Genomic DNA, 72,089 nt, shown 5'->3' with positions numbered 1-72,089 from the left:
AAAAAAAGAAGGAAATCTTACCCCTTGTGGCAGCATGGATGGACCTGGAGAGCATTATGCTAAGTGAAATAAGCCAGTCAGAGAAAACAAGGACCTCAGCTTTCTATGGCAGTAGGAAAGGCCAGTTGAAAAGTTTGTAACACAATCTTACCGATATGCACAAGGCTGTAGAGATTAGGCACAGGCCTACAATCTACTAGTATTTCTCCCCTTCATTGTAAGTCAGAGTTCAATCAGCAAATCAACATTACTGTTTTTGCATAACAATGGAATTTCTGCTTCTGAGAACACAACTCCTGCTTCTAACACTTGGAGGAACCCCATTTGAAGAGACAACAAGAAATGAAACTGGAAATCCTATCAATTGAAAAGCCTTGTTAAAAAAAAAATGTATTTCATTCAATCTCTACCCAATTAAATTCTATAGTTTCATAGACTGGGGGTTTCTGCTGAGATTAGGAGGAAGTTATTGTTTGAGGTAAACTGTTCTTGGGGCTCAGCATTGCATTGAAAATGAGAGACCTTGGCAACCCCTACATGCTCCTTCTCCACCCCTGCTCATTGTATAAATGAAGAGCAGCCTCTTCATTAGAGTGTGAAGTTGTTTTCACCTCCCTCCATTAGCTGGACGCAGCCTCTTGAAGACTCTGATGACCCCATTCCCAAGAAAGTATCAGTCAGAAGATGGGAAGAGCTTGAACTCTGCACAGAGCCTGGCATATAATAGGGATTAACTAAGTACCTTGGAATTATGGACCCAAAAACAAATCTTCCAAGTCCAGGAGGTTCCCTGTTCCATAAAGATATTTTCTGTTTGAATGTTCATTAGGCAGCTTTTGTTGTTGGTATTGATTTGTTTGAATAGATTTCCTCCTTCAAATTAGAATTAGGAATTCTTTAAGAACAGAAATTATTGTATATACTTTCTATATGAGTCCTTGGATGTATAACAGTGATTTTTTAATAGCAGAATCTAAATAAAACTTAGAGGCGGATTATTGGTATGGTCTGAGTGTTTGTGTCCCCCCAAAGTTATATATTGAAATGCTAGTGCCAATATGATATTATTAGGAAGTGGGAGTTTGGGGAGGTCATGAATGGAATTAGTGCTCTTGAAGAACTCCCTAGCCTCTTCTAGTCATGTGATGATACAACAAGAAATGTCTGTAACCCTGAAGAGAGGCCTCACATGCCCATGATTTGGGACTTCAAGCCTTCCAAATTGTGAGGAATAGATTTCTGTTGTGTTTAAACTACCTGTCTGTGATATTTTGATATAGCAACCTGAATGGACTAAACCAGTGATCACAAGAGCTAATGTTTGAGTGCTTTCTGTTTGCCAGGGTAATGCTGATAAAGATGGTAACACCAAGGATAATAAAGATTGGAACAAATTGCATAAAAAACTGTGACAATAATTCATTTTTTTTAAACCATAGATATACTTACATTTAAGCTGTGAGTAGTGTTATATTTAAGACTAGAGGCCCGGTACACAAAAATTTGTGCACTGGCAGGGAACAGGGGGGTGTCCCTCAGCCTGACCTGTGCCCTCTCACAGTCTGGGACCCCTCGGGAGATAACCACCTGCTGGCTTAGGCCTGCTCCCCAGGTGGCAGATGGCAGGCCCGATCCCGCACTGGGTCGCAGATGGCAGGCCTGGATCCCACCCTGGCTTGCAGATGGCAGGCCCAGATGGCGGCTGGCAGCAGGGCGGGTGACGGATCGCGCTGCCGCCCGCCCCGCCTGCAGTATGCAAATTTAACGGCCATCTTTGTTGGGTTAATTTGCATACTCTTCTGATTGGCTGATGGGCATAGCAAAGGTATGGTCAGTTAGCGTCTTTGTCTTTTATTAGTGTAGATGAGAATAATTTGGAAGGAAAATGGATGTCCCCCAACCCTACCCAGTGCAATATCATCTAACTGCTAACTAAATAAGCATGGGCTTTTTTTCTTTGGGTAAATTCAAAAAGTCTTAGTATTAACATCAAACATCCCGATTCCATTTCTTTCCAGCTCTCTACATCACTCTAATGTTTCAACAACTTTCCAGGGGTCAGAGCAGCATTTATTTTTCCATTGTAGATCTTCTCTTTCTCTGTCTAGCAATTTAAAAGAAAAGAAAACATGGTTGATTTAAGATCCCCCAAAACAAGGAAAAACTAATAAAAAGAACAAAGAGAGAAACGAATTTAAATGATGCATATATGTAGCAAAGGGTAATGTCCCTTTAACAGATTGCCTTTCAGTGAAGTTTATCAAAGCAAGCTTCTCCACTTTGACATGAAGGGTTTGCTACAACACATGCCAGTCTGGCCACCCCTTTACAGGAATGACTTTGAAATGTGCGGCAGATGGTAATGAAAATTGACTGGAGATTTTTGAGGATATATGTTATGATTAACCAGACATGGACTGCACAACTCAGAAATTAAGGAATGTCAGGGTCTCTCAAAGAAGAATCTGATGATAATGTGGAGCGTTACGACATCAGCCACTTCCAGGACAGCATGGAATGTGGAAAGACGTGTGGTGGGGCCATAGAAGTAGTTCCCAAAGTCATGTGTGAATGACACTTCCTGACTTCTCATGTTAACCCTGTGACATATTAACATAAATCTGAAATATTATCATGTCTGAATATGTAATTCTGACAGCTCACAAACATTCCCATCCATGGAGGGCATTTGCAGCTATCTCCTGCGTGTGTGAGAGGTGGCAAGGAGGGTGGTTGAACTCCACCCACACTCCATATGGCTACTGAAACCTCCTCATTGTTACCAGAGTGTGAATCAATGACAGGCATCAATCACGCACTTCTTGCAGAACTTTGACAACAGTGGTGTTAGTTTTCTGTGTAATGATTCTGCCTGCACTGAATGTCCTGCAGTGCTCAGAAGAGTAAAGGGGTAATGAAAGTAAACACAGCATCTTTATTAGCATGTCTTGCCTCCAACTCCTGAAATTTCAACTAGGAACTCCTGAGACAAAGACATTGCTTTTTGTTTGTTTGTTTGTTTAATTACACTCACTCTCCCAGGAAATCAAGGAGAACATGTTTGGCAATTTGCTTCCGTGCTATTATTTGAGATGTCAGAACTTTCACAATTTCTAATCCCTCCATTAGTTCATTCATTCCTTTCTCAAGTTACATTGCTATGAAAAGGTTGCTGGGGTCCAACCTCAGGCCTCATGAATGAGTATTAGACTAATAACCAATGACATTTCTTGGAGGTGTATTAAGTGTCCTGCACTTTTCTAAATGCTTTGCAGTTACTGACTCACTTAATCCTAACACCAATCCTATGAATGAAGCATTGATAATTTTATCCCGATTTGGAGATAAGGAGACCAAAGCACAAAGAGGTCAGAGACCACATGGCTATGTAAGCTGCTGAGCTGGATTTCACAAGGTCAAATTAGCTACGTGACCAAACGAAGTCCTCTAACTCACTACCAAGCTTTTCTGCGGCTCCCTTACCAGCCTGCACTTGCCCCAAGAAGCACACTGGCTGCAAAGTCCCTGGTTGGTGCTCTTGTCCCAGCATCAAGAAGAGTTCAGGAATCTGGAGAAGGCCGTGCATAGATTAAATAGGAATCCAGAGACTAATAAAGAGTCCAGAGACAAAATATAATTTTGAAAGGCATTTGGAGGTCAGAGGAGCTTAGCTAAAAGAGCTAAGACCTAAGATCTTAAGTCTAAGGTCTTAGGTTCTCTCTGTCCCCAGGAGCCCATGCTTTTTATTAACACAACTTGTCCTGAGGCAAGGCTGAGATATACACTTCAAAGGGCCAGGATTTGATACAGAGTCCATTGTCAGAATGGAGGAATTAACCTATGGCTGTGCAGGTGTTTGGCCAGTAGGAGGCAATAATATGTAGATTAAGATGCCCTTTAACTGTCTGGCAGCCAAGCATCAATTTAATGTATCCTAGTCAGGTTTAGGGAAATGCCTCCAGCCATTCCCAACAGGTGACTACATGTATGACTCAACCCTGTTGAGTCCCCAAGTCTTATCAACCTTTTGATGAAACTCTTGAAATTATGACATGTTGGAATTGATCTCCGGCACCTGGAATCAATAGTCTTTACTGTTGTGCCAAGATTTATTGAGCTCACAAGTGGGCAAATAGGACTTTTGCAGAATTGTGTTTGAAAGTAAAGGGAAAGAGGACACATTGGTGTAATGACATATACTGAACATGGCCTCATCTCATATCATCCCCAGCTACAGAAGAGACTCGAGAAAATTATTTACCATCTGGAATCCATTTGTCCTTCACCTCTAAAGAAAAGAGATTGAACCCTGGCTGGTGTGCTCAGTGGTCAGAGCATTAGCCTACGCACTGAAGGGTCTCAGGTTCGATTTCCAGTCAAGGGCATGTACCTGGGTTGCAGGTTCGCTCCCTGACCCTGGTTGGGGCAAGTGCGGAAGACAACCAGTCCATGTGGCTCTCTCACATCGATGTTGCTCTCTCTCCTCCTTCTTCTTCCCTCCACTCTCTTTGAAAAAGCAATGAAAAAAAAATAATAACCTCAGGTGAGAATTAACAATAACACAAAAAGGGATAGTCTAGATTATTTTGGTGGTCACCTGTAACTCTAATATTTATATAAATATAGTATTTTATGTATTATTTTTTAATTTGTTTTTACTGATTTTGAGAGAAAGAAGGAAGGGAGAGGGAGAGAGAGAAACATTGATGAGAGAGAAGCATCAGTCAGCTGCCTCCTGCATGTCTTCTACTGGTGGTTGAACCTCAAATCCAGGCATTTTCCCTGACTGGGAATCCAACCAGGGACCTCTTGGTGCATGGGATGATGCTCAACCAACTGAGCTACACCAGCTCCGGCTAACCATAGTACTGTCAAGTAGTTCATTATAATCATCTTAATTCTTTTCTAGGCCTTGGCTACCTGATGATTCCCTCAGAGATGCCATTTGGAATTTTATACATCATACCAGTCTTTGCTGATGGTAGATATGCATTTATTTTTTTGTCTTATTATCTGTCTTACCGACGAGACTGTATATTCCCTGAGGATGGAGACCAGAACTGTTGTATTTACCATTTAAACTTAATATTAAGCACAGAATATTATAAGTGCTGGACATGCACAGATCACTTACCTCATTTATTTTGTATTGCCATGGAATAAATTGTGCCACATTACTGGGTGTTTATTAAGATGGGAACCATGCCAGCTTACTGTTAGTGAAAACTGTATCACTTTATAAAGAATTGTTACATTCATTAGTTTCATAATAACCATAGGAATAGCTAAGCTATTCTTTAAGTGTGAAAATTATCTTCTATTGTAAATATTTTTTGAATGTGTAAATAGCTACAGACATTTTTTTTTTTTACTTGACAATACCATTTTAAACATCTACTGTTATCTATGCGGTAAATTGCAACAACAACAAAATTGGCCTCCATCATACTTAATAGCTCTTCCAAGAAAGAGGTGGAATCTGTTTCCTCACTCCTTGAATCTGGGGAGGAGTGTGGGAGTTTTAAGATTTGTATTAAGTGACAGAAACTGGCAATAGTGATATTGTGTCAGTTCTAAGCCCAGACCATTAACATACCTTGCAGCTTGCTTTCTAGCTACTTTTGAGGAAAAATGCCACCATGCTAATAAATCCATTTAATCCTGCTGGATGATGAAAGACCTGTGGCCCAATCACTCATGTTGCCCCAACTAATGACCAGTCAATCACCACTTATGTGAATGAGGCTTTCTGGGCCGAGCCACCCATAGAAAATGTACCCGCTGCCAACAGATGCATGAACTAACCTAGTCAACATCAGTTAAGTTTGGCCAAATCAGAACTGCCTAGCAGAATCGTGAGCAAAATAAGTGGTGTGTGTGTTTAAAAGCCTTTCCGTTTTAAGATGATTTTTTTATGCATCAAAAGCTAACAGATAAACTCAAATACAATGATATTCTGTAAGCTTACTCTGACATTTTGGTCATTTATCTCAATTGAAAGGGGTAAGAACTTTACACTACTTTTAATTCTTGTGACTGTGTTCTGGAAAATTTTTTTTCTTTGTCTTTGGCAAAGTTGATGTGAGGTTATGGATCTCTCTAGAGGCCAAATCTTTCCCACATTTTAAAATTACATTTATTTATTTATTTTTTTAATCCTCACCAGAGGATATTTTTTCCATTGATTTTTAGAGAAAGTGGAAGGGAGGGAGGATAGGGGAGAGTCAGAGAGAAAGAGAGGAAGAGAGAGAGAGAAACTCAACGTGAGAGGGACACATCGATTGGCTGCCTCTTGAACGCATCCCAAGCAGGGCTGGGAATCAAACCTGCAATCCAGGTACATGTCCTTGACCAGGAATTGAACTGGAAACCTTCTGGTCTGAGGTCTGATACTCTAACCACTGAACAACACTAGCCAGAGCAAATTACATTTTAATATGTAACATGACCCAGCTTTGTTGTAATTATATATCTTTATAAAATAATATATATTTTAAGAGTCTTTGAAAGAATCCCTTATGATTAAATTTGATTTTCAAATAGATAGCTTTGGTGGCATCCCTTGTGTGTGATTGTAGTTGTTTGCTTATATTTGCTTTCTTCCAGGCTCTTATTTTTATTCAGTATCCTTGAGGTCATCTGAAAAGTGACATTTGGGAAGTGAGTTTATTACCTAATTGGTGTCAGATTCTCTGTAATCAGATTTCATCAGACTATTTCCTTTTATATCATTCACTTCAAGCTCCCATGGATAAAAGTGCAGCATAAACTGAATTTTGTCCTTGTTCACCCTTTGGACAAAGAGACTTACTAAATTATTTTCTTCTAGCTTGGGAGGAATTCTTTATAAAGCATTAACTCTAAGATTCTAGTAGATCTAACAGAGAGATGAAGAGGACTAGAGAAATAACTCTGTATATGAAAACTTAGAATCTAAAAATCAATAATCAACATAAATTATTAATGAGTGAATGAATGAGTGAGTAGTTCTCAAGAATAGATAATATTAAGTCAAGTCTGATGGCTTTCTTCTCCGGTGCTTAGGACTTCTCTTAACATGGGCATTTTGTCCACATTATAGCCTGACTCAGGTGCTAAGATGCACTGGGAATCTCATCTATGTTACATAACATTTTAAATGCAGGTCTCAGCAGGCTCACAGCTTTTCAAATTCTCTGACAGATAGTTAGGTTGACATGAGACTGCACGATCAACCTGACAGGAATTCTAATAATAACTGCATAAAGAATTTATATGGGAACATAGTAGGTCAAGAAGAGATTCCTAAAGTAAGAAACTTGCACAAGAATAGACTGGATCAGTTTGATTTGGTCAAAACTGAAGGAAAAGTTTGAAAGAAGTGAAAGGGTAGGAAAGACTAGCACAAGCATTTTTTGAGAAGTTGGCCAAAGAAGGAATAAATTTGACTAAATAGTAATTTGATTTGTAAGTCTTAATGGAACATCATTAAGGCAGGAAGTGGGGGGAGATTGGGGACTTGGGGTGGGGGCATAAATTAGCCCAGAGATAATGAAAGAATGGGTAAGCAGCAGCATACAGAGAAGTGAATAATGGTTGGCTAACTATGATTTATTCAGGACTTTGTTTAGAACCTAAAAGATTTTCATTTCCTACTAGGGAATTTATTCATTTATTTTTCTCTCAATCTGGATGTGTTCTTTGGCCATCATCATTGTAGATAAGTCAATTATATCATAAGACTCATGGCAGAAGTTAATAAATATAATTGAATATGGAAAATATAAACTAACAAAATTTTGTAATAGCCATGGCAAAAACATTTGTGTACATGAATAATTTACACTCTAAAAATAACTTATGCTTCTGCATAAATGAAAGGGAAGAAGACAAATACACATGTGATGAGACACCAGCACAGTGACATTCATATCAAGTGACCCATTGCCACGCGACTGGACTCTCGAGGTAGGCCCTGCCCAAGCCATAGGTGATGTGCTCATGCACTGAGTGTTGTATTTTTATGGTGCTGGGTTTTGTGGGGTCTTCTCTCAAGCCAACCATCACAAACAGACACAAGAGAGATTAAGAGAATTACAACCTGTCTATCGCTCTAGGCATCTTTTACTTTGTTGTGTTGTTTCTCTCATTTTGGTGGTTCATCTATAGTGGTTTCTCAGTCAAGGCTGTGACTAAAAATAATGATGAACCTGGAAAAAGACAAAGCTATCTGAATATGACTGCAGTTTACATTTTGATGCTGTACTTGATGACAATTTATTTTTTATTGTAGACTCCTGGGAGTGAAGAAACGCATAAGGAGTTTGGTGATAACTATGGTATGGAGTTTGTTGTAAGTATTATTTCTGTTTTTAAAACAGGCATATCAGCCATAGACAGACTTAATGAATGCCGCACAATAGGTTAAGTTGACATGTGTGACTCACTCTAATTTCAATATTGTGTCTGGATTCCAGCGGGTTGAATGGGAAGTTTACATTCCTTTTTTGGTATGCAGTCATGAAGAGGTGGTCAAGGCTGTGGTGCCCCTACATCCTTAAGGGTTTTTTCTTCCTGAGTCCAAAAATTACCCACATTTTAAATTAATGTATTGCTTACCTTAAATTTTAGCAGTGATCTTTATGGAAAAATAAATAATAAGCTAAATATCAAATCCAGATATAATTATATATGCACAGTTCAAATGCACATATATATGATATCCTTTATATGAAATAAAAATATATATCAATGTATTCTTCATATGGTACAGTACTAGTCAAACCACTTTTGGTAACTTTTATTTCTTTGAGCATTGCTGTGGGGGAAGCAATGCTCAAAGGAATAAAGCATTTATGTTGTATATGTGCTTCAAATTACTTATCCTTTCCACACTCTTCACCATTCCCACAGCACATGTTTTCAATTAACTTATACCATCATAGTTATTTTCTTTTCTTTGAAAGTAGATACATAGATTCAATATAAAAATTAGATAATAATTTTTGTGTTTCTGAGTCTGATTTTATGAATTAGAGAGTATATGGTGGTTACCAAGGGCTAGTGGGTTGGGGAAATGGGAAGATGTTGATTAAATGGTACAATCTTTCAGTTATAAGTTGAGTAAGTTCTAGAGATCTAATGTACACATAGTGATTATAGTTAATACTATATTGTATACTTGAAATTTTCAAAGAGAGTAAATCCTAAGTGTTCTCACCACACAAGAAAAGGTAACTATGTGAGGTGATGGATGTGTTAATTAACTTGACTGTGGTAATCATTTTATAATGTATTAAATCATCATGTTTACCTTAAAAATTATGTTGTACACCTAAATATATATCATTCTTATTAAATTTTTAATAATGCTGGAAAAATTTTAAATATAAATACATACGGAATTTTGTTTCTTAAAAGAAAATTATTTCTCACTTATCTTTGGTCTTATTACATGTTCACTTAGTACTCTGTACATACCTGGTTTCTATAAATCTTTCACATATTCACATGTGTCATATTTGTTTCATGCATGACAAATTAGATAATTTCATAGTAAGAAAAGTGTGTCTTCTAAGTGCTTAATGCCCCTTTTGGTACCCCTTTCCCTCTCTATTCCCTCTCCTTCCATCTAGGTTCTTAAAATAAGAAAAAATATTCAATTCAACTGATATTAATCAATGTCCATCAAGTTTTCAAGTAAATCACAAACAACTTCAAGGTTAATCTAATTCATTACTTCTTATAGAATGGTAACTTTAAAAGAGGGTAAAATGACTCTAAAATCCAGAATTAATTATTAAACAAAATAAAACAGCCACTTCCATTTACATAGTCTTCTTAACCTTAAAATGCTAGTTGTCTTTTTTTTTTTTTTTTTTGGTGTGGCCATTTTTAAATTTTATTTTCTTTTTCTTTTTTCTTTCCTTCTTTTTAAACATATATTTTTATTGACTTCAGAGAGGAAGGCAGAGGGAGAGAGAGATAGAAACATCAATGATGAGAAAGAATCATTGATCAGCTGCCTCCTGCATGCCCCCCACTGGGGATCAAGCCCCTAACCCAGGCATGTGCCCTGACTGGGAATCAAATCATGACCTCCTGGTTCATAGGTTGATGCTCAACCACTGAGTCATGCTGGCGGGGCTACTTTATTTTCCAATTAAAGTTTACATTCAATGTTATTTTGTATTTTCAGGTGTACAGTCTAGTGTTTAGCAATCATTAGTTGTCTTTCTGAAACATCTCACATGCCATTGACAAATCTTCCATTCTTTTCTCATGTTATCTCTTCCAGAATACCCTTACCCTTTATTCTTACTTGCTGAAAGTTGATAAAACAGTGTTTACAAAAAACAGGTCAGCAGCTCATGGACCATAGTATGCCATTTTGATTTTAATAAATATTTTGCCACAAACTTTCTGGATTAAAAACAAACAAACAAACAAACAAACAAACATTATCTTGATTTCTGAATCTTTGGCACCCCCTTAAATTTGCCCTTAAGAAGATTGCCTGGGTCACTTTACCCTAACCGTGGTCCTGCTATTTATCTTTCAGAGTTTCCTATATTAAATTTCACCTGAAATCTCAGAGAGAACTAATTTTTTTTTCTCTTGAATCTCAGATAATTGCCATACTTTTAAGAACATGGAGAATGATTACTTGATATTTATCTACATTCCTTGTTATGCAGAAAGAAAATAAATTCTCATATATTCCTAAACCCCACATATAGCACATCACTTAGACCACAGTTTAGCTTAATATCCTTGCTGAGTGGATGAATAAATGGCAAATTAAAGCGAAAGAGAGCCTGTGTGGTAGGGTGTTTTCTTGTGTGACTGTAAAGTACAGGTGTAGTAACTTCTTCATCTGATTTTCAGTAAGGCTTTTTATCAGAGCTGTTCATCGACAAATTAAAGATATTTTAAATAATTTTTGGGGCATGAATATGTACTTTACTATTTGTTTTGTCTTTTACAATATGCACCAAAGAAACTCTGAGATTTGGATTAGGTAAAAGCTGGGAAACAGTGACACCTAATGGGACAGAAATCAGTCATTTTAAATCCAATTAATTCAACAGATTTGGTGGTGAGAGTCAGAGGTCCTCAGAGGCCAGAAGCCATGTTCACTGTCATCTCTCTGGTGGTGAGAGTGAGAGGTCCTCAGAGGCCAGAAGCCATGTTCACTGTCATCTCTCTGGTGGTGAGAGTCAGAGGTCCTTAGAGGCCAGAGCCATGTTCACTGTCATCTCTCTGGTGGTGAGAGTCAGAGATCCTCAGAGGCCAGAGTCATGTTCACTGTCATCTCTCTGGTGGTGAGAGTGAGAGGTCCTCAGAGGCCAGAGCCATGTTCACTGTCATCTCTCTGGTGGTGAGAGTCAGAGGTCCTTAGAGGCCAGAAGCCATGTTCACTGTCATCTCTCTGGTATCTAAAAAATGGCATATGTGCGGCCAAGTTTTGATAAATAAATGAATAATGGATACATGAATTAACTATAAATAAGAAATCAAATATTCTGAATAATGGAAATTTCTCATGGATATTGCTCATCCAGAAAGGTGTTTTTCCCCCCTGTTTTGTTTGTTTCACATATAAATATAGGTTGTCTAAAACCCCTTGCTGCCCTGTTAATAAGATAAGCATTTTAATAAAGATAAATTTTCTTTTAAATCTTAGGGGAATTTAAATCCTCCTGTTGCCACATCTGAAAAAATAGTCAAAAGATGATATGCGGGTATTTTAGTGAGTGCTTTTACAGATACTTTCACATTTAAAGAGAAAGGATAGAATGCCATATCCCCAGCATTTCATCTCTCCAGCTGATGTGTGCGGACCTCACACAATTCAACCGAGCTGGGGGCGCGGCATGAACCCACGCACGTCACAAAGGTGTTCAGAGGTTAACCTCCAGCCCTTTCTCACAGGGTGTTATTGAAACCCGGAGACATTCAAGACTCCAAAGGATTGGGTGTGCAACCTAGTACCTCATTGTGATTGTTGATAACTATTATGTATAGCTTCAAATATATTGTAATGTATTTACATATATTAATGCTTAACATCATATGCCTTAAATATGAATTTTATCATTTGCAACTGAAAATTCAACAAATGTATCAAAGCCCTGAAATAAAATACTACCCTTTAAGTGTTAGCAAGAAGTGTTTGAAACTAGGGAATCCAACCATTATTTTAGTTTATATTGTCATTTCCAAATGGGGTAGACCAGTCTAATGGTATCCCTAACAGATGATAACACCTACTTACCGTTTGAGTTCTTATCATTTCATTACCAAAGACCCTCAATACATGTGGAGTGAACTGATGGGTGGTGCATATCCATTACACATTGATCCTGTACATGGGAGTTAATAGTGACTTATGTAGCTCTGAAGATTTGAGAGTAAGGTTGCGGAATCTGTTAGGAATTAGAGAGTGACAGAAAATAGGAACTTGGTAGAGTAAGGGTGATAGCAAGGGCATTAAAGATAAACTTTATCTAATTCACAATGTTTCCTAAGTCAGAGACTACTATTAATCTGCTCTTTTGAAACAGAAGCAAGCCAAATGATTTAAATATGTGGCTTTTATTTTACCATCTTTGCACTATCTCCAGGACAAGGCAGATTAGTATGCTCTGAGACTATTCTCTGCTATGTTAAATTTGGTGATTGGAGTCACATAAAAATGAGATGGAGGAAAGAATCTACAGGCTTATTTAAATCATCTTTACAGAAGAAAATTTGAACACATAAAATAAGAAACATTGCAAGTTATTATGTATTTCTAATGATTGGACACCTATTTTATGCCAAATAGGTTATATTTTCCTGATCCTTAGATACACACATCATTTTTCTTGTTTGTCAGATAAAGAAATTGAAATTAAAAAAAAGTGAATATAATATCATAGTTTAGTAAAGACTTTAGCAAGGACTCAACTTCAAATCTAAATGTCTACCGTAGTGAGATTAAGTGTACATATAGTGATATCTGTAAAATAAGATCTATTATTATCCATTTACAATTGCATACAATTCTAGGGAGATTAGAGGAAGGACAGAAAATTCTTGGGTGCTAATGCTTCCCTTGGGGCAAAATTATTGCATATATTTTTAATAGTTATCCTTCTGAATTTTGCCATTATGGGATATTGGTTGTCTTAATGGCCCTTTTACTTGCGATATCTATACATTTTATCTCTAGGCTCCTAAATTGTTGAGTTCGAAGGCCATTTTGGTTGTTTCATTTAAAGAGTCATAAATTGTATTAATTTCTACCCTATTTACTTTCTAAGGCTAGTTGAAAATCTCTAACCACACATGGAGTATGTATGGTATTAGCAATTTCACATTTTAATTTTATTTTCTGGTTCAAGGAACCTGAACTCATATACAAAAACAGAGAATCTTTATAGCTGCTGTTGAGTCTACTCCAGAATCTTATTTAAGTGTTTTCTGAAGTCTGTTTTATCTCAACTTAATACAAAATTGGCAACTGTGTTCAGTTTTCACTAAAGAAAGGTTTCTGAAATTGACATATGTAATATACTGTCTGTTTTTTATTTAAACATTTTTACACTGTTGCGCATTTTAAGTTTTCTCTTTTCTTCTCTATTACTTTTAAGTATTTTTCTCCACCAATTGATAACAATTAATTAAGATACTTGGTACAGATCTTTAGTATTTCACTAAATACCAAATACTATAGCTATCTTTCTTTCTTTCTTTCTTTCTTTCTTTCTTTCTTTCTTTCTTTCTTTCTTTCTTTCTTTCTTTCTTTCTTCTTTTCTTTCTTTCTTTCCATATCTTCCTGAAATTTAGCTTATTTTTTGTTTTATTAATTCTCACCCAAGAATATCTTCCCATTGATTTTCAGAGACTGACTGGAAAAATAGGAACGGAGGGTGGGAGAAAGAGAGAAAAAAAACAAAACACAAAAACATCAATGTGAGAGAGACACATCAATTGGTTGCCTCCTGCACTCACTCTGACCAGGCCAGAGATCAAACCTGCAACCCAGGTACATGCATGCCCTTGAGCAGAAATCAAACCTGAGGTCCTTTGATCCGCAGGCCAATGCTCTATCTGATGAGCCACACCAGCTAGGGCCTGAAGTTTAGCTTCTTAATCGTAGCCTTAACTTTTCTCCAAACAAATGTTTTAATTTAATTTTTGTAGGATATTTTGTTCTAATGTTTTACATTATAACTTTTTTGAGAAAACCTTTTAGAAAGAGTAGCTCTTAGAAGATCAGGCAAAGTGAAAAGGAGAGATACATGCAAGGAGGGTAGATTTCAAAAGACTACAAAGTCTTTTAGAGAGATTACCTTGGAGTTAAATGTTGTTTTAGGTTTTTAGGATAGCAATTAAAGAAAGTTATTATTTGTTCTTTCACTCCTAATTTTTCTTAAACTACTCTTGAACATACTGATTTATTGATTTTGACATTAGAAATAGAAATTTCACCTAATGGCCATTTTTTTAAACCATTTTTTTTTTGGCACTTTCCAAGGAAAGTACAAGAATTTGGGAAACAGTGTAAATATATGGAAGAAGTAGAAGTACTTCCAGGAGAGTGAGATTGTGACATAAGCAAACTCTTGACAAAAAAAAAAAAAAAAATGAGGGGCTATCAGGCACAAAGTGTGTGCTTATGAGCAGTGCCTCAAATAGCTCTGCTGAGACCAAGTCTAAGAAAGTGTTAAGTTTGTGGGAACTTTTTTTTTTAAATTTATTTCAGAGAGGAAGGTAGAGGGAGAGAAAAAGATAGAAAGATAGAAACATCAATGATGAGAATCATTGACCAGCTGCCTCTGCACACCCCCTAATGGAGATCAAGCTGGCAACCCAGGAATGTATCCTGATGGGGAATCAAATCATGACTCCCTGGTTCATAGGTCGATGTTTAACCACTGAGCCACGCTGACCGAGCTTAAGTTTATGAGAATGTTTAAAAGAAAAAAAATTAAAAACCTAACAAAATCTTCATGTGTTAGCCAAAAATCACATTACAAATGTTCATAGCATCATCTATACTAATAAAAAGGTAATATGCAAATAGTGAGGATGCCCTCATGTGTAACAACTGATCAGCATGAGGCTGCATGCGCAGCAGATGTGGGTGGGCGGGGACTTGCAACATCAGAGATGGGGGCGGGGCCCAGCGGAGGCCTCCGTGCAGCAAGGCCTGGGGGTCCCATGCAGGGCACAGGCCAGGCTGCCCCCTCCCCTGAGTGCACGAATTTTGTGCACCAGGCCACTAGTTATTTATAATAGTCATACATTAGAAACAACTCAATTTTCCTTAAATACATGGTGGTATGTATATTCACACAATGAGAATGGGAAAGAAAGACCCATTGCTATACACAGCTACATGGTTGAATCTCACAAACATGATGATGTTGGATGAAAGGTACCAGCCTCCAAAAATCATAAATTGTATGATTTTTCTGATATAAAATTCAAAAGCCACAAAGCAAATTTCTGGAAATGAAAGTCAAATAGCTGTTACCTTTTTGTCAGGGGACGGATGGGTTATGACTCAGATGCTAGTAATTTTCTATTTTTGATCTGGGTGCTAGTTACATGGGTGCATTCATCAAGGTGTATACTTAAGATTGTTAAGCTTTTCTGTACTAAATACTTAAAAAAGATTAACAACAGTAAAACCTAGATATTCAATTTTGATAAATTAGCTATAGAATAGAATAGCTCTCCCAATACCTCTCCCACACACATATCTTCTCTGGAGCCCTCTACCTTTTATATCTCATTATATTTAGACTGATACAAACTTACCTTAGATTTTTTTTACATAAGGCAATCATTATTTCTTACAACAAATTTGTACAGATACTATTCCAAATAAATGGATCTCAGATGCCTTACTACCAATAATTTTCTCTCATTCTTCTCTTCTTCCTTCTCTCTCTTTCTGTGCCACCCCCCACTCTTTCCCATATTCAACTACACCTAAACAAGATATAACATCATAACATTGTTAGATATTTATATTTGAATTTTAAAAGAAGAAAATAATTTGTTAACGCCCTTACCAATATTTAGTTATTATACATATGGATATAAAAGCATGAACTACTTGACTCATCATTTCTAAATAACTTAAGATTTCTAAGCAACTTCAGAATATATTTTTGTGACACTATAAAAGATTTTAATGACAATCCAAGATATCCTTTCTTAACACCCAGAAAATCTAAGAGAGACAAAGATACTTAGTATGTTAAAAATACAGTGGTAGGCAAAAGTAGGTTTACAGTTGTAATACAAATACATACTACAATAACTAATGAAAAATAATACAAAAATAAACCGTGTTTTGTGTACTCAAAGTAAACCTACTTTTGCCCATCCCTGTATGGTAGCCAGTGTGGAAGGGAGAAAGGATGGAAGGAGAGTTTAGATTGACATTTTTGTCCTCCCAAATTATTCAGCTGTCATTCAATTTTAATTCAGGGTGAAGACTTGGGTCAGCTGCTCACTAATCCAATCTGGCTTTTGCTTCACTACTATTATTAACACTTTTATTCAGATGTTATTTAAATGACTTTCTATATTAAAAGAAGCAAATAGATGCAGGCAAAACATATTGTTAGTAAATCTTCTCCAGTTTGGCAACACATTAATGATAAATCTGGCATTCTCAGTGTCAGAAACTCTATCAGCATCTGTTACAACAAAATCAAGATAAAATGAGCGAAATGAAAACAAATGGAGGCAGGGGTGGGGGAGGAAGGGCTATAAAATATTTGAAATGTGCTATAGTTTCTTTGTCCCTAAAGACTCTCTTAGGTTTCATCAAATTGATCAATATATATAATATATTAATTTAATATATTGATTTCATATATATGAATACATATTATATATATATACACATATACCCATATATGATGTAATATATATACACATATACATACATATATACAACCAAATCTTATATAAAAGGCAAAATATTTTCCTGAATTACCTGTATATATACATATTGTTTGTATACATATACATACATATATATTACATCACATATACAAGAGTATTACAACTCATAATTTGCACTGTTTTACTATTTTTAATCTTAAATTCAAATAAAAAATTCAGTTGCATAGAATTACAGAATTGTAGTAACTCCACGTTGCTTTCTTCATCTTTACAATTACTCTGCTAACATTGTTTGTTTTTTAAAATATATTTTTATTTGTTTCAGAGAGGAAGGGAGAGGGAGTGAGAGATAGAAGCATCAGTGATGAGAGAGAATCATCAATCGGCTGCCTCCTGCACACCCACTATTGGGAATCAAGCCCACAACCCAGCATGTGCCCTGACCGGGACTTGAACCATGACCCCTGGTTCACAGGTCAACCAACACTCAACCACTAGCCATGCCAGCCAGGCTCTACTAACATTGTTTATTTCAAATCTGTTGTTTATGCACAGGAATATGTTGTGCCAGTGCGGTTGGAGACAGTGACTGTGTTTGAAATGTACATGGATGATTCTGAAATGTGATTAACTTACTCTTGAAATGAAAACATGTAGCTGAGTTGAGGGCTGGTGGTATAACTGAGATTTTGCCAAATCAATTTTTATGTAGAACAAAGTATTTATTAAAGAACTAGAGGTTCAATGCACGAAGATTCGTGCAAGAGTAGGCCTTCCTTCCCCTGGCTGCTGGCACCGGCTTCCCTCTGGCACCCAGGACTTGGGCTGCTTCTCTCCAGCCGCCACCAGGCATCTGGGACCAGAGCTGCTTTGCTCCGGCCGCTGTTGCCACCCACCAGGGGCATGCTCCGAGCCGTGCTGCAGCCTCTTGGAGCACGCCCCAACCCCTGCTGTGTGTCTGCTGGGGCTGGGGGCGGCACACAGTCCCCTCCCACCCATGTGCATGTGTAGCTCCTCCTGAGTGGTCGTGATGCAGCCTCCTCCTGAGCCGGTTGTGATGCCCAGCTAATTTGCATATTACCTATTTATATATAGAGATAAGATTAAATAGTGGGATTTCTAACTGAATGGAATATGCAATAACTATTTAGAAAGTAAAGCAACAGAACATTTGGATTAAGGGTATATCACTGACATTGTTTAGAATCACTGCTTCATGGTGATCTTAACAAGCACATCGGCTTTTGTTTATTACTGTGTTTAAACAATCTGCAGTCAATGCACCCCTGAATTGCCTGCACCTATTGCTACCCATTCCCACTGCAGGCACTTGACACTTTATTGCTTTCTACTCCCATTTAATATCTCTCTGCCTAACTAGCTTTTAGCTTATTTCTACTAACTTTTACTAATCCTTCCTATCACTACCATTTGTTATGGGATTTTTCAGTAAACTAGACTCCTTGATTTAGATGCCTGATGTTATAAACTCCCAGTGTCCTGGCTTATGCTATTGTTATATTGCAGATCATCCTGATACATTTTTTTATTTTTTAAAGAGAAGGAGAGGAAGGGAGAGGGGGAGAGAGAGAGAAAAACATCAATGTGAGAGAGAAACATCAATCGGCTGCCTCCTGCACACCACCCACTGGAGATCAAGCCCACAAACCAGGTATGTGCCCTGGCTGGGAATCAAAATGGCAGCTTTTTGGTGCACAGGACAATGCCCATCCAACCGAGCCACACAGGTCAGGGTCATCTGGCCACTTTTTAAAGGTCAATTTGCAACTGGGCACAGTGGTTCTGAGGCTGCCTGTCACTACTTGAGTCAAATTAAGCAGAGACAAGATTGAATCATATATGAGTGTTTTTTCCAATAATGCCGGGAGTATGGGGAGAACAGTCTGTCACCCTGGAAATTCTGCCCTCTTCCCCCTCATCAGTTGGTTGATTATATACACACACGAGGGAGAAGATAACTACATGCAGCTGTGAGCTACAAGTGTAACATGGAAAGGGGAAGGTTGGGTCTGCAGTCTGGCCTATAGGAGCTCAAAGTCCGATAACAAGGTGGCTAATCTTCTATGATGTTACAAACAGCTCAGCCCGTTCCTGGGACCAGAGAATGGTCAGTGTTCCTGAGATAAACTCCCAAAGGGGGGCAGGGTCTGGCCATAGCAACCAAATCAAAGCGTGTCCTGTCCTTGGTCTGTTCTCAAAATGTATTTCTTTTCTGAGTAGTGGACCCATTCAGGCATCTTATCTTTTTACAGCCTTGTTTCATCCTCCAGTTTTCCAGAGTCTATATGAAAATTTCTTATCTATAGTTAGTAAGGTGAATAATTATTTAACTACTGTGGCTTTATTTTTATTATGTGCCCTTCCACACTATCAAATTTGCTAGTGTATCTCTTTCATTGCACTATAAGCTCTATGAAGGCAGGGACTACACACTGTCTCAGGAGTAGTCGATCCCTGAATAGTTGTTAAGTAAACAAGTTTCCTCTCTACTACTCAGTCAAAAAGTAGCCCTAACAAGTGTGGACTGATTTGCTAGTTTCCCTCCAACAGGATCTACCTTTTAAATTCTGAGTTTCAACCAACAATCCAATTTATAAATAGGCAAAGGACCTAAATTGACACTTCTCCAAAAAGGACATACAGATGGCCAAGAGAGGGGTGAAAAAATGTTCAGTCACTGATCATCAGAGAGATCCAAATTATCACCTCCCAGCTGCCAGAATGGCTACCATTAACAAATCAACAAATGACAGGTGCTGGCGAGGATGTGGAGATAAGGGAACCCTAGTACACTGCTGGTGAGAATGCAGATTGATGCAGCCACTATGGAAAACAGTATGCAGTTTCCTCAAAAAAGTAAATATGGAACTGCCATTTGGCCAGTGATCCTACTTCTAGAAATATATACTAAAAAACCTGAAACACCAATCAGAAAGAACATATGCAGCCCTATGTTCATAGCAGCACAATTTATAATAGATAAGATCTGGAAACAGCCCAAGTACCCATTAGTAGATAAATGGATAAAAAAAAAAAGCTGTGGTACTTTTACATCATGGAATACTATGCAGCTGTAAAAAAAGAAAGATCTCTTACCGTTTGAAACAGTATGGAGGGTCAAGATGATTATGCTAAGAGAAATAAGCCAGAGAAAGGCAAATGTCATGTGATCTTACTTATATGTGAAATCTAATGAACACAACAAACTGACTAGCAAAACAGATCCAGAGACATGAAAGACTATGGAATCTCAGAGAGAAGGCAGGGGGGCAGGAAGAGATACCAGAGAACTGGTATACATTTAATGCATATCCCGTGGACACAGACAACAAAATGGTGAAGACCTGCAGTGGGAGTGGGGTAAGGAGCAAGGGGTTCTGGACTGCAAGAAGGTGCAGGCTGGGCTGAGGGACCTCCCCCAGTGCATGAAATTTGGTGCACCAGGCCTCTAGTTTATTATAAGTATGTTGAAAGGAAGAGCTGCTATATATGCTATACCTTACATAGAACAAGTAATACTAAACTTTTTTTTCAATTTTAGATTTCTTCATGCTTATTGAAACAAAGTATCCTATATAATAAAGAACTAATATGCTAATTAGACAAAACAGCAGAACGATTGTCCAGGTGACCATCCAGACAACCTTCAAGACGAAGCCGGGGCTGTGAGGGCTGGCTGAGGCTGCAAGGGGCTGCGAGGGCCGGCCAGGGCTGCGAGGGCTGAGCCCCTTTCACAAATTTTGTGCACTGAGCCTCTAGTTTGAAATAAAACACTTTAAAGACTATACTCTTCATTAATGACAATTTTGGAAATAATATTATGCTCAGAATTGGACAGTAGAAAGAACAATATGATGACTACCAGCATTCTATTACTTAATATGAACCAAGATTATCATGGCTTAGACTATTTAATTATTACAATAACCTTCAAATGCAAATGCTGCCATTATCCCTAATTTTATCGCTGGGGAAACTAGCTCTCTTGTTAGTTTACAAAGCTAACAAGTAGCAGATCCGGGATTGAATTTAAGCAGTCTGCTGAAGTAGCCTGTTTTCATTACTTGCTGTAACACAGCACTGAGGAATGCCCTCCTCTTTCATATTGAATAATTTAGATTGTTAAAGACCCACTATTTGTTTTATTTGCTCTATAAATTTTATGCAGAGTAAAATCCCATGGATCTGTCTCATAAAGACGATTCCGGCATCATATGCATATTCTTTGTTGATCACTAGAGGGCGACAATCATGTTTTCAGGGTGGCTTAATTCCAACTAGAAGTGCTGACTCCATCAAAATAAAGTCAGACAACCACTTTCAGTTCTGAAAGGAAAATATAAAACCAACTTAATTAGCCATGAATTCAACAAGTATTTTTATGTGCCAGCTTGGAGACAAAGACAGAAGTATTCTACTCAAGAAGTTTATATTTGAGGAGAGCTATGCATGTATAATATATCCAAATAAGTAGTATGGACAATAACATTTTCTAAGTTTAAAAGAAGAAAATATTGTGAGTCAAAGAATTAATATTGAATGCTTATAGCTTTTAAAAATTGCAAAGTTTTTTGTTTTAACTTGCTTGATTCTCACACCCTCATGTGGGAAGCAGAATTCTCTCCATCTCACAGATGAGGAACTTGACATTTGGAAGTTAAGTGAGTTGTCCCAGCCTTTGGTTTGCTGTTAGAATTGGTGAGAATTTAACTGGCATTTTCAAACCTTCTTTCAAATTATTTCTCGTTACTCACACAGGAAGTTAAAGTGTAACTGATAGCACAGTGCATTTTGGGGTAATTGTTCTCTTCTCCACTTCTTACTATCTGAGTAGATATAGTTGCTGTGTTTTTGTTGTTGTTTGCAGAGTTAAAGCCTAAAATGGCTGAATAGATCAAACATTGCATGGGTGTTTTTAATTTCATTTAAGAAAAAAACAACTACACAAAAACTTGAGTTCTATGCCACAGACGTTGTTTGCCAAGTATCAACAAGGAGAGAATTTTTATGGGCAAATTATAGAACCCTGAAAATAGGACTTTATAATGGAAATGCTGATACAACCGTAACTATAGTATTGCAATTGCATCACTATAAGAAAATTGGTTTAGATAATATACCCTTCTGCAATGAATGCCATTCTAAATGACTGTGCATCTCCATAAATCTCAGCTAACTCAGTGCTTCAAAATTACTAAGATTTAAGTTTAGTGCCAATAAGCAATAAACTTATGGCTACTGCAATAATAACTGTTGGTCGCTACACCCTTATTTCACAGCAGGTGGTCTGCTCCATGCTGGTTGCAGGCTGAATAAAATCAGACAACCCTTTGAAACTAGTTCCTGAAGTTGATAGAAGACTCCAGAGCCATTTCAACTGGTGAAATAGTGTTATATTTTGTGCACTTTTGTTCTAAATTAAATGCTCTGAAACACTTGACCTTCCTAACAAATGAAGGGCAGACAAAGCTTTGCTCTCATTTTCTGTCACAATTAGATGTCTCTAGATATTTAATATTGTCTTGAACAGATTGTTTCTAGTTCATAAGCCCTTCTTAACACAATACCCCCATTAAAAAGAGGAAATCACTTATTTGTCATTGAATGGATTTCTTTGATACAAAAAACAGAGAGGGGGCATTAGTGCAACCATGTTTGAGTCTGGACAAACAATCCAGGAAATCTTGCTCCCTTATTTCTAATCACTTCATAAGACAGTCATGTACTTTGTTGAAAGTACGTTTTCAGGTCTCACAACTTAAAATGTCCAGTTTTAGACATGTTATAAAGCCTTCCTGTCCCGTTTCTTAAACATGGAAAAAAGAAATAGTTGCATGCAATCACCGGTGGGAGGTAATCCTCTTGGTTTTAGGATCAGAGGTTTATTTTGTCTTGAATATCAATGAAGTGTTCTGAATTACTATACAATTTTTAAACAAATATTTCTTAACATCAGCAGTTTATGCGACTTAAAGTTTGGCCTAGGTTTGTAAGATTTAAAGCTCAAGAATATATATATCTGTTCTCACTTAGAACAGAACCTTACATAGAATAGTCACTAATAAAGCCTTTTCTCTTTTTCTTACTTTGAAGAAACTGTGGCACACTTAAAGGAGAAACTGATATTGAAGATAAAAGAAAGAGAGGAGATGATTTGTGCAAAATCTGATGGCAATTATTTAAAGTAGTAAAGAACATAGGTTAAAATACTAAATGATCAATAATGTTAAATATAAAATAAAAATAAATAACGTAAACACCATGGATTCCCATGACACAATAAATGCAGTGTGAAATGGTTTTATAAAAACCTCAGTAGAAAATGATAGTCTCTTTAGCTAGAGCTTTCCACTTCAAATGCAAACTATTATATATTTTAATCAATTTGAATATAAATATATCATATAAATAATATGATATCTATACTGATGAACAGGAAAACATTTTTATTTTTAAAAATTTGTTGCTAGTACAATAATCAAAGTAGGGTCTAAAATGTGAAAAGTTACAAACTTTGGGGCTGCATGTGGTTAGAAAACACTTCCAGAAAGTTTTCCAACTGCTGAGGTTTGACAGTTTATTGATTTGCCTTTATTGTCTTACGAAGTCACACATTTACTCGCATTGCACTGAGATATAACAAACACATTTTCTTTATTTTCCACATAATGAATCTGTACTATTCTGGGAGATCATGGGAAACTCCATTCCCTACCAATCCATTTGTTTAACTCAGCCCCACACAGTAATGTAGGGTGGCCTTTCAGGAAATGCTTAGTCTTTCTGAGTGGCACTCATTTCCTTTGCTCAACTCCACGATCACATATGAATGTATAACGGAGGGGATTTATGTGCCCATATGTCAGCGAAGGAATGGCCTTGAAATTAACAGTTCTATTCTCTTATCCCGTGGTCACAATTGGAAGGTCCTATGCCCACTTTCTCTGTTTGCCCTCCTGGACTTTGCATCTTCATTTTCCTACTGTTGAAATTATGGCTTATTCTTTTTCAGCTAAATTGGGAACCAGTAGCCTTTGCCATTTACTAGGATCAACCTCAGGTCTCCCTGGCATTGTAGATCCTCTGAGGTATAACTGCAACTCCCACTTATCTCAGCTCTGGACATCCTTGAATTCAAAATAAATGTTCTTTCTGTTATCAGTGGGGAGAGGTTCTCGTCTCCACTGGTTGGTAGTGTGAGCAGGCTTCTTTCAACATCCCAAGAAAACTTTTTTCTGAGACTTGCAGGGGAGAATGAGCAATTTTTATTTGCATAGAATTAAAATCCCTGAGTTTCCAAAGTCCTGAAATAAAAATTTTTAGGGGTGAACTAGGCAGGTGTAGGGAATTTTTAGAATTGGGGGTCCATGAAGAAAACACACAGGGCTACAGACCTGGGAGAGGTTACATTTCCATAAGACAAGGGAGCCAGGTGCAGCTACATTTCCATAAGACAAGGGAGACTGGGAGAAGTTACACTTCCATAAGACAAGGGAACTGGAAGTAGACACAAGGTCTATATTTACAAAATAAATAAGGAGGAAGAAAGCCCAGAAGGACTAGGAGAGCAATGAGGGAGGAGGACCTCACATGTCCCATGTGATATTTAACCTTTGAGCTCAGGAGTTGCTATAGTGACCAAATCAAAGGGGATATTGACCAATCAGAAGGGATATCAGGACACAGGAACTGCAGCCTTTATATACCAGGAAAAAAGGAACTTGGTGGGACTCTTTCCCCCTCCCCATGTGGGAGTCTGTGCTGTAAGATTCTTTCCCCTTCCCCATGTGGGAGTCTGTACTTGTTCTTCACTAAATTTCCACCTTTGTTATACCATCTTCCGTCCATGGATTCATTCTTCAACTCCAACGGACAAAGAATCCGGGGAACCATCCTGCCCAGGGAAACACTGCGTGTTCCAGTCCAAAAATCCCGTATCAGTCCCATTTCCCTTTGCTCCACTAAGGAAGAAGTCCCATTTTTCCCTTAACAGGGCTAAGATCAGAGCCTGTGTGCAGTTGTTGTTCCATGTTGGGGCATAGTCCAATCCAGTATCAGTTTACACATTAGTTTGTGTTCCCAGCTGCAGTCTGTTAGTCCACTGTGCATGGGGTCCGCATGGCTATGGGCCACACAGGTGAATCCAAGAGAGCCAAAAGCCAAGAAAGTGAACTCTTTTATGTATCCTCCAATTTTCACAGGCTTGCGGTGGCCCTGCCTACTCTGGCCAATGATCTCTGTTTCCAACTTTGACTGACAGACAAGTATCTTCCCTATGTCACCCCAACTTCATTGTACATCCTTTTCTCTCCCCATTTCTTGGACCCCCTACCCACAAAGACCTACAAAGAATGGGCGGTGGTTCCCTGGGGAGTGTGGAATTTCAGCTTCCTGGTGAAGCTGCCCAAAGGACATGCCTATAATGTCTGGCTTCTCCCCTTGCTTCTTTTCTATTATTGTTAACTAGTGAATTACAATGATATCACTCCTACAAGGACCACCTTTTCTGGCAATATCACAGTCAGACTCTCAGCTAACTTCAGCGTGTCCCTCCCTACACTCCCAAGTGCATATGGAAAATTCTGAGTCTCACGCTTGCTGAGACTGACATGGAAGCTAAGATTCGTGGAGAAATCTATGTCAACTTCTTCCTTTGCCTAACCCAGTGATGGCGAACCTTTTGAGCTCGGCGTGTCAGCATTTTGAAAAACCCTAACTTAACTCTGGTGCCATGTCACATATAGAAATTTTTTGATATTTGCAATCATAGTAAAACAAAGACATATTTTTGATATTTATTTTATATATTTAAGTGCCATTTAACAAAGAAAAATCAACCCAAAAAATGAGTTCGCGTGTCACCTCTGACACACGTGTTATAGGTTCGCCATCACTGGCCTAACCAGTGCATGTGGCCATTTTCTTGCTCTGATTATAGTTGCCCCCCAGGTTGGTACAAGAATGGGAAAGGGAAACAAAGTTTTGCCATCCTGAAGCTGCCCTTTTGGGATATGATTTTAAGCTATTTATTAAGCAAAAATACTCAGAAAGAACCCTGGACCCTCTTCCCTCCCCTGCCCAAGAAATTTATGCAGAGACACCTGCTTTAGGAAGGGAGCGTTAGCTTATTCACCTTTAGAATTTTGACCCAAGCATTGGCCAGGAAGGCTCCAATCCTGTTAGCTAGATACTCCCTGTTACCCATTGTTTCTGAGTCGCCTAGCAAGAATTTTACTACTGTGTCCCCCAACTACTTGTAAATTGTCCATTCTCACTTCTGAAATCTAATATCCCATCACCTCCCTTTCTTCTTTGTTCAAAATGTCTTATATACCCAGTGTTGCCTCATTGTCTTTGGAATTTTCATGACTATGTGAATTTCCGTGCTCAGGCATTAAAACTGATTTTCTCCTGTTTATCTTTGTTAATTTGATTATTAGCCCAGCTAGAAGAACTCAGAGGATAGGAGGAAAAATATGAATATTATTTTAGCCTCTAAAATTGCCTTACTGGAATTTCTTCTTAAATGTTGAAGTGGGAGTAAAAACACCTTGCTACTGATTAACTCATCAATCCATCTTGCCTATGTCCTCACTTCCTATGCTGGAAGCTCTAAAGATAAGTTCATGAGACAGAGAGCTCTCCACTAATTGTCCTTTTTTTTGGTATAATTTCTTTTTATATTTTTCTGAAGCCAGAGGGGATTGGATTGTCTATTTTCACTTTTTCCTGGATGGGATCCATCTGTATATCATAATCTTCTCCCTCCTTATGTGGAAGACACTGTACCTGTTAACGGCAAATAACACCAGATGTTATTGGCGAAGTTAGACCTCTGTCCTTGAGTTTGGATAAGAAAGAATTCAGATTGAAGAACTCAAATACAAGTGAAAGTTTACTTAGCAAGTCACAAAGGTAGAAGAAGTGAATCTTAGAGGAAGTGAGCCAGCAAGTTACAGAGGCTAAAGAAGGGCCCTTGGAGCTTCAGAGAAAGAAAGCAAAGGTGCGCAGCTTCAGGGAAGGAAGGGAGAAGGCATGGGATGAGAGAAAGAGAGAGAAAGCTGAGTCCTTCATCTTAAGAGGTTTTATATGTCCAAAGGCAGGGGTCTTAGGGGAATTCTCAGGGAAAGAAACAAATAGAATAGTCATCTGCTTTCCAGTTATCTTTTCAGGGTTGTCGTCTTTATTGATTGGTTGATGCTCAGGTAGGGGGATGAAAGGTTAAAGTCCACCCAGCTGGTGTGGCTCAGTAGTTGAGCTTCAATGTATGAACCAGGAAGGAGGTCACCATTAGATTCTCGGTCAGGGCACGTGCCTAGGTTTCAGGCTCAATCCCCAGCGTGGGGTGTGCAGGAGGCAGCCAATTAATGATTCTCACCATTGACGTTTCTATCTTTCTACCCCTCTTCCATCCTTTCCCTCTAAAATCAATAAAAACATACTTAGAAAAAGAAAAATTGAATTTATTTAAAGAAAAGGGGCTGGGGGCTGGGGGATGAGGATATCTAAAGGGAAGGGCTGCACAGCACCGAGCTAAGGCATATTAGGTCAATGATGGCAGCCACTATGAGCTGGAGTTTCATCCTTATAAGCAACCACTGGTGGGAAGCTTTTGTTATCAGTGGTTTTCATGGACTTGGCTGGTAGGTTTTGACAGTGGGGTAGGGTCAACAGGAATGTGGATGTGCAATCAGGTGCTTCCTGGCAGTTTTAGTTCCTTATACGGTTTGATTTCCTGCCTGACAAGTCTTCCTGGCCTTTGTTCTCCTGTCCGTGGAAGCTTATAAAATGGCAGCTAAGAATTATATTGCCTTGTAAGTCCTCATAGTGGTCACTGGCCATTTTATCTGGTCCTAATGTCAGCCATGTTATGGCTTTTTTGTTGTTGTTTTGGTGTTTCTCTGGGCCTGAAGCTAAAACACAACTGAGGTCTAGATGTTATCTATAGTTTGACCAAAACTCTGTCTCTGTGGTCCACACAGAGGTTTTGTCACTATTATTTGATGCTGATCAAAACCTCATTGTCCTGGGGGCTTAATGCTTGAGTGGTTGTGCAAGGGCTTGTATGGGAGTTATATGAGGTCTGTATAAATATCTATATTTTTAATATAGGTGAAGAAAAAAATTCATATTCATTGTTAAGTCACTATTTTGAATATACCACAATTTATTTATTTTCTTCCATGAAATTATTTCCTATGATATGCTACTACAAATGATATTGTTATGATTATTCTTATGCCTGTCTTCTGAAGGATAACATATATTTGAATATGACATATCCAGACCTGAGAGAGAAGGCCACCCAGCACAGGAAAATCCTGGGCTCTTAGCTGGATGCTTTGTTGGAACGATATTTAGAGCTATTTCCTTTGGGGAAGAAGAGAAGTTGCTCTACATGTGGGACAAAGATGTAAATGCATATTGATGACTAAAAAAGTTGAGTGTGCTTGAGACTGGCTAGCTGTTCCCAAACTCATTGTCTGTTCTTCCTGAGATCATACTAAGATGTATTTTCCAGGCCAGCTTAGAGTCAAGAGCAGCTACATGACTGAGTTCTGGCCAAAGAAAGTAGAATGTACCATCTTTAGGAATAGTTTATAATCCCATATGGATTCTGCTTCTCTTGTCTTTTCCTCAGTCACCTTGAAACCCACATTTTAAAGGACACAGAATCCTAAGGTTGCAAAGGACCTGGGTCCCTGAATAACTTGTTGGAAGAGACGCCTGGTTTTTTGTGTTGGTGTTTGCCTATCAATAACCATTGTTATGTCTGGTTCTTATGATTGCAAAATGCCCTTTATTTTTTATTATTTTATTTATAGATTGATTGATTTAGGAATAACCATCAGGAAACTTTGGTGGTGGTGTTGGGGGGAGAGATTTATTACTTTTATAGGTCCTGGAAATTACAGGACACTCTGGGGCCACACAGTGAGAGATTGGGGGATTGTTGGGGGATTGGGAGGTAGGGAGAAGTGGGAAAGGGGGAGAGAGAGAGAGAGAGAGAGAGAGAGAGAGAGAGAGAGAGAGAGAGAGAGAGAGAAGCTTGTAGTTCTGCTTTTATTGGGGTTGAAGATAAGAGCCCAGTGTTTCATGGGCTCACTCCTTGTTGATAAATTTAAACATATGGGTAGGAATTTAAAATGTGGGAAGATGAAAAATATCAGGTTGTTAGTTATTGAAATCAACCAAAATCTCTAAGAAATAGAGCCTCATTGTGGTGAGGAGGCCTGACTCTTCATCTAATGTGTGGCTGGCAATGTGTTTATTCAAGAGCCATCTTTGAAGTGGATGCCTCAGCAAACAAGCCAACAATCAGGGCTTTACAACCTTACAAATCAGTGTTACCCATTTTGACATTAGAGAGACAAGAATACATTTCTATCAAGTTGAAGGCATTGTTCATATCTGGATGACTTTGTAATAGCATTTAGCATAACCTCAATAATACATCTTCTCTGAATCTGTTTCTCCTCTCTTTAAATGGAGATAGCAATACCCATCCAGCAAGGTTGTTATGAGAAATGGACCACATGGAACGTGTTTTAATATAACACTCAGCATAGTGATACGCAGTAAGTTAATTTCCTTTTTAATTTAGGAAGTTTTGAGCATAGAAGAGGCATTAAACGCTCCTTCCTAGCTGACTCCTCCACTCTCAAAGAGGTCATTGAGATGCATAAAAGACTATTACAGATTTTGGAAAACATTTTTTAGTTCTGGGGACCGTAGTGTTTCAGTAGGATTGTAAACATAAAATTCTGTCATAATATAATTTGCACCAAGGCTTTTTATTAATTCCCTGAAAGCACAATTAATGGTTATTATTTCCCTGAATAAAAAAAGGCTTTGATGAGCATCTTCCTTTTACAAGTACAAAGACGCCATTTCCTTAACCTCAACTGACAGAGTTAAAGGGAAGAGTAAGAAGGTGGCCAACCTATGGCTCTTTTGCTTCTAGCCTGGACATTCTGGGGCCTTACACTGGTGCATGGCTCCACTCCCATATGCTTTTATAAAGTAATTTTTTTAGAGAGAAAGGAATTGATTTTACTGATTTTAGAGAGAAAGAAATAGAGGATAGAGAGATAGAAACATCAATGATGAGAATCATTGGTCAGCTGTCTCTTGCACAACCACTTCTGGGGATCAAGCCTACAATATGAGCATGTGCCCTGACTGGAATCAAACTGGTGAACTCTTTGTTCATGGGTTGACGCTCAACCACTGAGCCACACTGACTGAGTTCATATGCTTCTGTGACCATGAGCTGAAAGAAGTTTTTGCAGTAACTACGGAACAAGGAGGATTCTCAGGTAAATATTAGCTGCACACACAAAAGTTCCAACACTGCTCTATGCCTTATTCTACAGCCAAATTCCTTTCACTCCTACCATAAATATTCATGGAATCTGGAATCTGTAAGTCAAGAAATGTTTAATAACCATGAGTTTCCAGTCAATTCTCATATTTTGTATTATTTTCCATTCCTTTGTGACCTGATTGCTTTGATTTTCATTTTTTTTCTTTTTGTCTCAAACAAAGGCATAACTTTTATTATTCTCACTATGTTATAAAGTTTTTATCACTAATCTAATGACTACCACTACTTAGAATGCCAGTGGAGCATAGATTAGGATCAAAGGGAATGCAGCATTTTAATGAAACTGTTTATTTTGAAATAGCTATGTGGTTGGATTGAAATATTACAAGATGTTCAGGAAGAACTTCCTATATTCTATTAATTCTGTTATCTGGGCTTGATATTACAGAGTGTTCTTGAGTCTTCAACCTTAATGATTTGACTTTATGGTCAGCCCAAACATAGTTTCCAACTTGGAGATCACATGAAAGCATTATCACTTCAAAGTTGCCTAAATTATACCACTTCCTGCTACATCAGTTCTGGGCAAAGTTTCCTTCACCTTGAACTTATTTCTCATTTGATTGCTTTCCCTTTCCATATCTCACTGCTGCAAAACCTCCCATTCCCTTCTCCAAATGACCATATCTGCACTAGCCTTTATTTAAGGAGAGTTCTTTCTTCCCCATCTGTAGGTTCTGTGAGGTTATATAGAAGTCATGGATATCTTCTCACTTGAAATACACACATCACATTCTTTATTGTCTATTCTTTGAAAAAAAATACGCATCTCCATTCAAATCTCAACATTGAGGTTGATGTTCTTTTTCACCTTTTTCTGCCGTTGATCAGAGCTAAGAGGCTAGCAAATCATGGCAATCACTTAATCCTTGAGAAGGGTCTAGGGAAAGACATCCTTGGATTATTAACTAACTAGAGATTGGGAGAATATTTATATCTCAAAAGGGCAGAGAAAGAATGTATGATTGCAAGTTTTCTAAAGTAAATGTATAAGAACACATTTATTATATTTCAGTAATGTTAGGGGCCTATTGTCAGAAAGAAACTCATCTGAAATTCAGGCATAGTGAGAGGAACATTAATGCCATCTTGATCAAGAGAAGACTTACTGAATTTTAAATCTTTTAAATAAAGAGTTCTTATCATATAAAAATTGCTACTACATAAAGAAACAAATGAGAATTAAATTAAATATGTTTTTCACTCTTTAAGGTAAAAAGATTGAAAAATAATAGAGCAAATAATATTTTATTATCACTTCATTACCTGTACACACTGGTTCCTCAATCCTTGTACTAATTTCTTATGCACCTTTGAACATATGAAATATTAACTCTAAATCAGAAGTGTATTCCAAACTCTTGGTACTGTGGATGAAAGAACCACAGTTGATGGTTGCAAGGAAAAATGTGACAGAAAGGTGGATGGGGATAGTTCACCCTTTTCATTTTTCCTGGCAAATAAATACATACGGAGTGGCAGCAGATTTTCTCATTGATGGTGTCCCTTAATGTTGAATAGAGAGAATGGAACAGTTTGGGCCCCTCAGTTCAACAAGAAACAACTTGTTAATTTTGTAATTCTTCATCTCTCTTTACATAGTTATTTTTTTAGAGTTGATTTCTTAGGCTGCATTTTTTATTTTCCTCTCATTTCTTTTCCATAAAGCGTTTAAAAAATATAAAAAAATCTTTTTATGGTGATTAAAAATAATAAAGTAGTTTCTTAGGAATAAGGGCAAACTTAATTGGAGAGACTCTGCTTCTGAAGAGGATGGTCTCAGCAGTCCAAAGGGAAGTATTTTCTTTGTTTCTTAACAAGCAGAGGGCAAATAAATGTTGTGCATTTTCATTACCTAAGATCACATGGTTATTGATAAACTTAAATATTGTAGGTCCCAAGCCACTAATTGTGTTAATAATTTGCTTTTCTGTAACTGAATAAGGATAATTAAGAAGTGAAGAGAATGAAGTAGGATAAAATATTTAATGTACTTGTTGTATTCATTTCTGCTTTAATTTCCATAGTCTATGTTTTTCTTATTAGATAAAAAAAAAAAATCCCTTGTCCAGAAACATTGTAATATTCAGTCTCCAACGTTGAACTTTGAGCTATAAGAGGGAAAATATTACACTCAGAAGACACATAAGAAACTATTTTCATATAACATAGGTGGCATTTATCCTACTGAATTGTCATATATTTCTTTTCTTATCTTTTCAAAAATAAGTTGTTTCTCAGAACATTGACAAGGTATTTTTTTTAATATATTTTATTGATTTTTTACAGAGAGGAAGGGAGAGAGATAGAGAGTTAGAAACATCAATGAAAGAGAAACATCGATCAGCCGCCTCCTGGGGATGTGCCCGCAACCCAGGTACATGCCCTTGACCGGAATCGAACCTGGAACCCCCAGTCCGCAGGCCGACGCTCTATCCACTGAGCCAAACCGGTTTCGGCATGACAAGGTATTTTTATCTGTTTCATACTACTATCTATATCTAAAATGGCTATGAGTTAATCATAGAATAGTGATCAACAAATCCAAGCATTCCTAAATTATTCAGTTATCTATGATTTAAAATTCTTTATATCTATAAACAAAAATATAATTTAAATAATACAAATAATAAATGTTTAAAGGAATAGTCTAGTTCTTCTATGTAATATAGATCCTGTAGAATGTGATTATCATGTTGGACAACCAGAGCAATGATTGAGATGATGCTTACCTGTTAAAAAGAGAGTGGTTCCCTTGTCCTACATGAGGCCTGGGTCAAAAAATATTCTAAGTGAATTGGCAGTAATGTTTTATATTGCTGTGGTGTGTTTTTTTTCCTTCAGATTTAATAAAGACAATATCCAAAATACAGTTCTATTTAGCTTTAGCCTTTGGAGGAAAATAACGTTATTTCACCTTTGTCATATCTTTGGGAAAGAATAGAATAGAAAATCAAAGAGGAATTCTCATAACAGAATTCCTACTCACTTTCAGTTAAATTCCAGTAAATTGTTTTTAATAGAACTCGAAATTTAATTACAGTTACTCAACTAGTACTTTTTTCCCTCTCTTTTTTTTAGCACTTATTTTTACCCACAACAGTGAGATATCCTATCTTCTTCACAGTTATTCTACAGCAACGAGAGCTGCAATAGGCACATGGTAGCTGTTTAATTTCTGTTGAGTTAATCTTAAATGGAGATGGACCTAAATGGTTTGACATATGTCAGATGATGGTAAAATTCTCAGTCATGTTCTAAGCTCTAAATAGAAGGTTTTATAATTTTTAATTAACATTTTATAGAGTGTAGAAATTGGTTGTAGAAAGAAATAATTCTTGGACATTTCCCTTCATTGCTTTATTCAGGAAGCCTTGCCAAGATTCTGAATATTGATACACGTTGTCATGGCCAACAACCTCTGTTGCTGTAGAATAAGGACAATTAATGTTCACTGGCACTCTTATATCCAGATGCTTAGTGCCTTCTTTGGCCTTAGACCACTTGGCCATCCTGACTTTAGTGCCTTCTCTGGGTGTAGTAAGAGAGAATCAATGGATTTTTGCTCCTACATCTGCTCATGGGGTCTGGAGAATAATTTCAGTTACTTTTCTCCAATATCTACTATAATGGATTTTGGAAAACTTGCAAATGGGGTAAAAAATAACTCCAAACTACACAGAAAAGAAGAGAAAGGCAATCTGATGTCATAACATAGGATATTTGCACATTGACATTTATGAATCCTACTTGAGTGACTACATCCTTCTTCAAGTATAAATAAGTTATATAAGGTAATTTTCAAACACATCAGTACACAGTCATTATTTTTTTCATATACATTTTAAATAAAAGTGATGTGTGTTATGAAATCACTTAACCACTCTGAATCTCAATAGTTTGTGTGTAAAATTAAATATTCTCAATGGCAATTTCTGTCTAAATTTCCATTTTGGATTTCTCATTACATTAAGATTCATTTTTCACATTAGGGACATTAAAATATTAAATGTGATTATTTAAACATATTTCTCCTGAATATTATGTGAATTGCTACAAAATTATTTTTAACGTGGTCACTCAGCAATTTATATCCATAATATTGTAACTGTTAAAGTTTCTTAACTGACCTCAAGAGGAGTTAGCAGATGACATTTTTCTAGGACAATATACCAGCTTTTTCTAGATACCATCTCTTCCAACAGGGCACTATTCATCCAAGCAAGTAAAAGTTTATACTTTTACTAAACATCAGTAATCAAGGCTGCAAAAAAGAAGTCTATAAATGAAATGATTATTTTTCTTCCTTATTTTAACAACAACTGATTGAAAACAGAAGGTCTGTGGACTTTTTTTCTCCTCAGAAATCATTAATAATGAAGATTCTTCTCTTTTCCTTTATTTTGTTCTTCTTTGGTGTCTTCATTCTATCAGGTAACATGAATATTATTGCCCGTGGGGTCAGCACGAAAGGGGGAAAGGGAGGTTGGAATTGTTAAAGTGACTATTATTAACATTATACAAACATTGTATTAATACCATCAGCAAGACCACATTATATTTATATACAGCCCCTAGATGGAAAAAATACTTGAATACATTTTCAGGGGCAATGCACTAATAAAACCCATAATTAACTTTGATTACATAAGATTATACATATATCTATATATATATGTAAGTTGTTGGAATAGTGCTACAGTGGTATACTCAATCTCTGAAATGTGTGTTTATTCAATATTCAAATTCTTCCTATTTAATATACTAATAATCTTTTAAATGGGAGTGGAATAATTTATGCTCAGATAAATTTGATGACAGAGATTAAGTGAGGTTAAATGGCTTGCTGAAAGTAATTTTATTACATTCATAACTAAGACTAACCATGCATCTACTCACTTTCGGTTAAATTCTTTTTCTCGCTGCTTTCCCTGAATCACCATGATATCTGTCATTACTGAGTTCAAAGCAGATTAACATGAAATAAATGTATTGTAGCCCATTCTTTCACTTCTACTCTGCTCTAATGATATTCAAACATAAATAGCTTTTAGCTGACAATTTCTCACCAAAAGAGGACACATGAATGAACTTCAATTGATAATGTAACTCTTGTAACTCAAGGAGTTGGAATTAAGTTAAATAAGTAATTTTTTTCTTCATCATCTTCATACAAATTAATTGAAACATGCTCATTAAAATTTCATCTATTTCTAGAAGTTTTCCGATACATTATGTAGATTTACCTAGATTTCAATAAGGGATGATGCTTTTTTTTCTTAATGGTGACTTTATTAGCTAGCATCGATTCTGCCTTTTGCCCACATTAATTCATTATTCCTTCTTTACAAAAGCAGTGTGAGGTCATCTTATTAATAATCAAGATGTTCATTTACATATCCAACCCCACTTTAAAGAAATATATGATATATATGTATTATTTTCTAAAACCTTTTACAGTTTATAGTATTATGAAATAAAGGCAAAAATATTAGTGTCCTTATTTCAAAAACATTTTTCTTATACTTTTGAAGTAACCTTTTTCTTTTGCAGTGGGCTCTGGCCAACCTGTTAGCAATTCTATGCCAGGAGCAGTAACATGTAGAAGGAAGTTTGAGAAATTATACTCAGAGATACGTAATCCTCCCACAATATTTGAAAAGGCACAAAATCATGCAGGTAAAATAAACACAGGTAAAATAAAACAAGTATAATTCTATCTTGCACATTTAATTATTAACTGTCAAATGCAATGAAGGAAATATTCTAAATATGTTCTTTGTCCCAGCCCTTAGGTATTTAGCTCTTCTCTTTCACCTTCCAGTTTTATGAATGCGGATTTTATGTTCAAAATGAGAAAGAAGTTTTATTTTAAAGTCAGAGAGTCTCATTTTTTATGAAACGCTGTCTAGACAAATGTCCTTCCTATTTCTGAGGAAATATTCTCCAGTCATTGCTCTCAGCATTGTTTTTTCTTTGTTTGTTTGATTTTTAATGTTGCTAGTGCCATTATGCTTAGGATTCAGACTGCTGTCTCAGTTGTCCTCATAATTTCTTTTGTCAATCACCACAGTCCATTGTCCATAATCCTGATATTTTTGAAAACATAAAAATATGTCCTATATAATAAAAGGCCAGCCACCATAAGCATAACGGCCAGAACAGCCAGAGACCAGAACCACCACGGCCCCTCACCAGGCTTCCCCCCCACCTCCCGCCACGCAAGCGGTTAGGGGAGATCAGGCAGGCAGGTAGAGTGGTTAGGGGTTATCAGGCAGGCAGACCAGTGGTTAGAGGAGATCAGGTAGGCAGACAAGTGGTTAGGGGCGATCAGGCAGGCAGATGGCCCCTCGCGGGGCTGGCCCCACCCCCAAGCAAGTGATTAGGGGTGATCAGGTAGGTAGGAAGAGTGGTTAGGGGTGATCAGGTAGGCGGGACCGATCAGGTAGGCAGACAGCCCCTCGAAGGGCTGGCCCCGCCCCCCCCAGCAAAGAAAGAGAGAGGCCCAGGCTACCGGTGGTGACTCTGTGGCAGGTGTGCAGCCAGCCAGAGATTGCCCCGCAGAGGGAGGCCCAGGCCAGCCAAGCCATCATACCCTACAACTGTCTCCTGCAGAGGGAGGCCACCAGTGGCAGAGGAGGGGGAGAAGGGGTCAGCGCTGCACAGAAGGCAAACAGTGGCAGTGGCAGGGATGGAGCCAGCTGTCTGCAACCAGGGGAAGGAAAACTCCAATAGGCCCTGATATCAGGCCAGGCCTAGGGACCCTACACAAGGGGTCCCGGATTGTGAGGAGGTGCAGGCCAGGCTGAGGTATTCCCCCGAGTGCATGAATTTTCATGCACCGGGCCTCTAGTTCTAAATAATAAAAGCCCAGCAACTGAATGGCAGAACGGCTAGAACGACTGGCCAACCAGTTGCTATGATGCTCACTGACCACTATAAGGAAGATGCTCAATGCATAAGCTTCCCCCTGGTGGTCAGTGCACTACCACAGTGGGAGCACCGCTTGGCTGACTGGGATGAGCAGCTGCTCCACTGTGAACCCCGGGCCATGGGTGGGCTGCAATTATTGCCTCCTCAACCCAGACTCCTCCTCCTGGCTCCTTGCCATCTCCTCTGGATGCCCACAGGCTGTGCAGTGCCACTTCCGGGTTCGCAGAGCTGACCATGGAGTCTGGGATGTGGGTTTGTGGCTGCAGCAGGATTGAGGCTTACTCTGCCACCTCTCAGTGCTATTGTCCTGTGGCCCAGTCCCAGCTGGGTCCCCTGAGGGGGCAAGTGCTCCAGCTCCATGGAAGATGCCGGACCAGGGAGCAGCCGCTCAGAGGGCGGGTAAACAGCCGCTCGGCTGACTGTGATGAGTAGCACTCCAACAGTGAGCCGATCCCCACAGGCCATGCCCCCCACAGTGCACGAATCCCGTGCACCAGGCCTCTAGTTGTTATATACAAAAAGTAATTAAAGTATCCTTATTAATTCCAATTAAGATAACTTGAAGAGGCAATTGAGCAACAAAAGTCTAGACGGGGTGTTGGGGAATGATTTAAAAAGGAACTCTTCTCTGTTTTAGTCTTTATCTCAATCATGACTTGACATGCCATTTAGCAAAATGTCTTCTTAAGTTAGCATCTTATAAACTCCTTGTGAGTGATATAAGTAAATGTCTGTGGGAGGGTAAAGAAAGAGTTACTTTGTGATAGTGTTAAGAAAAAGACTGAGTGATGAGGCTTTGGTCAAGTTAATATACATAGGGACATGTTTTCTTTAGTTTTGCTTTGCTTTGTTTTGCCACTATATCAATGCTAAAATGTGGTTATGACAGTGCTTGCTGTACAGTAGGTACTCAATAAAGATTTATGTAATGAATCAATGAGTGAATGAATAGATAGATGCATGGCTGGGGGAAAGAGGAGAACTAAAGAAAGAGTCTTGAGGATTGCACACATTTAGAGAGCAAAAAGGAAAAAAAAGATGAAGACAAAGATATTACATAGATATTTGATACATATTGATATATTAAGCTTTGAATTTATATTTTGTGGTTTTTATTATAATACAAGAAGATATTTTTAGAAAGAAAAGAATGCAAGAGTTTGGGCAAAATTGTTCTTTTCTCAGAATGCTCTGTGTAATATGTTGCTGTGTTTAGGCCTATGCTGAGGTTGTTTGGATTATGAGACATGCCTTCCTCATCTGAGAGTAAATATTGGGTTTATACTATTTTTATTTTTAGTTACAAATAATGTGCAATTGCCAGCCAAACAGGGCCATTTAGAGTGCTAGCTCCAAAACTGATCTGCAAATCCAGGATATTATTAAAGAACTAGAGGCCCGGTGCATAAATTCATACACGGATGGGGTCTGGCCGGCCTGCCCCTATCGGAGCCAATCAGGCCAAGCCAGCCAGAGGGAAGGGCTTTGGGCCATTGGCTGGCCAGCCCCACCCCTGATTGGGATGGGGGTGGGGGCTATTAGGGGCAGGGCTGGTTGGCAGGAGGGGCTGCAACAGTTGGCCAGCCAGCCCCACCCCCAAGTCGAACTCCCAGTCAAGGGGACAATTTGCATATTAGCCTTTTATTATATAGGATAGGATACTAAGGGATAGTGTTGTCTCAAAATCTTCCTTGCCTAAAATGCTTGCTGCAAAATGTATCAGTAATATTACTCCTTTATCTTAAGTGATATGTATATAAAAGCCCTCTGTAAAAATTTTGTACTAAAATATTTTTAGTAAAGGGGTTGATTAATTACAGAGTTAAATAAATTTAATTTCAAAATAAAATGAAAAGGTATGTGGGATGAAAGCGTGCTGATAGGCATCATTGACAATGGCTCATCCACTCTGGCTCACCTTTTAAAATATGTCTAGTAGGGCCTGATTATATTGGCCCTGGATGGCAGATATATACTTTCTAAGACAAGATATTTCATGATTACAATAAAATCTTTACCTGTTAAAAAGTCATTTATTATATTTAACCAAAACCTGGCTCTCCATTGATCTGCACCATTTATTTCTAGTTTTGTTCTGTGGGGATACAGGAAATGAAACAAACAAACAAACAAAACAAAAAAACACCACTTCTTACATTTCAGAACTTCCATTAGGGACAAAAACACCTCATTTCTAAATCTCTAAGGCATTCCTTATGATTGTTGACATTACAAAACCAAAGGAATTACAATGCGAAGTGAGACTGAGAAAAACACATTTTTTTAAAGTTTTTGTTGTTTTGGAAACCTAAGTGTGAGAGAGGGAAAAAGCGGGGGAGGGCAGAGTAGCACAGACAAATTAAGAGCCTTTCAGAAATGTTCATCCCTTCTGTTAATTTCCCATTCGTTATGCTAATTTCCCAAAATATCTGTTTTTAAGCAGAACTCCTCAGGTGAAGGTGGGGTGCAGATCCAAGACTGTAGATATGTGAATGAAGACTGTAGATATGTGAATGAAGGAATGCAGTAGTTTTCAGTATTTTAGAGCAACTGAAGTCAGGATACAATGAACAATGAAACCTTATGGAGGAGGAAAGGGCGAAGTTTATGAATAACAAAGGAGAAGATGGCGCTTGGCCCCCTCATTATTCAATGGCCCCAGGGGATGATCAAGACAGACAGAGGGGGGCATTAATAAATTGCCAGCTCTCCAGGTATCTCTTATTGGTTCACTACCTAATCAACTAAAATGTGTAAGGGTGAGACATTTAGCTTAGGAATTGGATGCTGGTTGGTTTCCTTGATTTGCTTTGGTTTAGATAGGGACAGAAATTTATAAAAAAAGAAAAAGTAAAAAAGAACTTTCTTTCCTCTGTGGTCTCTATTTCTTTGTGTGACTTCTATGAAATCTTGGCATTTTTTAACTTGGATTATTAATTCCATCTGTTCTTGCTTTCTTTCAGCTTCAAGTAAAGAGGACCATTTTGTTTTTAATCGTTCAGAGATATGTGTAAAGCTAAGTGGCCAATGTAAAAAGAAGTGTGGTGAAAAAGAATTTAGGATGGTATATTGTGTAATACCTACAGTTTTCTGCTGCATAAGAGAATGTGAACCTGAGGAGTACTACTAACTGGAGAGCCTCATTCACAAAAAAGAAGACCAACATCAACTGTCTTCTCAATCCTTCATTCCTTCCCTTACTTCACTTATGGCCTAGTGTTTCTGTCCATACATGTCTCTGATGAATAAAGAATTAAATAAAACATATTTCACTATGAGCACTGTGCTTGCTTGGAAGAAAGAGTCAGAATACAGAGTGGAGCTTTGAATTCAGGAATAGATGTAGAGTGAAGAACAGTCCGTGTTGGAACTACCGTGTTGAATGTAATTCTGGGGCCAATACTATGTGTAGTATGCTGCTATAATGGTCTGTGTGCAGGGTCTTAGGGTGAACATAAGTTTTCAACTCCTGTGGGTAAATATCAAGAATCATTATTGCTGAATTGTATGATAACATTATGCTTAGTTTTATAAGAAACTACCAAACTCTCTTAAAAGAGGCCACACCATTTTGCATTCCCACCAGCAGTGAATGAGAGCTCCTGTTGATCCCTGTCCTCTTCATCATTTAGTTTGTCAGTGTTCAGTTTTTGGCCCTTCTAATAAGTGTGCGATGGAATCTCGTTGTTTTCATTTTCATGCCATATAATTTAAAACATAGTTTTGTATGCTCATTTTTCCCATCTGCATATCTTCTTTGGTGAGGGGTCTGTTAAGGTCTTTTGCCCATTATTTAATCAGATTATTTGCCTATTGTTGAGTTTTAAGTGTCCTTTGAATATTTTGAATAACAGTCTTTCATTAAATGTCTCTTTTGCAAATATCTTCTTCTAGTCTCTGGCTTATCTTCTCATTTTCTTCACATTGTTTTTTCCATAGAGCAGTGTCTTTTTTTAATAAATTTTAATTTATTAATTATTTCTTTAATAGATTATGTCTTTGGTGTTCAAGTATCTAAAATGCCAACACCATTCCCAAGGTCATTTGTGTTTTCTTTTATGTGATCCTAGAGGAGTATTTTGCGTTTAGATCTGTGGTCCATTTTGAATTAATTGTTGGCAAGAGTAGAAACTGTCTAGATTTGTTTGGGTTGTTTTTGCATGTGGATGTCTAACTATTCCATCACCATTTGTTAAAAAGACTATCATTGCTCAATTATATTGCCTTTTCTCCTTTATCAAAGATTGCGTGGCTATATTTATGTGGATCTATTTATGGGTTCTTTATTCTATTCCATTGATCTGCTGTCTATTCTTTTGCCAACATCCCCACTGTCTTGGTTAGAGTAGTCTTACAGTAAGTCTTGACATCAGGTTGAGGCAGTCCTCTAACTTTGTTCTCCAAACAAAATTTAGAATCAGTTTGTGGATATCTACAAAGTAACTTCCTGGGTTTTTGATGGGATTGCATTAAAATCTATAGAATAAGTTGGGAACAACTGACATCTTGATAATATTGAATCTTCCTATCCATGAGCATGGAATTTATTTAGTTCTTTAATTTCATTCATCAGAGTTCTGTACTTTTTCTAATATACATATTTTTTTTAGATTTATACCTTAGTAGTACATGTTTGGGGTAAATGGTATTATGTTTTTACTTTCAATTTTCACATGTTTATTATTAGTATGTAGAAAGTGGTTGTTTATGTATATTTACTTTGTATCCTACAACCTTGTTGTAGTTGCCTACTAGTTCCATGAAGGTTTTTTTGGGGGGAGGAGGGTTACAGGGGGATCCTTTCAGATTTTCTACATAGATGATCATGTCATCTGTGAACAGTGATAGTTTAATGTATGCCTTCCCAACCAGTATACTTTTTATTTCCTTTTCTTGTCTTGTTGCATTAGAATTTCCAGTGTGATGTTGAAAGGGGGTGATAAGAGGGACATCCTTGCCTTGTAGTTTATCTTAATGGGCAAGCTTCAAGTTTCTCACCATTATGATGTTAGCTGTAGAATTTTTATAGATTTTTTAATCAAGTTGAGAATGTTCTCCTCTATTCCTAGTTTACTGATATTTATTTTTTAAATCATGAATGCTGGATTTTTGTAAGATATTTTTTTGTTTATATTGATATGATCAAGTCATTTTTCCTTTTTGAGCTTGTTGATGTGATGGATCACATTAATTGATTTTTGAATGTTTAGCCATTTTGCATACCTGGGATAAATCTCTTGGGCATAATGCATAATATTTTATACAGTGTTAGATTTGATATGTTAATATTTTGTTGAGTTTTGCATCTATGTTTATGAGCAATATTGGTTTGTAGTTTTCTTTTCTTGTAATGTCTTTGTCTAGTTTTGGTATTGAGAGAACATTTTTAAACTGATGATATTTTTCTACATCAAAACCTACATCAAACATTATATTTTACAATAGAATATTACATACTTTTCTCCAAGTTCAGAAACAAATTTAAAATGTCACTTTAACAATATTTCTATACATTATACTTCACAAGCACTATAATCTAAGAATGACAAATAGTATAAAAAGTGAAAAGAAAGAAAGCTTTCATTATTCACACACTATATGATTGCATATCTAGAAATTTTTAAATCTGTAATCTACTAGAATAAATATATCAATTTAGTAATATCCCTAAACAAATTTAATACTAAAATGTAAATTATATTATTTTACATCAAAAACAAATTAAAAATTTTAAGTGATACTCTTTAAACTATTTTATTTTTTCATTATATTTTTTTATTGATTTCAGAGAGGGAGAGACAGATAGAAACATCAATGATGGGAATCATGGATCAGTTGCCTCCTACACACCCACTATCGGGGATCAAGCTGGCAACCTAGGCATGTGCCCCAAACAGGAATGGAACCATGACCTCCTGGTTCATAGGTCAGCACTCAACCACTGAGCAACACTGGATGAGCTGCAAATATTGGTTATTTTCTCTACATTGATTTACAGATCAAATAAATTAGTCAAAACTTCAGCAGGCTTCCCCTCACTCCTTAAATTGCCAATTTAATTCTGAAATGTGTATGGAAATGCAGAACCAGAAAAAGACAAGATAATTTTGAAAAGAACGAAGTTAGAGAACTTATTCTACTCAATACTAAGACCTGATATATAGCCATGGTAGTTAGAAGAGTATGGTATCAGTGCAAGTTTAGAAGTAAACCTACATGTTCAGAGTCACTTGATTTATACCATGAGACTACAGAGGAGAGAGGAAAGAATGAACTTCTAATAAATAATACTTTTTACTTGAATATCATGTGGGGGGAAATTGCATCTTAAATAGTTCCAGATGGATTACAGATATAAATGTGGATGATAAAACAGTAAACATGGAGCATCTTCATAACCAGGAATATCAAATATAATATTTTAAAAACTCAAAATAATCATAAAACTGTGTATTGATTACTTATTTTACTTATAATCATTTTTTCCTCTTTTTTAATACAAACCATAATTTTTAGGCCCCATTGATTTCTGTTTTCTTGATGAATCCAGCCAATTGAAGGTACCAAAGGAAGAGTGCATGGTGGATGAGAAAAACCTCAATATTTTTACTTCTTCCTCTCTGTTTCAAAGCAGTGTTTCCTGGCACTGTTGGCTAATTCTCTTTTTGGTTATAACTCCCATCATGGTCTCATCTCTCTTCATCTTGGTAACCTCCATCATAGTTCTAGATCCCACTGTATAACCGACTATAGCTTTTAGATTCTGGAAATACAACTCCTGTCTTTGTCTCCAGCTCCAGGCACAGTAGCAGTCAGCAGACACCTGCTATTGCTAATTTTTGAATTATATTGCTATTCTGTTTGGCTTCTCAACTTTTCTCTTACCAGTTTAGCAAAATTATGTGTTTTAAATTTCCAGTTGGATTATTTACTTTTGTTCCTTTGATTATAAATAAATTACACTAAAAACAACTTTAAAAGGAAAGAAACAATTAAAATTGATGATAAACTGAATAAATACAATTACATTTAAAAGCTCTCTAGAGTTTAATACATATACACAGACATACCTATATTCCCACACACACAAGGTATTTTTCTTAGTGTTTATATTTCATGGAAATTTATATATAGAAAGTTCTTCCCTCAAATTAGAAATGATTTTTCTAAAGAAAATAAATTAAACATGTGCCATGTACTTTCCTCACAGTATCCTCTTTTTACAAATGAGGAATCTTGGGGATTGAGGAGTTAAAGAACCCAGACTCCCAAAATAAGTCAAGGATATTCAAATTCATAGCTTAATATGTTCTCATTACATCCTGCTATCTTATGGGATGTAAGAGCTAAAGTGAACCTCAAGTTTTAAGATCCAGAGCAGTCAGAGACAAAGCTGTGTTTACTGACATATTTAGGTAAGCGTGTGTAATGCATCCTTGGTTTATTACAAGTTGCTTAGTCCTTGAAATCAGGCAAATGAATCTTGAAAGATCTTTGCATTACAAAGATCTATCATAATGACCATAACTCCATGAAAACAGTTCAATGAACAGATAATTTTAAATATGTAATGTTTCTTCATCTATTAATAATTATTCAAATGTGATTATATGTAGCTTTTATATTCAGGTCATTATACTATGGATTATCAATTGAAGGATTGGAGATAAATATCAGCCCTGGTTTAGTAATCCCATGATGCCTTAGGAATGCTTCCTTTTCTTACAATTCTTCAATGTCCCCAAGTGTTGTAATAACACTCCCAGAATTCTCCCTGTAAGTTTTCACATTAATTTGGAATGAAGGGGACATCTGCAATACTTTCAACAATGAAAATAAATTTTAAAAAAGACACTATGTTCAGAGAATCCAGCTTTCAGGAATATGCAATATTGGATACTGGTGACTATGCCTCAGGTTTCCAATTTTCAAATGGTGGTTCTGCTATTTATTAGCAAGGTGACCCTAAGCTATTTGGTTATATTTTAAATCCTTAGTTTTCTCTTTTATAAAATGGAAACAATTATAGCACACATTTATAAGAATTAAGTCTTAGAAAAGCATAATATACATATCATTATTGGTGGTGGTGATTGTAGTGGTAATATTAGTAAAAGCTGGTCTGGATTTAAAGTCACAAATACATATGATACTTTCAGTTTGGTTGAATGGCAGAATAATGCTTAATTACTTAAATTAGTAAAATAGCAAATACTAAATAACAGGCAATTTATAATCCTTGGAGATAATATTTTTAATAGTATGAGTCAAGGTGGGATAAATATGGAAAAAGATATTTGGTAATGTTTATACCCTTCTCCTTCTACACATGACTTTCACCTTTAAAAATCTAAGTAATGAATAGATAAGACAAAATTAACATTTTTACTCTATATTGCAATTAAAAGGGAGCATTAACATGAACACACACACACACACACACACATCCCTACACAGAGTGGAAAAGTGCCAGCTCTCCATATATGTATGGTCAGAGACTAAATTAGTCTCTTATGTTTGTCACATTTTCTTAACTTATATATTTAACAAACTAGAGGCCCGGTGAACAAAATTTGTGCATGGCCTCAACCAGCCTGCACCCTGTCCATTCCAGGACCCTTTTGGGGGATGTCCAATAGCCAGTTTAGACCTGACATCCCTCTCACAGTCTGGGACCACTGGCTCCTAACCACTCACCTGCCTGATCACCCCTAACCACTTCTGCCTGCCTGCATGGCTGCTCCTAACTGCCCTCCCCTGCCAGCCTGGTCGTCCGTAACTGCTCTCCCCTACTGGCCTAGTTGCCCCTAACCACCTCTGCCTCGGACCCTGCCACCGTGGCTTTTTCGGAAGTATGTCTGGAAGGATGTCTGGAAGATGTCCAGTCTAATTAGCATATTACCCTTTTATTAGTATAGATAATGAGGAAAAAATTGAGTCTTATCTCATGCAATATTCTGTTGCTTTGCTAGAGTGGTGAGACAACCATCAGTCTTTAAGTTTGGGAAGCTCATATTTCAGGCAGAAAGCAAACATAAAAATTATAGATAGGCTGTAAATAGTATTATTATATATGGTAATAATGAAAAATTAGAGTAAGCCAATAGTTTGAAGATTTTTTTTGTTTGTTTTGCCAAGTGGGTAGACAAACCAAGCTACAGTAATGATTTTTGCACTTCAGGTTGATGTGATGATGCAAGTTCATACTATTATATTACACAGAATTTTCTATAACTCTTTGTCATACCACTTGTGTTAAATCTTTTGCTTATGAGATTACTAACTGCAAGACTGTAGAGAAAAAGTCAATCTTTTGAAAAATCCCTCTCTTTGGAGTCTGTGCTTATCTTTATAAAGCTACTTATCTTTTTTTTTTTTTTGAAGAAATGTCTTTAATAGAGATTTCTCAGTTTACTTAAAGCTTTAAGTCTTTCTATCATAATTGCTGTTACTGTTCATTTTCTATTACTAATTTATTTTTAAAAAAATCTGTGCCCATTCATTTAGATTTGAAATATCCTTAGAAGGGTAAGTAAAGACTTCTCTCCATTAAACGAGAGCATTTATTTTTAAAATTTATTTTAATAGACTTGCTTTTCAGAACAGTTTTAATTTCAAGGTAAAATTGTGAGGAAGTTACAGAGGTTTCTTCTCTAACCTTGCCCCACACAAGCATAGCCTCCCCCATTGTCAACTTCCCCCACCAGAGTGGTACATTTGTGACTACTGATGAATCTACATTGACACATCATTACCACCCAAAATTTATAGTTTACATTATGGTTCACTCTTGGGGTTGTACATTCTGTGGGTTTTGACAAATTTGTAATGACATGTATCCACCATTATAGTATCATACAGAGTAGCTACACTGCATTAAAAATCCATGTTATGCCTATTTATCCCTCCCTCCCCCATGGCAACCACTGATATTTTTAGTTTTCATTATTTTGCCTTTTCCAAAATGTCACATAGTTGGAATATACAATATATATAGCCTTTTCAGACTGGCTTCTTTTACCTAGTAATATGCATTTAAACTTCATCCATATCTTTTCATGTTAAGGAGAGTAAAACATTCTGGGAGTTTTTCAAGGGGGCTTTTTCCTCCTCTCCTTGCTGGGGAGAGGGGATTTTTCTCCACTCTTCACCCTGATAACCTGGTGGACTCTTGAAGATAAAAATGCACAAAAGGCCCTAGCTGATTTGGCTCAGTGGATAAAGTGTCAGACTGCAAACTGAAGGGTCTCAGGTTCAATTCCATTCAAGAGTACATGCCCGGGTTTTGGGCTTGATCCCCAGTGGGCGGTGTGCAGGAGGCAGCCAATCAATGATTCTCTCTCATCATTGATGTTTCTATCTCTCTCTCCCTCTCCCTTCCTCTCTGAAATCAATAAAAATATATTTTTTAAAAATGCACAAAAGTGTGAAGGATTCAATAGAACTGGTATCCCAGGAGTGTGTTTCCCTCAAATCAGTCTACAGTCAGTCTTCATCAATCAGTGAAGTAGCCTTTAAATGCTCCTACCAGTTTCTCTCCTGAAAACACTCTCTAGTATTAATGAAAAAGTGTAAGTCAAGCATTGGGAAACTTTTTGTAAAGATAAAGTAACAGATAGTACACATTTTGGGTTTTACAGTCCACTACTATCATTGTTGCAATTAACAAGTATGCTGTGGGCAGAAGCAGCCACAGACAACATCTAAACAAATAAGAATGTCGTGTTCAACAATACCTTATTTACAAAACCGTCCATGGTCGAATTTGGCCTGAGAGCCATTTCTGACTCCTGATCTAAATTCACATGGGTTAGGACATTTCATATATCATAGCTGGATTACAATTCCATCTATTCTTTCCTTCCAACAGCCAGAAGTAGAAAAAGGTGTCACAGCAATATGGTCATGAATATGAATATGGAACTTTTCATAGTGAGGGTGAAATGATCTGCAAAGAAAAGAAAAGATTTCTTTCTGCTTTGGATCTGTGACCTCTTTTGTAGGTCATTCTATCAGTATTATAAACAGAATGAAACAAAGAGAAACATGAGGCTATGACAGGATCATTTCATAGCATCATTTAGAGGTGAGAACATATGGTCATGTGTCTTTGTAATGAATAAAAAAAGGAAATTTAATAGTAAAGCTTGAACAATTCAGAAATAATTGTCATGAAGTTACATGGAGGATTTGCATTTCAGTCCTCCTTCAGTGACTTCATACACACTCTCACAGAGTTGATTCATGGCAGTATTTTTCCAAGAACCAGTTCCATGTACCATGGATTTAGTGGTTATAAGTAGATCACAGTGGATCTTAGGCAGTCCAAAAATTTAGAGGAAGCATAATTTTTTTAAAAAAAATTTATTGTTGAAAGTAATACATATGCCCCCCTTTTTCCACCATTGACCCCTTCTTGCCATCCTCCATCCCCCGCCCCAGGCCTTCACCACCCTATTTATCTGTGGGTTATGCATATATGCATACAAATTCTTTGGTTGGTTTCTTCCCTACCCCCCACCCACCCACCTTCCCTCTAAGATTCAGCAGTCTGTTGCATGCTGAGGAAGCATAATTTTTGAAAACAAGTTTTCAGTAGTTCTACCCTGTCATCGCCTCTTCAGAAACAACTTTGAGGTAAGGAAATGAAAGACTCTAGATTCAGGTGATTAAGGCCCATTCACTTGGTGAAAGCAGTTGCCCCTCATGAGTTACCCAGAACAAATCCATGAGAACTGAAGAGTGTGGACTGTGTAGAACACTTGTGGTCTTTTCTTGTCCATTTTATAACTCTGAATGGATTTGTGCAGAACACTCAATTGAAAGTATTACTGTTAAGAGTTCAAACCCATTAGTACAAGGGTTGGGTCATATCTCCAGAAAAGTCACCAAATCTTCTGATATGATAGGTAAGGGTGAAGGATATTTAGAATGGACAGTGGAGGACGGAGAGGATAAGTACAAGTCAAGACTCAGCAATGAGTAACAGTGATGGAGGCTGAGATTTATCCGCCTATTATCCTTTACTGAGTTTGCCTTTAGGAAATAGGACCCATGAGAATCAAGGAGGAGTTGCTCTTCCAACGTAGGTGAAGTAAATCTCCATGACACAAAGGGAAGATTTAGTGGGCCATGAAATGGTGACTGAAACTAATTAAGGGCCCCAGCTGGCTTCCCAGTCTAATGGTTCTCCTTACCTTTCCTGACACTCTCCCTTTTTTTCCCTCCTACAGGCATTTCCAATAATAAACTCCCAGCACATTTAATTCTATGTAGGCATATATTTCTTGCACACATGAACTACACATGCTTTACTAGTTTAGTAAATACTTCAAGAGTAGTTTTACTATCTTTATTTGCATACTAGAGGCCTGATGCACAAAATTCATGCATGAGTAGGGTTCCTGGGCCTGGCGGGTGATCATGGCCAATTGGGGCCTTCCAGCTGTTGGCCAGGGCCTTGCCTCCCTGGCTGCTGGCTAAGGCCTTTCTTTGTTCCACGCCGCCCCCTAGTGGTCAGCACATGTCATAGTGAGCGATCAGTCTGGTCAAACTCTCTCGGGGACAATTTGCATATTAGGCATATATATATATATATATATATATATATATATATATATATATACAGTTAAGCATTTTAAAAATAAATAAATAAATAAATAAATAAATAAAGCATTTTATTACATACATAAAAATGAAAGGTATTGCATAGCTAACAATGCTTTCTGAGGCCAATATTCACTGTGTCCTCATGATGATAAACACAAATTAGTAGCATACATTAATATATCTTAATTCAAGTGGATATAGTTATTATAATTTCAGTGCAAAGGGATTACAGAATTGAAAAAAGTCAAACTATTTTTGGGTCAAAAGTTATCTAAATCTACTCCATAAAAGATATAAACACGAACTGGCAAATTTCACCTGTTTTTTTTCATTACTATATTGGAGGGACAGATTCTCAGAAATCCTTATCCCATCATTTTAGTTGATTTAACCCTCCAGGTTAATATTTTCTTATTTATTATTATTTTTTTGTGTGTGTGAGAGAGAGAAACATGGGTTTGCTGTTCAACTTACTTATTCCTTCGTTGGTTGATTCTTGTATGTGCCCTGTCTAAGGATGGAACCCACAACCTTGGGGATGATGCTCTAACCATTTGAGTACCCAGCCAGATCATCCAGGTTAATATTTGAATTTTGGTTTTGAGGTGTTTTTTCCCCCTCCAAAATGCCATCAACTTAAAGCAAATTCCTACTTGACAAATTTTAGTGCTTAATGAATATTTGGTGAGTAAATGCTACAGAGTGATGTACTGCAGTGGTCTTCCTCTTATCAGATGATGCTGAATTCTCAGTTTCTTTTTCTTTTCCACAAAGAAAGCATAGCTAAATCAAGGTCCTCACATTCTATTTAAGCCCCAAGTTTCCATTTGTTTTTATAATTTGAAGTACTTTTTTTTTGTAAAGGATAACAATTGCTAGACAAGTAAGTTAATCTCTCTTGATTTCACTTCCCTCACTTGTAACATGCATGGATTTGATTAGACTTTCTAAAGAAACCTCACATTCTTTACTAAACTATGACATAGATTCTTTAACTCTGTAATTCATTTTTCTGATGTTTTATAGCATGAGTGAATCAGGTTTCTTAGAGTAATATGTGGCCCCTTTACATTATTAGCATTTCAGGGTCTTGTTGGAAATGCAAAATCTTAGATTCTATTCTAGGACTACTAAATAGGAAATGCTGGATGAGGGGTCTTGCAATCTGTTTTTAACAAGCCCTCTAGGGGGTAGTGATGTAGCTAATGTTTAAGAACCACTGTCCTAGAAATTCTCTTGACTCTGTGGTAGGAGGTAATTAACTGTTCTCTGACTACAGCATCAGTTTCTGGATAGTGTGCAAGACTTGCAGCTCTTCTGCATCTATATGAAATAATAGACATTGCAATATGAAAATTGGATCAGAAATCACTTCCCTTTCCATAAACAGAATTAAAACATTGGATTTAGAATTTTAAAATCAGATAATTTATTATAAGAACTGTATGTCAGACTTAAAACCTACTGCATAAAGTAATTTGCTCACTAGTGAATCCAGAATTTGCTGATCATATCACATTTAAATAATTACATATTATCTGAATTAAAATAAATCATTCAACCTCCCTGGTTCTCATTGTTTTCATCTGTAAACAAAAGTGATCTCAATGGAAACTCCTATAAAACAAAATCCTATATTACTGATTCAGATGTTCATTAATTTAATACTATGAGCATAAAAATATTTAGCATTATATATAACATATACCAGAGGATTGTATTTCTGCAACATTTTTAACGCGATGTTTTAGCAATCCAAACCCACATTCTTCAAAAATCCCTTAAAGACTGTGTTTTCATGAGGATATATTAAGGTAACATAATCAGTTGTTACTTTCATGGCAAAACTTAATAATAATTTTTGTGACCATGTTCTTTGAACATGGCACAATTCAACCAAGCATACAAATGTTCTTGCTATTGATAAGCCTCAGTAGTTAGACCACTTCCCAGGAGCATCTATAAATAAAAAAGGGTTCTGTTTCCTTATGTGAGAAACCTGACTTGAAAAAGAAGATCCGTTGACACTTTTTTCCTAAGCCATTCCCTACCATGAAGATTCATCTCTTTTTCTTTATTCTTCTCTTTTGGGTCACAATTTTACCAGGTAACATAGAGAGGTTTATGGGTATATTTGTGCAAATGAATTTGAGAAGACATCCACTATTTCTGGTTAAACGTGTGGTAATAAAAAAGGGTTTAAAGTAATTTTTATACCAAAAGCATTGTGATGCTCTAGATTGGACCCCAGAACAGAAAAGAAGGGGGGCAATAATGGGAAAACAGGTGAAACATAAAGTCTATAGTTCATTTAACAGTATTATACCAACAATAGCTTCTTAGTTTTGATAAGTGAGGCATGGTTACATGAGATGTTACCATAGGGGAAGTTGGCATCTATCATTTTTGTAACTCTTCTATAAGTCTAAAATGATCTCAAGATGAAAAATTAAAAAATATATAAGATAAATACATTAGTCTTATCACTTCCATCCTGCAACAATCAGTTAAAATCTGTTCTTGCTGGGAAAATAGTCTTTAACATAATCAACTGTAAAGAGTAAATGGTTCATTGTTAGGGAACAATCTATCTTTTAAGCCTAAGGTAGCATAGTACTTCCAATTAGTAGAAAGCCATCAATCTATTTATCTTTGTCTTTTTTTAAGCTTAAGGTAGCATAGTACTTCCAATTAGTAGAAAGCCCTCCTTAATATTCTGTTCTTTGTACTATCAGCAAATCATGTCCCTTCTTGACCTTTCTTTCAATATTTTTAGTCAATACTCATGGCTTTGAGTGTTACCGATCATATGAATGTTGAGTGTAATACCTTGCATATGAGCTCTATTTTTCATGAGAACTTTTTCCCCCCTTAAGGACTATATCCTCACATCAGGTATGTAACATGATTCTCTTCTTCTGAATTAATGTGTGAGTATTAATTGTACAGAAATAGAAAAATAAGTTTTGGAGATAGAACCATCACTGAGTCTATTCTCTTCTTCTTAAAGAGCTTAAGGTGAAAGGACATACTCAAGTCTACTCAATTTATGATGCCACCACTGAAATCAGGCTCAAATTCACTAACTATAAGAATAGTTATTTTTAGTACCTATATTATTTTCTTAGGTCCAGTAGAGATCATAACAGGTCTAGGAGACTAAGTTAACTTATCTTTCATTGTGAATATTAAGAGTCCATCATGACAATCTAAAAATTTACACATAATTAACTGATTAATTATCATTGAAAGGTTGAAGTGGATAAAATTCTAAATAGGGGCATCTGCTAACAAAAGTGATCTCAATGGATACTTCGAGGTATAAATTCTTATATTATTGATTCAGACATTCATTAGTTTAATACCACGAGCATTAAAATATTTAGTATTATATGTGTAACATATAACAGATAATTGTATTTCTGCAACATTTTTACTGTTGGGCAAGCATCAATAAAGTAACAAAGTAATGCTGTTGTTAATTTAGGTAAGAAAATAAATTGTTCGAAAAAGATCTCTGGATTTTTTTTGGCTCTAGAAAGAGCCAAAATAAAATTCTATTCATATGTGATAAATATTTTTCTCTTAATTCCAATAGTAGCTAATATTAATAAATCACTATGCCAAGTGTTTTTGTATATTATTAACTTGTTTTTCCTTGTAGTAGACAAATCGGGTGTCCCTACTAATAACCAAAGTTATTAATGCATTTTTCAACAAATTAAAAAATGTATGTGTCCTGTAGACTTAGAAATTATAAACCACGTGGGGAATATAGTAACATAGATTAGAACATCAATGTTAACTATTTATATATTTTTTATTATACTTACAAAATGAGGTCATTGTCCTTGTTAATTATATATATACAAAACTTTTAGAGAACACTATTTATTACTGACAAAAAAAAATATCAAAGTGAAAGAAATATGTCAAGATATATATTTTCTCCACAAAATTAGAAGAGATGGTATAAAATATAGACATTTTAGGAAATAATAAAAACAATAAAAATCTTGTCTTTCATCTTAGAGTTAGTTCACCAACATATGGTAGTTGAACTAAACTGAATAAAATTAAATGACATTTGTATGACAATCTTTCAGAGTTGATTTTTTTTATACCTCATCTTTAAATGGAGAAAATTCTTACTAAAAATTGAGATAGAAAACCTTATTCCCAGTTAAGACAGTTACAGATAAAAAAATATCCAGATAAATGTCCTTACATTTTCTATGTAAGGAAATTTCCAGTGAACTCACTTAGTTTTCCTCTTCATTTTCTAGAGTTTACCAATGCACTAAATGTCTACAAATGACGTGTTATTTTTATTCTCACCTATTGTTTTGCTTTATCTGCCAAATTGAAAAATGTGCCATTGCCAATAATTATTTTTCTTTAAATTTGGTATGTACTCTGATATAGGATAGATAGTATAGTCTTGTGCTGAAAGTGTAGTCATGATTTCCCCCATTTCCAAGGAGGTGAATGGTAACCTAAGGAATAAAATAGCAGATTAGTAAAAATAAGAAATCATGGGTTGAAAATATTTTAGGAATCATCTAGCTCATTTCTAGCTTATAGATTAAGTAGGACTTCATATATTATTTTAAAGAATTCCTATACTATGAGATATGAATATTACATGTGAGAGCAATGAAAAGAGAGACCACTTTCTTGAAAATGATCAGCATTTTCAAATACAATCAGAGAAGATTGTATCTGAACAATGTATCTGAGGGTAGAGATAATGTATGTTTGGCTTATCACAGCACCAGGAGAACAGTGGTTTTCAATACAAGTCAACTATGTATTGTCTGGCAATGTCTGGAGACGTTTTAGGTTGATACGACTGGTACCACTGGCATCTAGTGGTAAAGCCAGAGATATTGCTAAACATCCTTCAGTGAACAGGATAGCATCCCACATCAAAGAATTGTTCAACCAAAGATCAATAGTGCCCAAGGTGAGAACCCCTGCTGTAGAGACTGGCATAGAGCTTAACAAGGCGTATGCACAGGCTTGAACTGTGTGGGCTCACTTACTAATACATATTTTTCAACAAATACTATAAATTATTTTCTCATCCTTATGGTCTTCTTAATAACACTTCTTTCACTCTAGCTTACTCTGTTGTAAGAATATAGTATATAATACATAGAACATCCAAAATATGTGTTAATCAACTGTTTATGTTATTGGTAAGGCTTCTGGTCAACAGTAGGCTATTAGTTAAGTTTTGGGGGAGTCAAAAGTTATAGTTGGCTTTCGGATTTTGTAGGAGGTGGGTGCCTCTTAGGCCTGCTTTCTTCAAGGGTCAACTGTACTTAATAGTTGAATGAGTGGATGGATGCTTGGAAAGATGAATATTAGTGATCCAAAGACACATTTTGGGGACTACCTATATGTAGAGGTCAGAATGAAAAGAAAGAAAACAATAATTTTAGAAAGGTGAACTAAGATAAAGAACTAATGAGGGAAGGGGTGAGGTCAATTGGACAATAGTGACTATTGGACGATAGTGTGACATGTGACAGATCTCTGTCTAAAGTGAGTGTAATTCAGGTTTCTTTCACTAGCAAACCATATGGGTTTAACAATAATAACTCCTCAGAAATAGTAGACTAGATAAGGTATTTAGAAGTTAATATTTAATCTGTACAGAGTAACTACTTTTTTCTGTTATAAGCCATATTCTGCACTGCTTCAGTCATAGTGAGAGCTAATTTTAATGGAAGAGCTAGATTCTATATCAGCTTCTTATAACAACAATATGGATAATGTCTATGCATTCACTAATAAGTATCATTACTCACCACCAACTGTTGAAAATGCAGACAGAATGTCTAGCAAGAAAGACCTGGCCTTTAAAGGCACTGATTGGGACACAAAGCTGTAATTAATGGCAGAAAGTAGTGGTAAAATTTATTTTATTTCATACCAGAAATATACAAAAATAGTTGAATCTGCTCTTTGGTCAGATATCTGCAAAATTTAGAATTCTCCCATACCAGTTGTCCTTAATCTCACCATATGAGTAAGAACATTAGTTATAAAAACTGATGGGTGTACAAAAAAAAAAAGACTCTAAAACAAAGGGCTTATGCAAACACATGGGCCAACATATAATGTGAAATATAAAATTAAGATACATTTTGCTTGGAATGGATTTTACAGCCTGGCAGACCAACATCCCCCAATTCCCCAAGTATCTTGCACTATTCTAAATAATAAACTTCTAATGAGTGTCAATCTACAAGCTACAAAATAAAACATGTATGTTGGAGCCTGGTAATGTTAGAAATCATGTCATGGCCAACAACGGCCACACATTCTAGACATTCCCAATTAAAAAAAAAAAAATCAATGCTGTCATCAGACATGTGTCTAAGTTAGATCATTTCTTCAAAGAAATAAAACTGGTAATACCCAGAGGAGTTGTAGAAAGTCAGACAAATTGTCTAACAATGACACTCCCCCCACCTCAATATTTTAGAAAAGTAAAATCAAGCTACAATAGAAATCTCTTGAAGAACTCATACAGCACAATGTTTCGTCTAAATAATATTTGTGAAATCAGTAAAGGGGGAAACCAGACACAATTAGATGATTGTAGAAACTAAACCCAACAGAAAATAAATTATGAACACTTTTTTCCTGTTGGCTTTGGAAACTATCCTTGAATTACTATGTAGTAACTTGTAAGGCAGCAAGAGAGGCACACCTCACTTAGGTCCCAGACACTGTCTGATTTACAGGATTGACTTTGCATTAAAGAGATGGTATAGTCACCTCACCTTTCCTCAGTAGAATTTTCAGTCATACATTAGAAGAGGCATTTTTTCTTTTGCCCTGTTCTATGACCTTTTGCTTCTTGAACTTTCTTTCTCCTTTTAAAATATGGGTGTGTCATAGCTAGGTTGCTAATCTCAGTCATTCTTTCCTTCTTACAGCCAGAAAGAAATTCCCCCAGTATGGTAGCGTGGATATGAGGAAACTGTGCAAAAAGGGTAATGGTCGGTGTAAAGTTGAGTGCCATGAAACTGAAATTAGGATTGCTTACTGCATAAGACCTGGAACTCATTGCTGCTTACAGAGGTAAAGAGGACAGAAGAAAAGAGACACATGGTCCAAGAAGAGAGGATCAGAATTACTAAGCCTTCCCAGCACATCCTTCCAGGCCTGTGTATCTCTGTAATACACAAAGAATCAAATAAAATTTAACATTGAACCTTCAGAAGTGGTTCTATGCCACATACATATCTGGTGCCTTTACATTGCATTTTCTCTTGATCTCTTGGTACCAGAGTAAGCAGAATTTATATTATGGAAGTTCTTCACCACTATTCAAAGTTCTATGTGCCTTATGTGAGTTGACGTAAGTAAAGTTTTGAGAAACCCTAAGTCAAAGAAATGGGAAGAGCATATTTCTGAGATACAAGCTAGCAGTAGATCTGGGCTGCTATTTTATAGTTAAACACTGCTCAATGGGTAATACCAGGAAAAAAGGTAAATCCACTGGGATTGAAAAAGTAGACACTGAGAGTGCAGATCTTTTGCATGAGCCTCACAGAGTTTGAGTGAGAAAGTGATGAGAGAACAGAAGAGCAGAGGAAAATCACAACGAACTCCAATTTCTGTTCTTATTATTTCTTTGAGAGAAAAAAAAAATATGTGTCAGGAAATAGAAGAGGGAGTAAAAAAGGAGGAGGAGAAGAATGTGATAAAGGCAAAGAGGCTATATGTAATTAAATATTCTGACAAAGAAAGTCAGAAACCGTGACTAATAGGTGAATTCACCTCCTCAGTCCTGGGAAATGACCCTGACTGAGGATATAGACAGTGAAAGACAGGTGTAATCTTCACTCTCAGCTCTACTCTATCTGAGTTCCTCTGATTTCTATTTCCTGGGAAGTCTACAGTATTTTCCCCCACAAATACACTCTTAACCATACCTCTGTATCATACAGTTTCTATTCAAAAATGCAAAATTTGCTTCTTTTTTTGAGTTTAGGAATGCAACTTAGTAATTTCTATTAATTCAGATTTTTTTAAATCATCGATATCCCAATATAGCAATAGAAACAGAAACTTTTCTCCCTGCCCCCCTCCCCCTAAAAAAATAAAATTGAATACTTTTTTGGAAACACATGGATCAGACTTGGACTCAGATAAGAAGTCAATGAATGTCCAGGCCCAAACTACTCTGTTGATATATTTATTATGACAACTCATTCCATTTTCTAACTGCAAAATATGAGATCTAAGGATCTATGTTCATACTAACCATTATCTATTGCAGTGATATGCACAAGGAAAGAATATTTTTCTAATTTGATAATGTTTCTAGATATATTTCTATCACAAGAAACTGTTTAATTTTTAGAGTTTTATTTTAATAAACATATGAGTTCCCATTATGAAACAGTTACTTGCTAAGCATACATTGGATATTTACAGGCATTATCTTTCACATATTTGAATAACTTAAAATAGACTTTGACTGCTTAATGTGTTGCGTTGTAGTATAAGTGTCTTCAAGAGTAATTTTACATTATTCATTTAAACAGGGTTTCTCAGCCTTGGGACTATTGATATTTTGGTCCAGACAGTCCTTTGCTGTGGGTTGTGCACTGTGTCTTTAGCTGAAGGATGTTTCGCTGCATCCCTAGCCTTTACCCATCAGATGCCAATAACACTCCTTCCACTGATTGTAACAATAAAAATTGTCTACCTACATTGCCAAATATCCTATTTGAGAGGCCTGGGTTGGAACCCCTGGTTATAATTAAGCATTCATTTGCCAAAAAATCAACAATGTTTTCAGGTAGTCAATACATTTTCTGTGCCTTGAGAAAAAATTTCTATTTGACATTTTCATATGTCATTTTATATGGACCACAGATGATATATTGGTGAATCCAGGAACATATTAGCCTAACCTTTGGACAATACATATATCAGCCATGTTGAGAAGATTAGTAAAATCAAATGCTTGATATAAAAGTTTATTACTTATTTTGTCTAGATAGACACTGGGCTATCATTGCATCATGTCCTATAAAGTAAAATTGAGAAGCCTATGATAGTAATAATATGGGGAAAATAAGAATTGAGTTTTCCAGTGGCCACTGAGTAGTGGCACATGGTGAGAGGTGTTCTAGAAGACACTGGAGGCATCTCTGCACATGAACTAGTCTGTACTGGTAGATCCTTCATCTTTTGGTGTTTGACAGAGAAAACGAAAACCATATAAATTACTGAGCTGGTCTCTCCTTGAATATAGTTCAGTGTCTATTCAAGCCATAAGCCTCTTCCTTCAGTTCAAGGGACAAATGTGACAAACTTGAAGGAGGATGTAAATCTATGAGCATCAACTATGAAATTCCCTGAGAAATATTTTTTCTTAGTATTTTTTAATTGATTTCAGAGAGAAAGGGAGAGAGAGAAACATCAATGATGAGAAAGAATCATTGATCAGCTGCCTCCTGCATGCCCTACATTGGGGATCAAGCCCGCAATCCAGGCATGTGCCCTGACTGGGAATGGAACTGTGACCTCCTGGTTCATAGGTTGATTCTCAACCATTGAGCCACAATGGCTTGTCCCTGCAGAATTCTTTTAACTATTGTGTGTGATGTTATTCATTGAAAATTCTTGAAGCCCCTTTGTTAAAATTCTGTAGTCTGTTCCTTAAAGGGAAAGTGGTGTCACTAATTGTTCATATTACCCTCAAGATTAATTAACCCCCAAAAAATATTTTAAAGGAAGAAAAGAAAATTTTAAAAGGCAAATACTTATAGATGGGAAGATGTCTGGCAACTTTCTTGCTCATACACTGTAATTTTCATGGCACTGATTGACAAAACAGCTAGATAATATTAAACTCATTAGCTATAAAGAACTGAAATTTTTCATTTTCCCTTCCTTTGGCCCAGAACCTAACTTTCCATGGCATTATGTATTTCCCTTCACTTTTAGTTTTCTGTAATTCTTGATTAACATTGCCCCGATGAACTAGACTCCAGGTATTAGACACAGTATTTTTGTTGTTATTTATACAATACACATCTGAATCAGTTAAAAATGTTATGTTGAATGAGGTATATCACTATCACCCAGCGCAGGCCTAGGAGGAAAAGAATTACAATTCAACCTGACTCCAAATATTCAAACCCAACACACTTCAAAAGTAATTTCCCCTCCTTGTCCTGGGGCAAGAACAATATCTAATTCCAATTAATAATTTATTCAGACATTTGATTAATGGCTTCCTTCTCCCCAGGTTTAATGTCATGGGATTTGGATTTGAAAATAAAAAAATTATAGCTCCTATCTTAAAGAACTGATAGTTATTGACCACAAACTGAGCTTTAAGTACTATCAAGTTTTATAGAGTTAAAAATTAATAAGACATAGGATCCGCCCCCAAGCAGGTCAATGTCAACTCATAACACTGACATGATGTGAGTTAGACACTGCATTCCACGCCCCTTCTCTCATTTATCCATCAATTCAAAAAGTAGTCATTGAGAACCTAAAATGTGTTTGCCATAATATAAGATTGGGACACATCAATAAACAAAGCAGGCAATATTCTCTATCTTTGTGGAGCCCATATTCTAGATGTGGAGATAAACACAAACAATAAACATCATAAATAAACAAATTACATCAGAAAATAATAAATCAAACAGTCTCAAAACAATAGTGGGTAATAATAATTTTAGATGGGATTTTTTCAGGGCACCCTTAATGAAAAGGTGATATTTGAGCAAAATAATGAAGTGGGGCAGTAAGTGGTCATGGGAGCACACGAGATCTGTGAGGAATGCCTGTGAGGCAAGAGTGACTGGGGAGGGCATGTGGCTTGAAAGAGAATGTGTTGACAGATTACCCAGAGCTTCTTAGGAACTAGAAAGGATCTTGCTTTTGATCCTGAGAGAAATCCAAAGGATTTTATCCAAAGGGAAAACATGATTTGAATTTTGTTTTAAAAAGACTTCTCTGAAATGATTTCATGAGTTAGGAGGTATTGAAATAATATAGATAAAACATTATGGTAGCTTAGTCCAGGGTGGTAATGGTAAAAACAATGAGTAATGGAGGGGTTCTGGATATGTTATAGGTAAAGTTACATTTCATGGGTGATTTTTTTTTTCTTCAAGCTACTTTCTGATCTGCCTTATTCTATTCTTCACTAAACATTTTTGAAAAACAGCCTAGGCTCATAGTCTCCAGTTTATGAAATCTTATACATTCTTTCCCCAATACACTCACCCACAGCAATTAATTGAAAACCTTCTTCCTAATGTTATAAATATTTTCCAAAAATCAAACCCCAAGCTCCATTTTAATTCTTCATCTTGCTAAACTTCTGAGCACTGCTTTGGCTGGTTGCTATTTTGACAATTATTAGTTGACCTCTCCATTTTTTATAGTCTCATAAATTCGGTGACCTCTAGCTTTTGCCCCTAATCCATTTTCTTCTTGTTTTATATGCTTTCCTGAGATTACCTTGCTCACTACAGTAACTTCTGCTATTAGCGAATATATTTTTTTCAATCTCCTTCCCAAATGACAAAGCTGCATTTATTACTAGTTATGGAACTTACTCGTCTGTCTGGCCTCAAGAATTTTTAATCCTGATATGTTCTAACTCTTCTTACTCACAAAGGCTAAAGTCTGTCTCCTTCCTTTTATTCTGTTTCACTGATTACTCTCAACCACACAGTATAAAGGTCTAAAACACTTGACCTCACTGCTGCTTTCTTCATACGACTCTTCCCCCAAATCCAAAAGTTAACTGGGCTGCTTCTAATTCATAACTATATCCTAAATTCACTTTCTCCTCTATATTTGAAATTTCATTAACTAAATTATCTTTCTAATTACTTTTTAAAAACTTTATCTTGAGCCCTAACTGGTTTGGCTCAGTGGATAGAGCGTCGGCCTGCGGACTCAAAGGTCCCAGGTTCGATTTCGATCAAGGGCATGTACCTTGGTTGAGGGCACATCCCCAGTAGGGAGTGTGCAGGAGGCAGCTGATCAATGTTTCTCTCTCATCAATGTTTCTAACTCTTTATCCCTCTCCCTTCTTCTCTGTAAGAAATCAATAAAATATATATATAAAAAACTTTATTTTGATTGTTGAAAGTATTACAGATACTCCTTCTTTTTCCCCCCCACTGACCCCCTTCATCCCACACCTGCCTCTGCCAGGCCTTTACTACACTATTGTCTGTGTCCATGGGCTATGCATATATTCGTATAAATTCCTGGGCTTATCTGTCCCCACTAATCCCCCACCCCCACTTTCCCACTGAGATTCTATAGTCTGTTTTGTGCTTCTATGTCTCTGGGTCTATTTTGTTCATCAGTTTATTTTGTTCATTAGAAGCCACATAAGAGTGAGGTCATGTGATATTTGTCTTTCTCTGACTGGCTTATTTCACTTAGCATAATACTCTCCAGGTCTCTCCATGCTGTCTCAAAGGATAAGAGATCCTTCTTTTTTACAGTGGCATAGTATTTCATGGTGTAAATGTACCAGAGCTTTTTAATCCACTCATCAACTGATGGGCACTTGGACTATTTCCAGATCTTAAATATTGTAAATTGTGCTTTGTGAACATAGGGCTGCATATATTCTTTCTGACTGGTGTTTTGGGCTTAGAATAGATTCCTAAAAATGGGCTCACTGGGTCAAATGGCAGTTCCATTTTTAAATATTTGAGGAAACTCCATATTGTTTTCCATAGTGGCTGCACCAGTCTGCATTCCCACTAGCAGTGCACTAGAGTTATCTTATCTCCACATCTTCATCAGCACTTGCCATTTGTTGATTTGTTGATGGTAGAAATTCTGACAGATGTGAGGTGATACCTCATTGTTGTTTTAATTTGCATCTCTCTGATATTAGTGGCTTTGAGTATTTTTTCATATGCCTCTTAACCTTCTGTATGTCCACTTTGCAGAAGTATCTATTTAGGTACTTGGTCCTTTGCCCATTTTTAATTGGATTGTCTACCTTTCATTAAGATGTATATGTTCCTTATATATCTTGGAAATTATCCCCTTATCAGATGTATAATTGGCAAGTATGTTCTCCCATGTAGTGGGCTCTCTTTTCATTTTGTTGATGGTTTCTTTTGCTGTGCAGAGCTTTTTATTTTGATGTAGTCCCATTTGTTTATTTTCTCCTCAGTTCCCTTGCCCTAGGACAGTGATTGGCAAACCACGGCTCGCGAGCCACATAGGGCTCTTTGGCCCCTTGAGTATGGCTCTTCCACAAAATACCACGGGCGGGCGCCCACGTACAGTGCAATTGAAACTTCGTGGCCCATGCGCAGAAGTCGGTTTTCGGCCTGGGCAAGTCTATTTTGAGAGCTTGTTTGGAGGTTCTAGCAGGGGAGCACAGCTACTCGTATACCCTAGACCGAAGACCAGTACCCTCCTAGGGCAGCTTTGGGAGGGACTGCACATGGATCATGGATCGGTGAGGGAGGAGGGGGACACCCGCCTAGCCAGCCAGATCAGCTGAATCAACCCTGGTGATCAATGGGGTGACAGATGTCGCAGCCAGATCGCCCTCACATCCCTATTTTGAAGAAGCGGCGTTAGAAGAAGTGGGGGGTGTCAGTCGGTCTGGCGACGGGAGACATGGCACAGGCAGGGCCTCGGGAGACACAGTGCGGGGGAGGTACATTGTTTTGAGGTTCGTTCGCTGAGGTGGACCCCTTCCAACTCTCCCATTCACACTCGTCTCTCTGAAACAAGTATACAAGACGCGTGTGGATGGGAGAGTTGGAAGGGGTTGACTTCAGCGAACATGCCTCAATCAGATTGAGGACATTTTTAGTAAAGGCCAGCTTAGGAGTACCCTAATTAAGTTAATAACAATGTACCTACCTAGTTTAAGTTTAAAAAAATTGGCTCTCAAAAGAAGTTTCAATCGTTGTACTGTTGATATTTGGCTCTGTTGACTAATGAGTTATAGTAATAATAGTAAAATAGCCTTCTCCAGGAAAGGTTTATACCTCTTTATTATATGCTGCAAGGACATTTTATTTATTTCCCAGGAGTGTTTTCACAAGTGATACCATATTGTTTCCATTCTATGTCATCATCGCCCTAGGAGATGTATCAGCAAACATATTGCTATGAGAGATGTCTGTGATTTTGCTGCCTATGGTTTCTTCCAAGGTTTTTAGGGTTTCACAACTTATATTTAAGCTTTTTATCTATTTTGAGTTTATTCTTGTGTATGGTGGTCTAGTTTCATTTTTTTTTTTTTTTTGCATGTACCTGTCCAATTTTCTCAACACCATTTATTGAAGAGACTGTCTTGACTCCATTGTATGCCCTTGCTTCCTTTGTCAAATGTTAGTTGAGGGTAATGGCTCGGGTCAATATCTGAATTCTTTTTTCTGTTCTTCTAAGAACAAGAACAAGACAGGGACATCCATTTTCACCACTCTTATTCAGCATACTACTGGAAGTCCTAGCCACAGCGATCAGACTAGAAGAAAAAATAGAAGGCATCCAACTTGGAAAGGAGGAAGTAAAACTGTCATTATAGAAATCCCTAAAGACTCCATAAAAATTGAATTTAGCAACATAGCAGGATACAAAATTAACACCCAGAAATCAATGGCATTTTTTTATACACCAAAAATGAACTCTCAGAAAGAGAAACTAAAAAATTCACCCCACTTACCATTACAACAACAATAAAAAATTAAGGTATTTAGGAATAAACTTAACCAAGAATGTGAAAGACCTTTGCTCCTCAGCTTTATAGGTCTTCTGCCATATGTGCTTAATTTGACTTTGCTTTATTTTTGAGACCCATGTCCATGTCACTTCAGTCGTGCTAAAAGTCACACCATTCTTCATCAATCACAAATTCTTTCAAAATTACCTATCGATGTTTAGGCTGCCCCTCAATTTCATGAAAACATGCTCTCGGCTTTTTGAGATGCCACCAGAAGTCACATCTTCAATGAAGTGACAGAACACTCGGAAGTTCAGAGTCCAACATGACTAACTGTTAATCCTCCCTCCTCTTATATTCCCTCTGAAACCTTGTGCAGAGTCTTAACTTCAGGCGTTCTTATGGGTGAAATGAGAATAGTTATCCCTATCTCATATGATTGTTAGAGCATTAAATCAGGTAATAAGTATAAACTTCTTAGGAAAGAACCTGAAGCCTATTGAACACTTAATAAAGCATACCTGTTAATACATGGCAGGGCTAGCAATAGCTGGAGTAGTAGTAATAGTAAAATAGCCTTTTCCAGGAAGGGTTTATACCTCTTTATTATATGCTGCAAGGCCATTTTATTTATATCCCAGAATTGTCCTCACAAGTGATATTACATTGTTTCCATTTATATGTCATCATTGCCTAACAAACGTTGACTGCTTTTTGAGGGTAAGGCGTTTAGCTATTCCATTCATTTTGCATCTGTATTCAGCACAGGGCCAAGTACAACACAGCTGCTTACTAAAGCATGCTGTAGAGATCACGGGAGAAGGCAGTCTCTTCATTTCAAAGTAAAAATAAAGAAAAATCAGTGAGCTAGTAAAGGGTTATTTGTAAAAATCTGCTCCAAATCTATAAATCACTCACACTGATGACAATGTAACCTTACTTGACTAATCGTAAGCTGGAGACTATTTCCATATCTATTAGCTCATTAGATGCCATACCACCCTCTGAAATAGGCATTCATTATTAAACAGGTTTTACAGTTGAAGAAGGTAGTATAGGGGTTAAGTCATTTACTCAGTTGATATGGGGAATAACTGATGAAGAGACTGCAATAAAGCCCAGAGAGATTTTTTTAGTATATTACAGCACTTAGATTATTATCCGTGATAACATATTCATTCACTGGGTCACGTTGTCAGTTATTTGCACATTTGATGAGCATGTTGTTTCAAGTATTTTGTTACATGCTGAAATAGATGAGAGAACAAGGCAGACAGCTGGCCTTATCTAGTGCTTTAAGACTTGAGGATTGTGCTTCCACTAGAGCAGGTCATAACTTCGAATAGCAATGCTTCACCTGGGGTCAGTTTGAAGTAGGATTCCCAAAGGGAAGTAAAAACAAAGGATATGCAAATAACCTAATTATTTTATTTTATTGTATTTTATTTTATTGACTAAAGTATTACATATGTTTCCTTATCTCCTCATTGCCCCCCCAAACACCCCCTACTCGTGCCCTCACCTAATTTTGAAGGCTTATTACTTTTTTAACACTGTATAAATTTACATACTTTCTAGTGTTTACTTTATAGTGTTTAGAACTTCCCCAAAACCTCAATTTCATAAGGAAAGTGAACTAGAGTGAACCAAATAATTGGTTCAATACATCACAGCTAATAAATAGAGTATACAGGATTGAAACCTACTAGCGTCTGAGTCTGTAAGATTCAGACAAATTATACAAACTTTCACTGACCCATGGCCTTGCTCCTACCTTGACTTCAACTTGGACCCAGAAAAAGTAGGTGTCTTCCAATCCTACCTCCTCCTACATCCAACTCCGCCCCTCTATTTGCAGGGAGTACCATGAGGTGGGCAAAAAGGTAATCTGCAGATACGTAATTTGCTAGCAGATGGGGAGATATATGCCAGACATTTCTCCTGGGAGGACAAAGAACTTCCCACAAGGCCTGGGAAAACTAACATTGAATCACTTGTATGGGGGCCACTGAGCTTTTAACCACTATTTCCTAACAGAGTTGTCCCTAAGCATATGTTTACAGGACTTGTTCCAACTTGTTCCGGGTTGCTGTCCACCGTGCATCTCCGCCGCATTTGTAGTACGTCATTCTTGCCCAGACTCCCAGAAACCTTTCTGGAACATATATTCCTTCTACTGTCCCAAGCTCGGCCTCATTTCTCCAGTGATGTTAAAAAAAGTACAGAAATATCAGTAGGTGAAAGAGATGCTACATGGCCTTCCTCCAAACAGACTTTTTTTTTTTTTTTAAATCCTCACTAGAAGATATTTTTCCCAATGATGTTTGGAAAGAGTGGAAGGGAGGGGGAGGAGACAGAGAGAGAAATATCCATATGAGAGAGGCACATCAATTGGTTGTCTCCTGCATGTACCTTGACCTGGGCCAGGGATCATCCTGCAACCAAGGTACGTGCCCTTGACCAGAATGGAACCTGTGATCACTGAGCAAAAGCGGCTAGGGCTTATTTTTGTTTTCATGTGATATAAGCCAACTAGTTTTAAATAATACATAAAGGCTTATGCACTCATGGATGACATTTGTATAGCATTGTACAGAGAACATTGCATAACCAACTTCACAAAAACACTTTGAGGTTATGTTGTTCACATTCATAGTTTTCACATGACATAGTTATGATTCCAAATTTATACATTTTTTGCAAATAACTGAGAAGTGATAGAACCAATTTTGCAACACAAGCTTTTTGTTTCCAGATTATATAGTTCTGTAGGTTTCCTCATGATTTAAAACATTTCTATCATTTGAAATAATGAGAAAATAAAAAGAACATTATTATATTTTAATATTACCAATAATCATTATAAATCCATACTTCTCTTTTCTGAATTTAGCATATCTTAAAACTCAACCTGGATTTGGTGGGTTGACAAGATATCAGGGTCTTAGGAATGTTAATTAGCTTAAAAAGTACTTATCCCAGCAAAAGTTTTTTTTTTTTTTAGTTAAATAATATATTACCCTCTCCCCTACTTTAAATTATATCAAGTATGGCTCTGACATAACTTTAGCTTTCACCAAAATTCACCAGTGGCCAGGGATTCTGTCATCATGAATTAGTTTCCCATTCCCAAAGGAGATACATATATTCATATGTCAAAACCCATCTGACAATTTCTTACACTTTAAGCTTAACTTCCATCTCTTTTCTGCTAACTTTATTAATGTTAATAATAAAGTATGTACATTTAAAATCTTCTCTACATTCTATACTTTTGAAGTTTCTGTCCAGATCCCAACCTAATGCTTGGAGAAATTTAGGTACTCAAATAAATAGCAGACATATGAAATTAAGATGAAACCATTCTGAATTTCAATTAGATGCTAGGCTGCCAATTAGGTCCTATGAGTTGACATAATATACTTCTAATCTAAATTCAATGTAATTCATTCTCCGTATTTTAATGAAAATGTTTTCTTTATTTTTCTGACATATGCAAAATTTAATATTCAAAATATATTTGGTTTGGCTATGTTTGTTCAAAATATATTTTGGTTATGTATATTCTGTCCTATAGACAGAATGACTTATTTAAGATAAGTAAGTACGATGATAAAATTTGGGGGAAAATAAATAATTCTGACTTCCAAGTATCTTTATTTAAAGGCATTGGTCATAATTGAATCATTAAGAGAAATAAAATCTTAAAGTAACAAAATATTTACTTCCTTTTACTATAGTTTAATGCAGGGGTCCTCAAACTACAGCCCGCGGGCCACATGCAAATACAAATATTGTATTTGTTCCCGTTTTGTTTTTTTACTTCAAAATAAGATATGTGCAGTGTGCATAGGAATTTGCTCATAGTTTTTTTTTAAACTATAGTCTGGCCCTCCAATGGTCTGAGGGACAGTGAACTGGCCCCTTTTTAAAAAGTTTGAGGACCCCTGGCTTAATGCATAAACACAAAGATGTGAGTTTGGAATCTCAGAACATCCTTCTTTGCATTTTTTAGATGATTCACAACAAACTGGACTAAATTGGGGATCCTCTTTTTATTAAGTGCTTAATGTATAGCACAACTGAGTTTCTATGCTTATAGCTAAAGTGCTTTAGTCTCTGATCTGCTATCTTCATGCCTACTGTGTTACAATAAAAATTATCTACCATCTCTATTTTATATGCCTATTGGGCTATTCAGGGTAGGAGATAGCAAAGAATCAGAATAAATTATAACTAAAATTTAAGAGATTATATTTTGGCTGCAAGAATAAAAGTATAACTAATGTTTAGGAAAAATACATATAATTTAGTACTAAAACATGTAGACTGGTGAAAGCTACATATCCATTTGTTCCAGCAAAATAAAAGGATATTTCAATTTAGAGTGAGATCTGGAATGGAGAAGAAAGCATTGACCAAATGGTTCTCTGAAGAGGCAATAAGAGTAGGTTTGAAAAAACTGAGAACAGCCCTCACTGGCGTGGCTCAGTGGATTGAGCATTGGCCTGTGGACCGAAGGGTCCTGGGTTCAATTCTGGTCAAAGGCACGTACCTTGGTTGCAGGCTCCTCCCCGGCCCAGGCCCTGGTCGGGGTCTTGCAGGAGGCAAGCAATTAATGTGTTTCTCTCACACTGATGTTTCTCTCTGTCTTTCCCTCTCTCTTCCACTCTCTCTAAAAATCAATGGGGGGGAAAAAATCCTCAGGTGAGGATTAAAAATAATAATAATGAAAAAACTGAAAGCATATGCAAATGAAATTACATGTGTGTAAAGTACTATAAACCTCATCTCAATGGAAACACGGGAAAGTAAATCTGGTCTTAATAAAGTAAGAAAAACAGATGAGAGAGCAGAGCCTCTAGGCGCCAGCTGAAATTCAATATTGATGTGAGATATAAGATAAGGACATACACTTTTGTGCAAGCGCAATGTTTGGGGCTTGGTCACTTTCTGAAACGGTGATAAATTGTGCTATAAAACAACCATCCCAGAATCTCCATCTCTCACAAACACGATCTCACGACTTACGACAGAATATTTTTCTCCCCTTAGTAAGAAAAGCCCCGAATGAGAAACTGGACTGATGTCTTTCTCTTTCTTTGCAGCAAGAAGTAACTTTGATGAAAAACCGAAATATAGACTTGAGAGATGTGAAAGAGTGAGAGGATTCTGTAAAACATTTTGTGATGATGATGAGTATGATTACGGATACTGCGTTAGATGGAGAAAACAGTGCTGCATATAAACTCTGGACAAGAGAAGTACTGCTGAGCATCAAAGTTTGGAACAGAGGTGCATTTTCTTAATTTAAAAGTAGGTAAAAGGAAAAAATTTGCAGTGTGTAATGGAAATAATGTCCTTTGAATCTGAAGTATCACTATTTACATAAATAAAAATTATCTACCATCTCTATTTTGTCTATTTATTGCTCAATTTCTTTGTATTTCAGATAGATCAACATATTAATTAAGGAAGGGAAAATACCCTAATTGTGCTTATCACCTTATTATGGCCATTTGCCACCCAGACATGCATGTTACTTATCTGAGTTGCCCAGCTTCCTCTCTAAATGTATGCACGTGACCGTATCACCAACTTTAATATGATAATAAGGGTTTCCTTCATATATCTTTTTGTTCCACATCAAAACCTCTATATGTGTAACCTAATTATTTCTTAAATGAAACTGCATGTTCTCTCCCTTTCAAAGGGGAAGCATTTTGATCTTGTCTTGCTTAATGATTTTTTGGGGGGTTATGGATTTAACCAATTCCTATGCATGGCAATTTGAGATGACACAGTGTAATAGTGCTCTCAGTAGAGCAATTAATGCTCTTCCTGGCAAACACAGCAAAGGAATAAATAACAAGGTCTAAGAGAAAGAGCTTCTTTTGAGAAGGCTAAAAAGGGCTAATTCCAATGTAGCTGCTGGAAGCTGGTTCATCCTTGCTGCTTGAGACAGTCGCTGCAGGGAAGAAACATCTGCACAGCATACATTTCAAGGGACCTGACGTATATGGCATACTGTTCTTAATATGTTTGCTCATCTACTTAGCGCTATGTGTTTTAACCAAGGTCACCTCTCCAAGAAAGGTTGTTTCCCCAGGTGGAAATTTTCCCCTGGAGTTAGGGATTAACAGGACTAAGCAAGGGAATAAATCAGTAAAACTGCTTAACTAAGTGCCAGGTGGGTAGTTAATCACTTTAACTACGAACAATCATGCTTAAACTACATAATCCTTATTTAGGATAATCTCCTTCAGTTACTTCCTTGTAGCTTAACAGAACAATAGAGTAGTGACCTTGGAATGGAGATAACAAACACCCTAACCTTTGGAATAGAATAGATAGGATTAAAATCAACTGGTATAAATACAGATGTAACAGGAGACTAAAGACAGAACCTGGCTGGAGAACCTGACTAGAGAACCTGGCTAGGCTGCTGATCAACTGAACGCTGTCTCTGTGTTATTTCTTCTTTGCTGGCTCTGTCCACACCTTTGGGAACTCCTGGACCTGCTGGGGCAGGACCCCAACATGTAGCCCTGATATTTGGGAGGCTAGCAATTGGAATCCATGCCAGTAAGCTCAGTGTACATTTCCCATAACCTATAATTAATTAAGTCATTACCTCCTTCCCAGAAACTATTCTTACAGAACTTGTTATAGAGGCCATAAAACTCTGAACAGCTCACTGCCCCTGGAGGGAGAGTTATTAATGCTGTTGCCAGGCCAAACCATCAGATATGGCCTGGAGACCTCCGACACCTGAGGGCCTTCTTGCAAGGCCTGAGAAAAGAACTGGAAGCATAATCCATATTTGCAGGACAAAGACCACAGGGAGATATAAAAAGAAGGCCCCTGCATGTTTCAGTACTCAGATTTGGAAAGCTATTCCCTGAGTCCACTGGCGTAATTAAACAGTGTCCCTCCATTTCTTTAAAGCGTCCCTTGGTTTTTCTTGGGTCTTCTGCAACACTTTAATCCATGCAATCCTTTATTCAAACAAACTTGCACAACCATTATAAATAATAATAATGGTTATTATTTATTGTATTTTTGTCTATTAAAAATTTATGGAAATTGTTTCCTCTCTTCTATTTAAGTCTGTATATAAGATCTTTTATTTTGTCTTTTGGTCAGGTAAAAGCTGAAATATTTGCCTTGTACAAAAAACATTTGCAAGAAACCAAGATAGCGGCATAGGTAAACACCTGAAATTGCTGCCTTGCACAACCACTTCAAAAATACAACTAAAAGACAAAACGGACATCATCCAGAACCACAGGAAGGCTGACTGAGTGGAAATTCTACAAATAGAAGGAAAGAGAAAAGCACACTGAGACTCAGAGGAGGTGCAGAAGTAAAGTGCAGAGGTATGGAGGCGCATGTGGAAAGGGTTGGCAACTGAGGAGAGGTTGTCTTTTTAAATCGGGAGGGAGTCTCAAGCTCCCAACTGCTCTGAACTCCAGTTCCGGGCGAGTCTCTGGGGACCCAGACTCATATGGGGAGAAACTGCACTGTCTG

General features: G+C 36.9%; 1 protein-coding gene across 1 annotated transcript; it reads left to right on the top strand.

The window, feature by feature from the left end:
• Window positions 1-51,895: 51,895 nt before the first annotated feature.
• DEFB110 (defensin beta 110) lies at window positions 51,896-69,807 on the top strand (the record flags this gene model as incomplete). The annotated part of the gene is made up of 2 exons (XM_081094379.1): window positions 51,896-51,950; window positions 69,668-69,807. The coding sequence occupies 2 exons, from the start codon at window positions 51,896-51,898 to the stop codon at window positions 69,805-69,807; spliced, it is 195 nt and encodes a 64-aa protein (XP_080950505.1).
• Window positions 69,808-72,089: the final 2,282 nt, after the last annotated feature.

Source organism: Myotis nattereri (assembly GCF_964212035.1).
Source record: "Myotis nattereri genome assembly, chromosome: 6".
Classification (NCBI taxonomy): Eukaryota; Metazoa; Chordata; class Mammalia; order Chiroptera; family Vespertilionidae; genus Myotis; species Myotis nattereri.
The sequence above is the reverse complement of the archived record's forward strand: the minus strand, read 5'-3'. Positions and strand labels throughout refer to the sequence as shown.